This window comes from Cornus florida, unplaced genomic scaffold (genome assembly GCF_030987335.1).
Source record: "Cornus florida cultivar Cherokee Brave unplaced genomic scaffold, ASM3098733v1 CherokeeBrave_3.0.0_Hap2_Chr03, whole genome shotgun sequence".
Lineage (NCBI taxonomy): Eukaryota > Viridiplantae > Streptophyta > Magnoliopsida > Cornales > Cornaceae > Cornus > Cornus florida.
This window is the reverse complement of record NW_026775573.1, coordinates 6270047-6321889: the sequence shown is the minus strand read 5'-3', so window position 1 is coordinate 6321889 and position 51843 is coordinate 6270047. Positions and strand designations below refer to the sequence as shown.

The 51843-nt window shown below is 36.3% G+C and overlaps 6 protein-coding genes across 6 annotated transcripts; 2 read left to right on the top strand and 4 right to left on the bottom strand.

The window, feature by feature from the left end:
- Positions 1–539: 539 nt before the first annotated feature.
- Positions 540–1888, top strand: LOC132299214 (uncharacterized). The gene has a single exon (XM_059795706.1). It carries the CDS (start codon positions 794–796, stop codon positions 1736–1738), a length of 945 nt encoding a protein of 314 aa, XP_059651689.1. The 5' UTR covers positions 540–793; the 3' UTR covers positions 1739–1888.
- Positions 1889–14224: 12336 nt separating this feature from the next.
- LOC132299212 (probable purine permease 11) lies at positions 14225–17932 on the bottom strand. The gene is made up of 2 exons (XM_059795705.1): positions 17705–17932; positions 14225–15570 (listed from the first exon to the last, which is right to left on the bottom strand). The coding sequence occupies exons 1-2, from the start codon at positions 17709–17711 to the stop codon at positions 14489–14491; spliced, it is 1089 nt and encodes a 362-aa protein (XP_059651688.1). The 5' UTR covers positions 17712–17932; the 3' UTR covers positions 14225–14488.
- Positions 17933–19442: 1510 nt separating this feature from the next.
- Positions 19443–25421, bottom strand: LOC132299211 (ras-related protein RABH1b). Its single transcript, XM_059795704.1, has 6 exons — positions 24993–25421; positions 24214–24284; positions 22788–22876; positions 22220–22331; positions 20188–20278; positions 19443–19910 (listed from the first exon to the last, which is right to left on the bottom strand). The coding sequence occupies exons 1-6, from the start codon at positions 25107–25109 to the stop codon at positions 19767–19769; spliced, it is 624 nt and encodes a 207-aa protein (XP_059651687.1). The 5' UTR covers positions 25110–25421; the 3' UTR covers positions 19443–19766.
- A 2628-nt stretch (positions 25422–28049) lies between these two features.
- Positions 28050–32284, top strand: LOC132299210 (acyl carrier protein 1, mitochondrial). Its single transcript, XM_059795703.1, has 2 exons — positions 28050–28330; positions 31784–32284. The coding sequence occupies exons 1-2, from the start codon at positions 28127–28129 to the stop codon at positions 31958–31960; spliced, it is 381 nt and encodes a 126-aa protein (XP_059651686.1). The 5' UTR covers positions 28050–28126; the 3' UTR covers positions 31961–32284.
- Positions 32285–35166: 2882 nt separating this feature from the next.
- Positions 35167–36025, bottom strand: LOC132299209 (putative invertase inhibitor). Its single transcript, XM_059795702.1, has one exon. The coding sequence runs from the start codon at positions 35994–35996 to the stop codon at positions 35436–35438; it is 561 nt and encodes a 186-aa protein (XP_059651685.1). The 5' UTR covers positions 35997–36025; the 3' UTR covers positions 35167–35435.
- A 2545-nt stretch (positions 36026–38570) lies between these two features.
- On the bottom strand, positions 38571–39134 carry LOC132301003 (uncharacterized). Its single transcript, XM_059798302.1, has one exon. It carries the CDS (start codon positions 39132–39134, stop codon positions 38571–38573), a length of 564 nt encoding a protein of 187 aa, XP_059654285.1.
- Between the last annotated feature and the right edge of the window lie 12709 nt (positions 39135–51843).

Here is a 51843-nt window from a genome sequence, read left to right as displayed (position 1 = left end):
AGTGCCCAAACTTTTCCACTTCTTGCTTATTTGTCAACTGAAGATTGGTCCCGAACCAATGGTGTGAACACCATGTAATAAATTTTCCTGTACAAATTGATCTTATTTTTGACATGTTATCATGGAAAAGTAAATTCCAAAAAAAATGGTTATCATGGAAAAGTATAAGCACTTTCTCGAAAGAAAATAAAAAAGTATCATCACTGCACTACTTCTAGAAGGAGGATTTCACTCATTAACTGCAGAGCACCTAAAATAGAGGAAAAACAGAAGCAACAAAGCATAGATAGATAGTAGCTTACCACTTTTAACCCAAAATATATATATATATATATATATATATATATATATATATAACAAAGCATAGGTAGGAGAAGAACCATTTATAAAAGTTTTGTCAAACATCAATATTAGACCATTCACAAGGAAACCCACCCAGTAAACAATGATAAAAGTAAATACTCCAAAGTCTGCGTGTCCCAATTTTAGCCTCACTCTCTCTCTCTATATCTCTATATCTATATATATATATATATATATATTTAATTAATGCAGATACCAAAATCTCAAATAGTCCCAACGCTCACAAATACTCTCTCACTCGCATAAAAATCCCACCTCAAACTCTCTCCTTCTCTCTCTCAAATTTCCTCTATCAGATCTTCAAATTTCAGCATATAACAGGAGAGAAGAAGAAGAATCGAACTTACCCACTAAAAATTTAGACACAAACCTATAGATATATATATATATATATATGTATATGTATATATAGTTTTATACATATAAGTAAATGAGGTGTAAGAAACACCTGCTGGACCTGAGTAGCAGCGTCGGCGTCTGTGCTACTTGTCTGCGGGAACGCCTCGTCGCTCTTATAGCTGCCCAGGACCAAGTTCAAGCTCAAGTCCAAGCCCAGGCCCAGGCCTGGCAGGCCCAAGAAGATCGCCGGAAATCTGACGCGCTTCCGCCGCCGCTTATCTTCCCTCGCTCCGTCTCGCCTTATGTTAGTCGCCGGAAATCTGACTACACTGCCTGGAACCACCACCTCCACAACAACAGCGTCACGGATCAGCGGTTCTACAGTACTCCGCAAGTGGGGCCCAATGGTTCAATCGTCACCGCGAGCTCGTACCACAAGAAGCAGAGCAAATTCTCTCTCTTCGCGAATCTGTTCAGATCCAAATCGGAGGTGACGGATTCGGATTCTCGGGACGCGTGCGCGGCGACGCTGTCCTCGTCGTCTTCGCCGTCGTGGTTTTCGAGTATTCTCCCAGGCCGCCGGAAGAAGCAATCGCAGACGTTTGTCAACGAATCGACGGTCTCCGGAGGTCGGAGGAGTTGCCGGAATCGAGATCGGGGAATGTCGCCGGTGGGGTATGTGGAGGACGTGGAAGACGAGGAATGCTACGGAGGATCGAGCGGGTACTCTTCGGAGTCGTCTCAGGGATGGAGGCAGACACCGAGGAGGGCGGGGGCGGCGGCTGCACGCCGAGGCGGAGGAGGAGGAGGACGGCAGACTCACAGTCGGACCGTGTCGGGAATGGCATTTTGTTTGAGTCCGTTAGTGCGTGCCAGCCCTCACCGGCAGTGGAATAGTCAGAAGGTAATGACGCCGGATATGGGGTGTTCAGGGGAGATTAGGGTTCCGATGAAGCCCCACCTGTCGACGGCGGCGTCGAACCGTGCGAACAGATCTAGGAAGCTTGTGGATTTCGGGAGATTAAATCATAATTGATGGGGACGACGATGGTTGACGAATGACGATGATGTCAAAGTACGGTTTTTACCCTTGTAATTTTGGATTTTTACTATATTAGTCTCTTTAATTCTCTGTAAACACTCCTATTTAATACGAGAAATAAACACATATTTTTGTTTTTATTTATTTTTATTGTAATCATATTTCTAACACTTCGATTACAATAGAGATACTCTCATTGAGCGAGGACCATCCTTAGAACATTTGCTTAAGCGTTTTTTTTAATGCACTTACATTTTTAATTGTGTTTATATATAATTTACTGCCTCTAAATTAAAAATAATGATGTTAAAAAAAAAAAAAAAAAAATTAAACGTGTTTTAAGATTCGACACATTTATCATAGATTTCAAGACAAAAAATTCAAGAATAAGCCTTATTGTGTTCCGCGGGTTTTTTCATGATAAGATTTCAAAACAAATTAGATCAAATGTGCTAAAAATTTATTTAAGTGGGTTAAAAAAATCGGAAATAAATGAATCTTAATTGTAGTGAATCGGTTTTAGTTACAATGAACCCTTCTAACCATAAGTCATATTTTGAACTCCTAAGTGCAACTCCAAATATCTAAATTACAAAGATCACTTAAATTCAAACTTGAGATATTAATGTAGTAACTCTAATATTTTGAATAATTTTGACGAGGTAGGAAGGAAAAATAAAAATAATAATAAAAAGACAGGTGGTGGATATTTTGTGGCAATTTAGAGATCACATGAGTCGGTCTTATTATTAAACCAATTCGAGTTGAGCATTTGGCTGAATCAGTCAAACTATTGTTTAAATTCACGTCAAACGCGTAGCTCATGTATGAGTTTTGAAGCTGGGTTTGCATACTTCTCCTCAAGTTCGAATTTAATTCGTTTGACTTGTTTAGTCAAGTTTGAATTCAATTATAAAGGTTTTTTTTTTTTTTTTTTCATTATTGACCCCTTAACTTGCAAATATATATATATATATATATATATATATATTTGCAAGTTAAGGGGTCAATAATGAAAAAAAAAATATATATATATATATAGTTGATATTCACGTACCTTTCAAGAAATTGTTTGTACCCGGGAGGATTCCAACTTTAGATTTGATGCTTAATGAGGCAGGTTAAGTTCTTATTTACTTGATCCAACTTCTTGAAATTAATCAATTAATATTCTTCATAATATCTATAAACGAGTTTGGATGAATTTTCTTTTTTAATGAATTTGAAAATGATATATATATATATATATATATATATATATATATATATATATATATATATAAGTTGGATTTTATTGACAAAACATTCGAAAACCAAGGAAAGCATAGATGGAAAAGGGAAGATGCCCTACAAACAAAGCAACTACGGAGGAGAGAATCAAACAATTATTGAACCAAAGAAAGGGACAAAAATTACACAAATAAACCACGCAAATTCATCAATTCTAATTTCTAAACAAAGAAAATTTGAAAATGCTATTTGATTCGAGTAGTTTATTTTATTTTCTAAAAATGAACACAATCAAAGCTTTTGTGAAGTCAATGTTGATTTTAAACAAACTTAAATGAAATTCATTTGCAATTGGTTTGGGCAGTTAAGAGAGGCATCAAAAGAGGGCAGTTGGGGAATTGAAAAGGCACAATGTGGAAATATATATATATATATATTTTGGGGAGAGTTGAAGGTGGGTCCCACAGATTTATGATAGGTCGTACGATACATGTCTCACAGTGAATAACCTGTACCCTGATGCACCTGATATTATTAATGGAGGGTAAGTGAGTAGCAATGCAGTATCATGCTAACATTAAATTTCTCCCTGACTCAACAATTGCTAATAGGTTGGGGTTGTACGATCAAAGCAATTGGTACAACCGTTGCGATCTTGAGTTTTGGTGGGCCATGGTAGGAATCAACGGGCCCAGGTCTTTTATAGACCATCAGAAAAAGTCAAACCATTTAGTACTACTTTAGGCCCTCTGCAATTGATTGCTGCCTCATTCTAGAATGAAGGACTAGTACAGTAGCCGTATGATCAATTTTTAGTTCCATGGTCTACCATCAATCTTTTTAGTCAGAATCCTATGCACTGCGATGCACCGTACGATGTCAAAACACGATTAATTTCGTTGAAATTATCGCATTTGAAATAATGTGTTGAAATATAATTTAATTTTGTCGAGACCATACAACACACTGCAAAGGAGAAGTCTTTACAAGAGAAGATTCAAACGCCGCTCTTCTAATTTGCAATGTACCGTATTTTTTGAAATACAGAGTAATAATGTGTTATAAACACAATTTAATCGTATAAACATGTTGAAACACGATTTAATTGGGTTGAATGCATATACAACACACTACAGAAGAGAACCCGTTACAACAGATGATTCAGACGCCACTCTTTTACACTACAATGCACTATACTGATTTGAAATAATGTGTTCCAAACACAATTTAATTGTATAAATATGTTGAAACACGATTTAATTGTGTTGAGCGCTTACAACACACTACATAAAAGAACTCGTTACAACAAAAGAATCAAATGTCAATCTTTTACACGGCAATGCACTTGAAATAATGTATCAAAAACACGATTTAATTGCGTAAATGTGTTGAAACACGATTTAATTGTGTTGAGTGCACACAACACACTACAGAAGGGAATATGTTACAACAGAGAATTCATACTTCACACTTTTACACCGCAATGCACCATAGTGTTTGAAAAATAATGTGTTAGAAACACGATTTAATGACGTTGAGCGCATACAATATATTACAAAAGAGAATCTTTTACAATTTAGACACCACTTTTAACGTATTCGTGTTTTTTTAAAAAATAATGCATTTGTGGTATGTGATGACAAATGAACTTTACTGTGCACGCAAACGATTGAAATTAATTCAACGACACATAAATTTTTTGTTGGGTCAATTAGGAGCAAAATCTGTTGAGCAAGTTCTATTTTTCAATCAATTAGGTCAAAATCTAGAATCAATTTTGCAGCAACTTGATTTGGAACAAATTTTCTTGAGAAATACAGCTCAATTCAGGGGGTGGTTCGGTTTTGGTAAATTATTGGGGTTCAAAAGTTTTGAAGACAGTGATGTTACTTCTTTTGTAACTGGACAATAAGTGATTCTTTGGGGCCAACTAAAAATATGAAGAAACTTAGCTGTGTGAAGGACACATACTTGATATAATACAAAACTTTATAATAAACCACATTTATTCAAGAACCACTTAATTATTTTTATATTTTATTTTTTTTACAAGTCAAATAATCCAAATATAATTTATTTAGACTTAAAAGATTCTTGATGTGGGTTGGCTTCAAAGATGGAGTTGAGGAAGGACTTTGTTTTAACCTTAGCTACCCGAAATTCTTCTTCTGGCATGACACCGGATCAATAACTGAATTTGATTCAGATAACAATTGTAATGGTAATTGATTTGTGATTTGATTCAAAAGTCCAACTATTAGGTGGAGACCAGTCTATATATATCCAATCGCTTTTCTATTCAGATTCAATGTGAGACAAATTCTCCCTTATTACACTAGTCCACTCGTATTCCTTTATAATTGTCACAATTAATTTTTTTAAGTAATTCAAATTTTTGTATAGTATTTATTTATAATCATAAGAATCAATCACACTAAATCATCATTACTCTGGATTGTATAATTATATATATATTCTGTACACCATTTTAGTACGAGCAACGCGATGATGTAATTGCGCACCATGGCTCGTGTTTTATATATTTTAATTTAAATAAGAGATTATGATGTCAACATAATTATAACCAATATTAGGTAATGAATTAAATAGCACATCAAGAAAGAGTAATTTTGGTTATTACTTCAACCAACCACCAAGTTTTCGCATGTGCTTTTTATTATGAACTTTTACTGCATTACCAAGTCTTGGTGAGGTAATATTTACTCTTGATCGTGTGTGTGCACTGCGCGCGCATATATGTGTGTATATATTATATATATATATATATATATATATATATATATGTGCATATTATTAAAAAAAAAAAAAATTAACAAATATATTCTACTTTTACATAACGTCAGTGTTCTTTGTGATTAGTCTCTGCTATCCCTATAATGACTTTTTTGACCCGCGTGAGAAGACGCTTTTCGAATTTTTGAGAATTAGTCGAGTTGTTGAGGTGTCCTGAAAGTTTGTACTTTGCCGAGTTAAATAAAAAAAAATGCATTGCACTAGTTAATATTTTGATCTCTTTTTCATTATTTCAATAAAGCAAATGTCGATCTTCCACAACATACTGTATAATAGCATCTATTTCATTTTCAAAAAGAAAAAAGAAAAAAGTAGAGGTGAGAAAGTTATTTGACAGAAGTAAAAATAAAAAATAAAAAATTTCAAAGTTTTATTAATTTATTAATAGACGGTTTATATCTATGTTCGTTTTTCAACTTAATAAAAAATCATTAATTCGTTTTTAGAATTCACAAAACTCCAAATAAAATAAGAGTACATACATTTGGTCTCCCATTCCGTAACGGCGGAAGTCCCGAAGTCCCGCACACTAGCCTATTATTTCTGGTTATTATTATGACTCCAAAAATAAATGTTTTCAAACACTCCGTAATTATTTAACATTAATCACAATGATTTTAACATCACATCCCATTTGATTTAAATAGTATGATTCATAATTTTTATTTCTAAAAAGTCTAGTCCTTTAATAATAATATCAACCGGATATCTAAGTAGCATCCTAGTTGGTGGGTAGTTCTTTTACATCTAATTAGGCGGACCTATATCATGACTAAATAATGCCTATACAGATATTTGTGTGTGTGTATATATATATATACATACACATATATAATTGAGAAACTAAAAAATATAATTTTTTTTGTTGCATTTTATCAGCCTAACAATTCACGACACAAATGTATAGAGACTTATCTAACGGTTTCTTATTTTAAAGGGAAAGGAATAAACAGGTGTACATCATATATATATATATATATATATATATATATTTTAGCTAATCAATTTTCAAACCCAGGTTTGACATTCAGCAATCTCTTCTAAGAATCAATGAATCTATAATTGCCGGTGTGTGTTTTCAAATTCCCAAATTTTACGGTTCATGTGAGTTTTCAATTATTCCCCACTTGTTATTTTGATATGTAAATGAAATTCCAATGTTGTTTTAAATAATAAAAAAAAAGAATGTCCCGTGTTTAGTGTGGTAATGATGCTAATGCAAAGGTTTAATTAATACTGAATTTAGTCAGTCACTTGATCCCCGATTTCCCCGGATTCCCTTTTGTTTAGAGGATCATCTCACTCATCCCTATATCACAAAATACAACATTAATACAACAATTTTTAAAAATATTTTGTATTTAACACATTTATATCAAAGATATAACATATTTTATCGTACTGTAACATTATAATTGTAAGAGATTATAACATCCCATATCGCCCATTATATGTTGAACAAAACTGTGAACACCGAGTTGAGATGGGGGCGTAATCTTAATATTAGTCACTTTGTGCTACTTAATTTTTTGAGGGTTTTTAATTTTTTTAAAAATATTTAGGACTTGCTAGACATGATACTCAGAAATTAGTTCTTAAGAATTGAAACTATTCCCGACCTGTTTTTTAAAATTGAGTTTTCATAAATAATTTTCAAAAATTGTCAACCAAACGATTTTTTGTATATATATATATTTTTAATTTTTAGTTATCAAAAAATAATTCTACGAAAAGCTGAACCAAACAAATCCTTACTCGTTGGATTACGAATTAGTTCACTCATCTCAAAACTTTAAATTAACGAGGCAAAGTAAAAAATAATAATAATAATAAAAAATTATGAGTTGTTCCCATTAATAAAATGGAATCACTATCAATCGTATTTAAGGGGAACAACACTAGGTAAGGATATTTGGTGATGGGATAGGGTACCCATGAGACAGTCCTTTCTTTCACACTCATACAGGGACAGGAAGTAGAGCAAGGTTCCATTAAACCAAAAAAAAAGTAGAGCAAGGTTCCTGAAGTCAAAGATAAATAGACTGAATGTCCCATATCAAATCAATCAACCTTCACATGCAAATTATATCTATTCTAATCATTTTGTTTAACCCACAAAAGTTTACTAGCAAAATCCTAACCTCCATCAACATGCAACAGAATTGCAACCATTTCCATTCTGCCCTATTTTAGATCATACCTTCCGTTAAGTCCACACGCAGTCATATTCTTTTTTACTAATTCTACACATTAATTTCGTTCTTCCTCTTCCTTTGGTACACCATCAATGAACCCTTGCAGATTTTAGTAATCATGATTTCTATATGATCAAGTCCAATGCTGGATTAAGAATTTCTCATCATAACCCATGAAAGAAAGAATGGACCAATTTCAAATGCTATGTAAAACATATGGTAAGTAGTATATTAAAGCATTGAACCAAACATGCCATTATAGACAGAAACAAGTTTTATGAAACTAATGTCAATCTTCTCACAGCCATACAAACAAGGAGTGATCAAAGAACTACTAAAACAATTTTGATTGGAAATTCAAGTACAGATAACTAAAGACCATAAATCTGTACGGTGTACTATGTGATCCATTTCAATTGGAAAAACGAAGAAGAAGAAGAAGAAGAAGAAGAAGAAGAAGAAGAAGAAGAAGAATATCAGGTTAAGTGTTCCATTCCCTACTTGCGAAAAGCCCCACAGTAGAAGCACCAAGTGGCAACAAATGATGTATAGATTTGCGTTTCCAAAACCACGGAAAATGTTTCCTTCTTTAAAACCTTCTGGAATGAAAGCTGCATGAGGGAAAGCAAAAGAGAATAAAGAGCAGAAGCTCCAAGAGTGCTTAGAAATCCAATGACATACTTCGACTTACAGACTCCAGAGGGTCCACTACAATCGTCATTTTCAAATTTGCCTCAAACGCGTAGCTCATGTATGAGTTTTCGAGTTGGGTTTGCACACTTCTCCTCAAGTTCGAATTTAATTCGTTTGACTTGTTTAGTCATGCTTGAATTCAACTATAAAGAAGTGTTTTTTTTTTTTTTGCAATATTGACCCGCTAACTTGCAAATATATATATATAAATTGAATGAAATTAAAATAATTAAATAATATCTTCTTTTTTTTTGCTCGCACGCCTTTCAAGAAATTGTTTGTAATGAGAGGATTCAACCCGCTACTCACACACCTTTCAAGAAATTGTTTGTACTGAGAGGATTCAACTCACTAACTTGCAAAAATATATATATATAGGAATGAAATTAAAATAATTAAATAATATCTTCTTCTTGTTTTTTTTTTTTTAACACCTTTAAAGAAATTGTTTGTAGCCAGAGGATTCTAACTTTAGATTTGATGTTTCATGAGGTATTAAGGACAAGTTTTTATTCACTTGATCCAACTTCTTGAGATTAGTCAATTAATATTCTTCATAATATCTATAAACGAGTTCAGATGATTTTTCTATTTTAATGAAATTGAAAATGATATATATATATATATATGTATGTATGTATATATAAAAGTTGGATTTTATTGACAAAACATTCGAAAACCAAGGAAAGCATAGATGGAAAAGGGAAGATGCCCTACAAACAAAGCAACTACGGAGGAGAGAATCAAACAATTATTAGACCAAAGAAAGGGACAAAAATTACACAAATAAACCACACAAATTCATCAATTCTAATTTCTAAACAAAGAAAATTTGAAAATGCTAGTTGATTCGAGAAGTTTATTTTATTTTCTAAAAATGAACATAATCAAGCTTTTTTGAAGTCAATGTTGATTTTAAACCACTTAAATGAAATTCATTTGCATTTGGTTTGGGCAGTTAAGAGAGGCATCAAAAGAGGGCAGTTGGGGAATTGAAAAAGCACAATGTGGAAATAAATTTTTTTTTAATTTTTTGGGAGAGTTGAAGGTGGGTCCCACAGATTTTATGATATGTCGTATGATACATGTCTCACAGTCAATAGCCTGGACCCTGATGCACCTGATGTTATTAATGGAGGGTAAGTGAGAGTCTGATGAGTAGCAATGCAGTGTCATGGTACCATTAAATTTCTATCTGACTCAACAATTGGTAACAGGCTGGTCTGTAGTCTGTACGATCAAAGCAATTGGTACAACCGTTGTGATCTTGAGTTTTGGTGGGCCATGGTAGGAATCAACGGGCCCAGATCTTTTATAGACCATCAGAAAAAGTCAAACCATTTAGTACTACTCTAGGCCCTCTGCAATTGATTGCTGCCGCATTCTAGAATGAAGGACTAGTACAGTAGCCGTATGATCAATTTTTAGTTCCATGGTCTACCATCAATCTTTTTAGTCAGAATCCTATGCACTGCAATGCACCGTATTTTGTCAAAACACGAGTAATCGCTTTTGGAATAATGCGTTGAAACACAATTTAATTTCATTGAATACATACAACACGCTACAAAGAAGAAACCGTTACAACAGAAGATTCAGATGCCACTCTTTTAAACTGCAATGCACTGTATTTTTTGAAATACAAAGTAATGTGTTATAAACATAATTTAATTGTATAAATGTACTGAAACAAGATTTAATTGCGTTAAATGCATATACAACAAACTACATAAGAGAACCCATTACAATAGATAATTCAGACGCCACTCTTTTACACTGCAATGCACTATATTGTTTGAAATAATGTGTTCTAAACACAATTTAATTATATAAATGTGCTGAAACACGACTTAATAGTGTTGAGTGCATACAAACACACTACAGAAAAGAACTCGTTACAGAGGAAGAATCAAACACTACTCTTTTACACTGCAATGCACTTGAAATAATGTATCAAAAACACAATTTAATTGCATAAATGTGCTGAAACATGATTTAATTGTGTTGAGTGCATACAATACATTACAGAAAGAATATGTTATAACAGAGAATTCATACGGCACACTTTTACACTACAATGCACTATATTGTTTGAAATAATGTGTTAGAAATACGATTTAATGGCGTTGGGCGCATACAATATACTACAGAAGAGAATCTTTTACGATTTCGCCACCACTTTTTAAGTAATTGTGTAAAAAAATTATAGTGCATTTGTGGTATGTGGTGACAAGCAGACTTTACAGTGCACGAAAATGATAGAAATTAATTCAACGACACATAAATTTTTTGTTGGGTTGATTTGGAGCAAAATCTCTTAAGCAAGTTCTATTTTTCAATCAATTAGGTCAAATCTAGAATCAATTTTGCAGCAACTTGATTTGGAGCAAATTATCTTGAGATATACAGCTCAATTCAGGGGGGTTTGGTTTTGGTAAATTATTGGGGTTCAAAAGTTTTGAAGACAGTGATGTTACATCTTTTGTAACTGGACAATAAGTGATTCTTTGGGGCCAACTAAAAATATGAAGAAACTTAGCTGTGTGAAAGACACATACTTGATATAATACAAAACTTTATAATAAACCATATTTATCCAAGAACCACTTAATTATTTTTATTTTTTTATTTTCTTTACAAGTCAAATAATCCAGATATAATTTATTTAGTCTTAAAAGATTCTTGATATGGGTTAGCTTCAAAGATGGAGTTGAGGAAGGACCTTGTTTTAAAAGACATAATTTAGTTGTAACTGGTGGGTGTGGGGGCTAAACACGGCACCCTGCCTACCTAGAATTCTTTTGGTTTGGGCTCTTAGCGTGATACCGGATTAAGGAGTGAATCTGATTCTAGTACCAATTGTAATGGATGATCGTTTCGCAATTTGATCCAAAAGTCTAAACTATTAGGAGCCATATATACCCAGTCACTTTACATTCAGATTAGATGTAGGACAAACTCCCACTTGTTATACTAATCCACTCGTTTTCTTTTAGAATTGCCACAATAAGTTTTTTAAGTAATTCAATTTTTTGTATCAATATTTATTTATAATCATAAGAATAAATCACATTAAATCATCGTAACTCTGATTGTATAATTTTATATATATTCTTACACCATTTTAGCATGAGCAACGGGATGATGTAATTGCGCACCATGGCTCGTGTTTTAAACGTTTTAATCTAAATAAGGGATTATGGTGTCAACATAATTATAACCAAATATTAGGTAATGAATTAAATAGCACATCAAGAAAGAGTAATTTTGGGAATTACTTCAAACAACCACCGAAGTTTTCGCATGTGCTCTTTATTATAAAATTTTACTGCACACCAATTCTTGGTGAGGTTATATTTATTCTTGAATGTGTATGTGCGATACATATATATATATATGTGCATATTATTAAAAAATAATAATAATAACAAATATGCATAACTTTAACGACCGCATAACGAAATGTATTGCACTAGCAGACTAATTAATTTTGTGGTCCATTCTTTTTCACTATTTCAATAGAGCAAATGTCGATCTTTCACTCTTTCATTTTGAACATAAAAAATAGAGGATTTAACTCTTTTCAATAATATTGTGAAAGTAATTTGACAGAATTAAAAATAAAAATTCTCAAATTTTTATTAATTTATTAATCGACGGTTGATATATATGTTCGTTTTTTACCTTAATAAAAGACCATATTATATGTTTTTAGGCGTAAATATTATTATGACTCACAAGACTTTGTAGAAAGTAACACTACATATATTTGATTCACTATTTTGTAAATAAAAGTCTCATGCACTAGCCTATTCTTTCTTCTTATTAATATGACTCCAAAAATAAATGTTTTCAAATAATTATTTAACATTAATCACAATGATTTTAACATCACATCCCATTTGATTTAAATAGTATGATCATAACTTTTATTTCTAAAAAGTCAAGTGCTTTAATAATAATAAATAAAATAATATCAACCAGATATCTAAGTAGCATCCTGTTTGGTGGGTAGTTCTTTTACATCTAATTGGGCGGACCTATATCATGACTATATAATGCCTATACAGATATTTGTGTGTGTATATATATATATATACATATATAATTGAGAAACTAAAAAATATAATTTTTTTGTTGTATTTTATCAGCCTAACAATTCACGACACAAATATATAGAGACTTATCTAACGGTTTCTTATTTTAAAGGGAAAAGAATAAACAGTCGTACATCACACACACAGATAGATATATATATATATATATATATATATATATATAGATATATTAGCTAATCAATTTTCAAACCTAGGTTTGAGATTCAGCAATCTCTTCTAAGAATCAATGAATCTATTGTTTTTTCAAATTCCCAAATTTTACAGTTCATGTGAGTTGTTTAATTAATACTAAATTTAGTCAGACACTTGAACCCCGATTTCCCCGGATTCCCTTTTGTTTGTTTAGAGGATCGTCTCACTCATCGCTATATCACAAAATACAACATTAATACAACTTTAAAAAAATATATATTTAACACATTTATATCAAAAATAAAACATACATTATGGCATTGTAACATTATAATATTAAGAGATTATTGCATTCCATACCGCCGATTATATGTGTGGACATCCCTTAAACATATAAAGGCGTTTTGAACAAAGTGTAATCCTAATTTTAATCACTTTGTGCTACTTAATTTTTTTTAGGTTTTTATTTTTTAAAGAATATTTAGAACTTGCTTGGTATGATAATCAGAAACTAACAAACAATTTTTTGTATACCATTAAAATTTTTAGTTATCAAAAAATTATTTGACAAAAAGCTGAACCAAACAAGTCCTTTCTCATCCGATTGTGTATTATTCCATTCATCTCAAAATTTTAAATTAACGCGGCAAAATAAAAAATAATAATAATAAAAAAAAATTATGAGTGGTTCCCATTAATAAAATGTAATCGCCATCAATCGTACTTAAGGGGAACAACACTAGGCAAGGATATTTTGTGATGGGATAGGGTAACCCATGGGACAGCCCTTTCTTTCACACTCATATAGGTAGAGGAAGTAGAGCAAGGTTCCTGAAGTCAAAAGATAAATAGACTGAATGTCCCATATCAAATCAAACAACCGACCTTCACATGCAAATTCTATCTATTCTAATCATGTTTGATCCATAAAAGTTTACTACCAAAATCCTCTACCTCCATCAACATGCAACAGAATTGCAACAATCAAACCAGAATCCGTTTCATGAATCATACATTTCCATTCCGCCCTATTTAAGACCATATTCTCGGTCAAATCCACGCACAGTTATTTTCTTTCTTACTAACTCTACACATTAATTTCGGTCTTCCTCCTCCCTTAGTATACCATAAATGAACCCTTGCAGATTTTCGTAATCATGATTTCTATACAATCAAGTCCAATGCTGGAGTAAGAATTTCTCATAATAAGCCATGAAAGAAAGAATGGACCAATTTCAAATGCTATGTAAAACATAAGGTAAGTACTATATTAAAGCATTGAACCAAACATGCCATAATAGACAGAAACAAGCTTTATGAAACTAATGTCAATCTTCTCACAGCCATATAAACAAGGAGTGATCAAAGAACTACTAAAACAATTTTGATTGGAAATTCAAATACAGACAACTAAAGACCATAAATCTGTATGGTGTACTAATGTGATCCATTTCAATTGGAAAAACGAAGAAGAAGAAAAAGAAGAAGAAGAAGAAGAAAAAGAAAAAGGAATAAATAATAAAAATAGTTCAAGCCAATTGAACCCAATAGCACAAAAATGGTCAACAAGATGAATCATTTCGCGTCCCATTTAGATCAGTTTGTGCTTTTTTTACCTTCAAATCATCGAGATAATTCTGATAGATGTAAGTGGCGAAACCCCAAACAGCCAGAAGCATACAGATTATCTTTACCCCATTCATCTTGTCATGGAAGACTATCACGGCGGCAATAGGAGTAAGAGCCAGGGAGAAGGTACTAATAACATTAGAGAATAGAGACGAGACCACGAAAATCAGGCCTACGACCCCAACGGAGCAAACCTGCCAAGCCACAGCCGTAAACGCCAAAGTCAGCACATAAGAAACTCTGCCCTTACCAAAAGCATCCATTTCCGAGTGTAACGTGTTCCATTCCCCACTTGCAAAAAGCCCCACAGTAGAAGCACAAGTGGCAACAAATGATGTATAGATTTGCATTTCCAAAACCACGGAAAATGTTTCCTTCTTTAAAACCTTCTGGAATGAAAGCTGCATGAGGGAAAGCAAAAGAGAATAAAGAGCAGAAGCTCCAAGAGTACTTAGAAATCCAATGACATACTTCGACTTAGAGACTCCAGAGGGTCCACTAGAATCGTCGTTAACAGCAAGGAGAGAAGCAGATAAGGAAAGGATAACCACGGAATTTAGAATTAAAGCAGTAAATTTTTGAGAATTGATGAAGAATGAAAAAACCGCATTGAAGGCCAATTGGGTTGCACAAATGAGGGAATAAGTAGAAGCAGAGAGGTACAATAATCCAATGGAATACAACATGTTATCACCTGCAATGAGTATTCCAAGAACGAAATAGATCGAGTATATAATGGCGATAGAAGGTGGAGGAGAAGCAGATGAAGGCTTCTTGGAGGATGGGAGAAGAAAAAATGGGATGAGAAGAATTGGAAAAGCAGCGGTTTGGACAAGTGTAGCCATCCATTTACTATTTCCACCTTGAGCATAATAAAATCTCCCTAGAAGAACAGCAGCACATTGACCAGCAAGAAGGAAAAATATGTTAAGAGCCACCAAAAGCCACCATTGCCATCTCTTAAGCTTGATGAATAAAGTTGAAGTTCCATCCTTTATCATTGGTTCTTCATTATCTGTAAGTCGACATAGCACAAATGCAAACATATTTAGCATATATTTGTAATCTATGAGCATCGATGTTATCACGACACAAAAATACTTAATAGTGAATAATATAACTGAAAAATCAACAAATTAAGCAAATATTGTAACATCAATACATATAACTATATACAACAACCTAGTTAACTATAAACTGTTATATCAACAACTTAGTTTTTTGGATTGTTATAAACTGTTAAATATAAAGAAATCATAAGTGGTGTATTTAATCTCAAGTGGAATTGCTTTATAGGATAATCCAAGCCCGAGACAGAAAATGTGCAGCAATATGGAACTCAGCACAGAAATATAATCCCAAATACCAAATAGGAGAAAAAGTTCTTAACACAATAGATCTTCTGCTAACTATAAGCAAGGTTTGAATTGAATTCCTTGTTTTTCTTCATTTGATAAGTCTCAGATCAATTCCTTATCCTTTAAAGAATGTTATCAGGATGAAACCACTACCTTTTTTTTTTTCCTGAAAGTTCAAGCAGACGAGCACACACCCACAATATTGCCCCTAACAGGGATTGAACACTCAACCTCTCCTTTGGGAAGGAAATATCATACCATCTGGGCTAATATTGGTATGAACCTACTACTGTTGTCTGTCATAGAAGTTCTAGACACACCCTTCTATGCATATATTGCATCTTTTACAATTGCAAACCCATATGTTAGCATCATTCCATATGACTCCCCCAAAATACACATAAAGCTAAGGAAAGAATAATAAAAGCTTAGCCAAGAGCAAAGTTTTCTAAACAATAAACAACACAGCTTTCTCTCATCTACCGTACTTGAGAAATAAAAAATAAAAACAATCATGGAAAAAATGTAAAGGATGGCAAGCAACACAGAATGAATATGTTCTTCCAACAGGGCCACGATATAGGATTCTAGACACACCTTTCTATGCATATATTGCATCTTTTGCAATTGCAAACCCATATGTTAGCAACATTCCATATGACTCCCCCAAAATACACATGTAAAGCTAAGGAAAGAATAAAAAGTGCTTAGCCAAGAGCAATCATGGAAAAAATGTAAGGATGACAAGCAACACAGAATGAATATGTTCTTCCAACAGGGCCATGAAATAGGATTCTAAAGTACAAGACTCTGAATTTAAGGATGTATGCTACATCAGAACATGCATTACAAATGGGATGAGATAACTGGTTTTTTCAGATTCTAAAAATGTGCAAGATTCCAAATTGTCTTTCACTTTTCCCATTTTCTTCGCAATCAAACATTGTGTTAACTTACCTCAACTTCAAAATATAACTGACACCACAACAATTTCAAATACTAATTCAACCTCCCAAAAACCAAAACATGGTTATGATCTCTATATTAGAAATTCATAAACCCCAACTTCAAGGACTCCCTTTTTCGTGTCGTCTCAATTGGACTGTATAAGATAATTCCAAAACAATACTATATATGCTTGTATGCAAGTCTCATATTGGAAATAACATATAATTTTGTATGTTGCATTAGAGCATGCATTACAAGTGGGATGAGATAACTGTTTTCTTTTGACTCTAAAAATTGTTCAAGAATCCAATTTTTCTTTCACTTTCTCCCAACTTCTCCGTAATCAAACATTGTATTAACTTAGCTCTACTTCAAAATATGACGGAACCAACAACAATTCCAAATAGCAATTCAACCTCCCAAAAGTCAAAACATGGTTATGATCTCTATATAGCAATAACAATACTGATAAGAATTCATAAACCCCAACTTCAAAGACTCCTTTTTCATGGCTTCTAAGTACTCTTCAATCGGACTGTATAAGATAGTTTTCAAAGGAAGCAATACTTGATAGTCCAAACTTTTCTGTCCAATCTAATTGCTTTTAAATAATACAGATTGAACAATATATATATGCATGTATACAAGTCTCATATTATACAAGGGGTTTAACCCAGTTTCTTTATCATTTTGATCTAAAGCAAACCAAAATATTTGTTCATTCGGTTTATTTTGATAAACCCAAAAACATAATTAGGACAATTAATGAAAAACATCACTAAAATCTGATTTAATCGTTGAAACATCGATGTGTGTTTGTGTGTGTGTGAGAGAGAAATATACCTGGCATGTTTGAATAAGGAGATAGCAACGAGCCCTTGAACGAAGATCAAAGGCGGCGGGGTTCAAGGATTTACTGATGTTCGGACGATTCAATTCGATGTTTGAATGGCGGTTGATATAAGTCTACACTAAGATTCCGTACATACGAGTGTCTATATATATATACACACACGTATATATAATGTATTTCTATATAGACTGCGCAACCTAGAAAGTATACAGAAGATGGCACGAGAGAATCCCACATTATAGAAAGTATTCCGAATCTTTTGTTAAAGTCAATATCTATTATCTTCAACGTTCTGTTATTTCTTTTAACTAAAAATAAATTTAGTAAAAAATAAAAAGTTCCATAAAGGTCAGAAAAAAAACTAATGATTTTTTATTTTTTATTTTTAATTTTAGTGACATTCATTATATATTATTGGGCACTTTTAAATTAGTGACAAACCAAGGGGAGGAAGGGGGAGGGCACGAGTTGGGCATTGGCCACTGAATAATACCTAAATTATTATTGGGCACTCGAGATATTTGAAATCCTTAATACGGAATATTTTTCTAAATAATAAAAAATAATTATTTATAATGGGTCAAAGGCTCAAAGTACTAGTACATTATCAGAACTGTCAGGCTGAAAAAATAAAAAAATAAAAATAAAAATCTCACCACACCTCTTGTGAATTGTGATCATGCTTTGTTTTGGAACCTTTGGAATTTAAATTTGGAATTCGAAAAGAAATTGAATTGTAATTAAAATAAAAGGTATTTGACGTTTGGAATACATTCGAATTTATAAAAAGGAATTTGAAATAAAATAATTTTTATACCACTTTGGAATAAAAAGATGTGACAATTACAAAGGAAGTTGTAAAACGAGAAACTTAAAAATAGTTAATTGCCTTCAAATCCTACCATTTTTTTAAGAATTTCTCTACATTACCATTTTTTTCAGAATTTCTCTACATTACAAAATAAAAGTAGTTATTCTCATTTCATGATTCCCGTTACTAATTTTACTTTAATAACCAATCAGAGAGTATATAATTAATTGACTTTCACTTCATGATTCTTGGGGCTAATTTTGTCTTGATTTCATGTATGTGTGGGTATAAAGGAGAGAGGTTGGAGGGGGGAAAATAAAATAAAAAATAAAAATAAAAATAAAAATAAAAAATGATTTCACATATCTGTGTATATATAAGGAGAGAGGTGGAAAAGGGCAAAAAAAAAAAAAAAAAAAGAAAAAAAGAAAAAAGAACGTTTTAATTTTATTTTAATTTTAGTCAAAAGATAGTTGAATTATATAATAATATATTACGTATAATATATTTATAAAGTGATATTTTTACATATTGTAAAACAAAAGTTGACTTGTTGACTTGGCTAATAAGGTACGTTAGAGGAGCGTTAATCATCACTTTTTCCTTATCTCGGATGCGATAGTGGAACTACGGCCACTTCACTTCTTGAACTTAAATATCAAAGAAAAGTGAGGTGGTAGAGCTGTTTTTTGAGTTCTAATATCAATTTAAAAAAATATATTTAAATTCATACTCGGAACTCAATTTATGCCAAGGAAGAAAAACAGTTTTCCAATTCCAAGCAAGCTCAAATTCCTCCGGCCAACCTGTCGAATAAGATCATGATCCAAACACTCAAATTTTCTGACCCTACTTCAAATTCCAAAATTTTCTGAAGCCAATGTGACCCATGATCCAAACACTACAAGATTGCTACAGCTTGATCAAATGGAATCATAATTTTTGAGTAAATTATATTTCATCTAATACATTTTATATGCAAAAACAAAAAACAAAAAAACGCCTGACTCACTATAGGTCCACAAGAATCATACAGAAAAAATGAAAATTTTTAGGATTTGTTCAACTACACACAATGATAATCATCACCTGTTTCAAGCTAAATCTTTTAAAAACAATGCACACTCAAAATTCAAATGCTATGCCGGACGACTAGGAAGAACTTTACATGACATGTTGTAGGGGGTCACGGAAAAATACAAGGAATGAGGCAAAGAACCAGTCTCCGAATAAAAACTGTGTCAACAGGCGCATCCTCCCGACTGTGGCTGTGACTGAGATGCACTTGTGTTGGACTTGAGATTGACGTCAACCATGTCCTCTTGCTTTGCCGAAGATAGTGTTTCCATTCCGGGTAAGGCTGCAGCAATCTTACGAAATAGCGCCTGCAAAGGTTACTCAGCAGTTAATACGCGACAAGCCTAATACAGAAGATGTGAAGTAATAAACCGACTTATTTTCATACAAGGAGTACAGACACCCATCTACAGATAAAGTAATCAGATACTGTCGTTAGCACTAAATATAAGACATTGTTCTTATTTTGAACTTTCTCCTATTCCAACATAACACTTTAACAATCTAAAGAGTTTTGAACTTTTTAGGACTTCTGCTTTAGATTTCCAAAAAACGGAGACCTCATTAAAGAACGTGATTGTCTACCTTTATATTGAAGCCGGCCTTCGCACTGGTTTCAATAAACATAACACTCAAGTCACGAGCTTTGGCTTCTCCTTCCTCTATTGAGACTTGCCTATAGATCAACCACAACATAACAGAAAGTATGAGCAAAAATCAAAAGAACTGAAATATGTAGGTTACAGTCACTAGGGACCAGTAGCTATTTATTGTAAAATATTCTATATGGTATTATAGGAACCTTTTAGTGGCATGGAGGTGCTTGTTTTATTCACTAGCATCAGACACATGATCTATAATAATAAGCCCGTGCTTATTTTATTTTCAAAGTGATTCGGTTTCCATTGTGAAAGCAAATAGAAAAGAAACTTCAGCTCTTTTATTGGTCATGTTTTCACAAAACACCAAAACGTATGCTTAAATTCACATACAGAAAATTGGCCTCATTCTTTTCCTCTATACTTTGTTCTCTTCATTGTCTTATTTTCCTCCCATGTTAATGCCTCAAATTCATAATTCAAAATTCTTCAAGCTGACAACAATCCACAGGTACATGGATTTACGAAGTGCTAAACCTTGGAAACATGTGCACAAGTTGTCAGATGACACCGCAAAAAATTCAAGACATGATATTTACTGTATTATATATAGTATAAACAGAAATGAATATAATATTCAGTAGAGCAGTTTAGAGAATGTAGCCATTTATGAAAGGATCATTTATTATAAATTACTGAAATTATCCGTCAGGAAATGGAGAAGTCTATGGAGATATTAACATCAAATGAGTAGCCATTAACCAATTAAATGATGAAAAAAAAAAAAAAGGCAGCAGCAGAGTGCAGTGGAGGAAGCAACAACTATGACCTCTATTGCTAGTAACAGATATCTTTTTCTCCATCTTGCCCACTTCCTTGTTACACAAGTGCTCCTCCGTATTTCCATTTTTCTATGGAAAGACCTAGAATACTATGCTGAGGTATAGTGACCATAGTCGTACCCTCGTCATCATCATCCTGATGCCAATTAAATGGAGTCGACCACGTGAGCTCTCTTCTTCCACTCTTTTCTATAACATTCTAGAGTAGGAGTAGAGTTCAAAATTATACAATAAATACAGTTGTGTATAACATCAAATTAGAAAGAAAATATAAAATCTGTCCTGTTCATGCAAAAATGTACAATTTACAAAATTGTCCATTTTTTTACCATTTTCTTAATTTTCTTGTACGTCCTATTGTGAGTTTCTTTTATGGAATACACAAGCCTAAACTTATACCTGACACCCAAGAGAATGGGGGCAAGCAACGGAAGCTTCTATCACTCTAAATATAATATACGCAAGCGCTAAAAGGTTAACATATTGCAATTGCAACAAAGTAACGCCTTTTCACATCTATTTTTGGAGAAGCAAAAGTGTACAATGACAAGAAAGATGTGATAATTATTGTAACAAATATAGAACAAAAAGAAGGAATCAAATGAAGAACTAGACTGTTGTAACCTCCCCACCCCCAACGTAAAAAAAGGAAAAATTACTTAAGGGCTCTTACAACGTCATTATGACTAAGGAGGACAAAAAATGACCTCTAGAAAACCCAGGATTCACTGCTCCTCCTTTACCAATATATAAGACTCTTATGCATAACCTAAGAGGGTAGGAATTCATGAAATAGCCGTCCCAACCCAAGAGAATAATCAAATTTGCATAACAGCAAGGATTCAGACTTTGCCACCAACCCACCCACCAGAGTCACCCTCAGATCAAAACAATGATGCAAACCCTTCCAATTTTCCAGAAGAGAGAATCTTTTTTCAAATTTTCATGCAGCATAGCTTTGCTCATCAAAGAGCTAGATTCCATACTGAATTTTAATTGTCACCACGGGTCTTGCATAATTGCAGATTATTAGTCCATAGCGTCTACATTATGCTCATGGATATATATGTGCGTGTGTGTGTGTATAAAGCCAAATGAGCAGCTAAAGAGTGCATTAGAAAAGGAGACATTCGACTGTATTAAAAATAAATTAGAAGCAAGACGCTTGACCCTTACCTCTTATCCACTAGGTCTGTTTTGTTTCCAACAAGAACAATTATAACATCACTGCCCCGCTCAGTGCGGACCTCCTCAATCCACTTTGAAGTGTTCAGAAATGATTGCCTGCCTAAACCCCAAAAGATCGGCAGAGTAGTTAGCAAAGTTGACAAAAGTTTGGCATACGCTAGATCAATCAACTGTGCTCTTAGATTAAAAAAACATGTGCCTGACACATAACTGATTAAATTTAATAAATACCAAAATTACCCTTTATTGATTCCCAAAACGCCCTTCCCTTTTGTATATAAATCTAAAAATAAAGGATTGTAATAGTAATTTTACATTAACTGAATTTTTATTTTATTTTATTTTTTAATTGTAGAAGGGCGTTTTAGTATTTTTATCACCCCATTAACGGTCAATTAACGGGAGGTCCTTATTTTCCCCTACAATAAATGTTAGGGGGTTTTCAGAACCTATAGGTGGTTATATGAGCTATATGCATACTGCAGGGTGTTAAATGCTCGCGAGCCCTTGAGTAAATGAACAGTTAATCGACAAAGAATATAGGAAAAAGGCATACTTGCAACATCATATACAATGACTGCAACAGAGGAATCCCTAATATAGCTTGGAATGAGGCTCCTGAACCTTTCTTGTCCAGCAGTATCCCTGCAAGCATACAAAGCACAGAAGATGAAGTCTCCAAAGAGTATGCATTTAAATATATCATGTAATGTAATGTTTCAAAATTTTAATTGAAAGAGCACTGAATAAAAAACATTTCCAAATGTCAATCATGTCCATGGTAAACAGAAATTCTAATTATGGAAATATGAAGTTAGCTTCTAGTACCTCTTTCACAATGCCAAAAAGTCTCAGCTAAGTTCCAATTGCTAATGAACAAGTATATACAAAAGATACCATCATCTTTTCATGGATGATAAACAGGATATCAGTGCTAAAAGATGTGGCAGCCTGAACCTCAAAATCTTAAAAGCATTGACCACATGCATAAGCTAACCAGAAGAAACATTTCCACAATATCCCAGATACAAATGCTACCAAATTGCCAATGACAATCTTGTGGCCATTGACAAAAAACAACCTTCTGACTTGATATGTAAAGTCACTGTCAAGAAAGCTTCTCTACTATAAACTTGAAATAGATTTTTATTAAGTAAAATAGCAGTTCTTTCAAATACTTTAGAAGCCAAAATTTTCATTTCCATGATGACTGATAAAACAAAACCATTTGTAGTTCTCTCACAATTTGAAGGGAGAGAGAGAGAGAAGGAAAAAAAAACTGTTCTCATGAAAAAAGGGATAAAAATATAAAATCAGATACATAAGATTCAACAAAAATTTGTTCTTGAAAATTTTAAACTAGCCATAAGGCGCCCTAAATGAGGTTATCAATGACAAAATTTGCCAGGAGTTACCTATCCAAAAAAAAAAAGGAACATTTGACTGGAGTGGATATCTAATGAGAGCAAAATTATAACAATAAAACGATTGAATCATGTATGAGGCAATGACCACATCATATAGAAGCACATGTGACTCCGTGGAGTTCGCATTAAACAGAATGGCATCTTATACATTGCACCAAACATTTATAAGATTAGCTTTTTTGAAATGTTAATAAAAATTCACTCATAAACTGATACCAAAAAATAGATTAAATCTCCTGATCTAGATAATAGATCGTTCTGAAACATATATCTTCAAATATTCTAATTATAATTTTAGTGAGTTCAGGATACACACATTTTATATGGTGTATGTCATTTAAAGTGCCCATGTACCACAAAAAATGGACACAGACCAGATAACTTGACCAATTTCAACTGAATTCTGATTGTACCTCAGGTTTAGAAAATCAATAATTTAATAACCCTTAGCACCACATACATATACAAGGCAGTTTTTCGTAATAAAATACAATAAGAAAATATATTGAAGGCAGTTTTTCATAATAAAATACAATAAGAAAATGCATCTTTTACCAGAGCTGCAGTCGAACTGTTCGATCTTCGAGGTACATTGTCTTTGATAGAAAATCAATACCAATAGTAGCCTGAAAAGGAATAACAGAAATTGTATGTAAGCATGTACAACATTCTACATTGTAGATTTAATTAAGCTGCTATTATAGTTGTAACTTCCAGACGCAACTCCATCTGGGTTAAAACAAGCACACACCTCAGCAGCACAGGAAAATTAATCACAGTGAAGGAGGTTTTAATTATAAAAATCTTCTTTTCTACTCTTTTATGTTGGGTAGATGCGGATTGAATATGATCATTTTGGGCACACAACGTCTGATCAAATAGTCGGCCAGAGCCTTAAGTTGAAGACAATATTTAGTATAAATATATGCCAACCGGAGTCTTTGTTTGGTTGCTAGGAAAATGTGTGAGAATATAAATTAGAATTTTGAATCTTGCATGACTGATCATGAGAGATAACAGATCACGCGTCCCTTCATTCAACCGAGCCTTACAAAACTATATTGTTTAGCTTAATTTCCGTCATATTTCTATATTTTCTGATCAACTAAATAAAGTTAATATACTAAGCGTCAGGATCAGCTCAAAGTTCGAATTACTCCGTTATTCCAAAACTAAAGCAAAATCAAAACTAATCAGATCAAATGCTTTTAACAAAACACAGAATCATTTCGTAAGTGCAAAGTGAACAAACCGAATAAACCAATCAGATCCGTAAACGCAAACAAACTACGGAGTAAATTTCAAATAAAACGTCCAGTTGATGAATTCCATACCTGATATGTATTATCGAACTTATCGTACATGAATCGAGTGATGATGCTAGTCTTGCCGACTGATTGGTCACCGAGAAACACGAGTTTGTACTTGGCGAGAGCTGAAACCGGAGCCATCAGTCGGATCTATCCAGAAAAGCAGTCGGATCGGACACACTGATCGGAACAGTTGAAATCTCCCGACTGAGAGACAAGATCTTGCCGGGAAACAATTCGGATGTGTCGCCGGAGAACCCGATGCGCGAGGTCTGTTCTAAATTGTTTGTATGCGTATATATATATATATATATGCAAGGTTCAATGGAGTAATATGGTTGAGCTGTTGTGCGTGTTTATGCGCGTTTATTGGTTTGAAAGTTGTTTCGCCCAAACGAAACTCTTCACTTTTTCTGCTTCTGTAACGCAAGCAAATCAGTTGTTGCATGTGATGCTATTTTTTGTTCATTTACTCATTATTATTATTATTCTTCTTATTATTAGTATTATTTTATTTATTTTTTCACAAATTGATGAACTATAATTAAAATTTAAAACTAACATTCAAAATTCAGCTCTCAAAATTGTTTTACTAATTTTTTTTTTCATAGCCTCAGAATTTCACTTTGGTTTTTAATTCTTAAAATTTTTAGTTTCAGTAGGTTTAGCCATAAACTCACGCCTTAAGAGTTCATTACAGTATATTTACACGAACAATTATAATTATTAAGTCGACATTCAATTCAACAACACAATAATATTTAAATTTATTCTTCGATTCAATTCAAAATTCATTCAATTCCTCTCCCCTCTCTATAAAACTCTCTCTCTCACCTCATTTTTTCATTCCTCCTCCATTGTAATAAGATTAAACTTAAAAATGACCTTCTTCTTCGCCCTCTATAGTCAGCAAGCCATCGAAACCAACAAACATGATAATATTCATTTCTATATTAATTTGTTTGTAGCTTGTTTAAAATGTGATGGGTGTTAGGTGTTTTTATTTTTAATGTAACCATTATTATTTGCCTTATACTTTTAATTTATGGTGGTGTTTATGTGTATTGTGTATTAAAATTACATTGTTTGGATGCACAATTACGTTGATCACCCCTTCTTGTCACTAGTCACTGTTGTTGTAATTGACAAAATTCAAATTATAACAATTTAGATAATACAAACACACTAATGGTGACTCATTATTTCGATGAATTATTTCTTCGGACAGAAGAAGATTATGTAAGCACTTACTCGAAATCTCACTTATCCAATTCCATTGTGGAAGACACAATTTTTTCTGAAGAATTTGCCATGATATATCTGATCCATGCATAATATCATGAAAAATGGATACAAATTTTTGACTGCTACTTAGTATCGGCAATAGATCCGAAAAAGTATCTAAAAATATAAAATTTAGATATTAACATGCAGTGCCATATAAATAATAATGCCGAAGATGGTAATCATTTAGATAATTTCAACTTTTAAGATGCACCAATTAGTATAATGTTAAGTGCTCCCATCCTATACTTCTATTATTGAATTTCATTCCCTTATACTCACTAACTACTCATTAAAATAATTTAAAATTTCAAGTCGAGCACAGAGTACGTTTTGAAATATATTTAAATTCACTTTGACTGATAAAGATACTTTTAATTGTTAAACTTTTGTTTGGTAATTGTTGTGTTTTTATTTTTATTATTATTATTATTTTGTTTCGGACAATGCACCATAATGAAGTAAAACATAAAAGTGTATTTGATAAAAAAAATATTTTTAAAAAAGCGGCTAAAATTAAAAGTATCAAGTTGGTGATTCCAACGCTTTCGTCACGTAGACAATAACTCAACATGCTGCAAAGAATATGGGTTATTCTAAAAAATTAAAAGAATTGTAAATAGTTGTATTGGGTATAAAATATTCTAAAACAGTAAAGAATTTGTAGTATAATAAATATTTAGAAGATTTGCCAAGAGTGTTTAAAAGCATCTCCAATACTCTTTCATTTTGAGCTCTCAAACTCATAATTTGAGAGATGTGTAAAAAAAGTTGTTCCAATGACCTTTCATTTGGCCTCTCAAAATTTGAAAATCTCAAAATTTTTCTCAAATATAAGAGCTACCAAATTTTTTTGGCAGCTCTATCCCCCCCCCTCAACACACACACACAAAATAATATATGAACACACACACAATAATATATGAACTTTCGAAAAAGTAAAAAAAAATTATATAAAAAGAAATTATATAACAATCTAATCAAATATATAAATTTATACATATATATATATATATATATATATATATATATATATATATATATATTGGTCCTTTTTTGACCAGATATTTTAGATTTTTGTTTCTTTTTAATTAGGTTTAATTTTAGTTTCCTTCTAATGTCTACAACTTAACTTGGAATGTGCCTAATATTAATATTAGTGATACAAATATGAATGGTGGGAATGGTAATTAAAAAAGAATGGTGGTTGTGTCAAAAAATAGCATTTTGCATTAAATGCACCATTGGAGCAGAATTGCTAAAATGTAACATTTTGACACTGTAACATCCGTTAAAATATACATTTGACAGCTAAAAATAACTTTTAGCATTGGAGATGCTATGAGGTTACTTTTATATTTAGACACAAAAATGCAATATTCATACATGGGTGGTAATTTAAACAATTAACTATAAATTCTATATAAAATTTGTGCTACTAAACCTCAACAAATTGTGGTCAAGATTTGCCATTCTATTAATTAAACTATACATCAGCCATATGATAATGTAACACAAATTCTGTAAGAGTTTTACTCTCTTCTTTTAGTTAATTCAATTTTGATTTTGTAAGAGATTTACTAATACCAATTTAATTAAAATACTTTTAAATTTTTTTTTTTTGATTTACTTGCAATGTTAATAATGTAGCTGAGGCTCTCTGCAAACACATATTTAATGTTTTTCTTTTAAAAAAATAAAATAAATAAATTACAACAAATATAACATTATCGATTATGTAATATCAAAAAGAAGAAAAATAAATATGATCCGACAAATGGCAAGAGTTTAATAGAACAAATGCCAACGACGGTGGTCTAATTTACTACTGTCACTCTTTGGAAGAGGCAGAGAGAGAGAGAGAGAGGAGAGGGATGGCTTCGGCTTTGAGAGCAGCCGTACTTCGCAACATTCGAGTCCCTGTTGCTCAAACCCTAACCCTAAATGGATCGAAGCTGAGTCTGTGCAGCACCGTCCGATCTATGTCGTCTCACGGCGACGATCATCTCGACAAAGAAGAGGTCATCGGGAGAGTCCTTGATGTCGTCAAGAGCTTCCCTAAAGTCGATCCTTCCAAGGTCGGTCTCTCAATTTCCTTATTCGTCTTTCATTTCCCCTCTGTTTGGTTACTGAGAAAATGTAGGGAAATAGAAAACAAAATACTAGACAATCTATGATCTAAAGCTAGCTTTGTGTTCCTTTGTACTGTTAGCAACCAAACAAAAGCTATTGTTTATTACTGTAGTTTGCGTCTCTTATTATCTCTAACAATTTTACGGGGAAGAGTGATTGATCTTTACTCTTCATACAATTAGGGTTTGATTTTGCTGAGTTTTAACCGACATTCTGTGTTGTTATCGCTGTTTTTTCTTGCCTCTAGATTGATGTTTTATTTTTAATTGAAAGACTTACTTCAAGTTAAAATGTCCATTGGTAGTCAATTTCTAGCTCGTAGCATGTTTCTGCATTGAATTACTCTTTTATGTAGCATGTAACTGAAAAAAATTATGACTTCCCAACTTAATGAGGATTTGAGATGTGAAATACTGTAATTTGAGCTATTAACTACCTGTTGAACAATCTAAACTTTGATTTATAAAGATTCGACATGTCTTTCCGCTAATTGTGAAACTTACATGTTCTAATGATCCATGAAGCACAATATGCTTGTTCAGTTTCAATGTGATATCCAAGTATACTCTAATAAATTTCTGCTTAATATTCTTGTTGATGAGTAAAATGGAACTGTATCATCGAAGCGCGTCTAAGGGGCACATGACTGATGATCATTTCAGAAGAAACCTATAGACCCAATAAAATGACAAAAGAATTCAACTTTTCTATGCAATTCAAGACTCAAGATAGTGGTTTACGCATTCTCTCTTTCTGCAAAACAGTGTCCCCAAAAATGATATTCAATTAATGAATTAGCTTGCCACACCTTCAAATGGGCGTCTATTCCTCGTCTCCCCTATATGCATTTCAATAACGAGAGGCAACATCTATACTCCTCTTTCTCCTGCTGCTCTCCAACTTGAAGGGCTTCTGCCTCTGGTTTGTGTAGCACCCTTGACGTACAAGGTAAAGCCAACAATAATTACCTATTTGACCACTCTACCATGAAGAAGAGTATGATTGATTGACTTCCTGTCTCATTGAGCATGCATCACCAATTGGAGAGAACTTTGCTTCACCTCATTATGCTGTTTTTCCTTGATAGTCTTCTCATGAGCTGCCAACCACCCTACAAGGGAACTGCTCCATATGATTTTTCAAAGAAAGCATACCAATTGCATAGCAACACTATGTAATATGATTTAATTTCAAATTTATCTGACTTTGAGGCTTCCCATCTCACTTCATCCTCCTCCACTAAGCATCAAACAATACCACCAGTGCTTCTGTATCCCAACCGTCAACTTTTCTTCCAAACCTAGCATAAAAAATTACTCAATTGGCATTGTTACTACAATATTATGGGTCATCTGTTCTAATTTATTTCAATCCTATATAATTTTGGGCATGAATCTTTCAGTTTAACATCCCTGCATCATCTTTAGGCCAAAACTCAACCTATCATATTTAGAAATTTCATGCTGTTTTCTCTTGCTGTCTTTTCCATGTACTAATTCCATGAGTGGGGTTCACCTCATTGTAGTCCATCCACCTATTTTCCTCATGTTTGTAACCACAATCCTTTCTCCAAAAGTTAACCCGCACATAAGCAAATCCTCACATCAAGTTGCGAAGAACTCATGATAGAATTCATAATTCTCAATTTATGTACCCTTAATGGACGCGTGCACTTAGGAATAGACAGCTTCCAATCAACCAAATGATATATGGATTGTTTTCCCACTCCAAACTGGGCTACTTCACCACTGATATTGGATTTGTGAACAAACACATGAAATGTATTGGAAGGCCAGTACTCTTAATCATAGCTAATCTGCCCCTCCAGACGTGTTGCCTTTTCCACCCTACCAGGCTACCAGCCTACTTTTTAAATCTCTCCACAGCTGAGAACCATATTGCTTTGGCTTTAAAGGAGAAATCCAATGGTATACCCAAATAAGTTGATGGAAGGGATGTTACTCTGCACCCTAGAATCTGTGTTACCTGGACTCGCCTGCTTAGGCCGAAGTGTCCATGTCGACACGACACGACACTGGATCTGAGTCGGATCCTTCATGGCGTCTACCTGACTCGGCTGATAGATGACAAAAACTCAAACAAAGATGTTTGGGTTGGTACTTGTGAAGGATTGCGAACTTTCTTCATGCTTTATTTGTTAAATAGGTTGCCATTAATGAGATCAGAAAACTTACTGGTACAAAATTGCGGTTTGCTTCAAAAGTAGCGTCTTTCGAAGGTTAAAGAAGACTGAAGTGTACGCGCTTTGTTTGCACAAAATTTTGTAACGGCCTAGCGTGTTTGCACATTCTTACTAATGCTTTTAATACCCTTCAACGGTCACGATCATGCCACTTGTCAATTTGGATGTAAAAATATGGGAGAGTTTGGTCTTTTAACAAGGATAATGTTTTACAAGTGTAAAACACTATCTAAGGCTATGAACAATTTACAACTGTACTGGACAGCTGCATTATTTTATTTAAGTAACATATATCGGTCAATCTTGAGCAAATTTTTTGACCTTTATAACTTTGACAGTTTGACTTTATAAATAAGGTAATATTATTATACAAGTTGTATTACCTTTTTTTTCAGTAAATCCATTCATTAAAAAAAAGAAACTGTACAAGGAAAGGCCTAGCCCAAAGGCAGCCCAGAAAAACAAAACAAAAACAGGCCCACACAGGAGCACATTGCAGTTGCATCCACAACTGTAAGAACAGATACAAGTGCAACAACAGAGCAAAAAAAGAAAACCTGCATCACAAAAAAATAGAGCTTGGAAGGCTCCACGCTGCTATCTTTACATTTATATATTTATTCAATTTTTCATTAAAAAACTGAGGTCTAACTTAAAAAGGGTACATTTTTGTCCTTTCCTACAATTGTCCAAGTGTCCATGTCACTTTTATTCCGTGTCCCCGTGTCCTATAATTTGATAGATGGATGGATCCGACCTCTAGACACGCACCCGTGTCCGACACCCACACCCGAGTCTAGGTAACATAGCCTAGAATAGAAAGGCTCATATCAAGCAGTAAATAGGGGTACGTAGGGTGTTGAAATTTGGAGGCACCAAGAAGCCACCTAAAGGGCCTTCCTAAATAGACCAGTTAATAAAATAGCAAAAAGAAGAAGACCATGGACTATGAGGATAAGTTTTGGACCTCTTGGAAGATAGACAAAGAAATGTAGAAGGTTCTGGTTCTCATATCAACATTATTGTTTGGACCTCTAAGTTTTCTATCACTGAATGCAAAGGTTATCTTTGTCCTATGGGTATTTGTATTTTCATTAGATTTTTTGAAGCAGCATTACTATATTTTTCACTTAACTACATTCATATCTCAGCAAGAAAATATTGTTGGGTTTATAATTGTTTCTGCTATATGCAGGTGACTCCTGATGTCCATTTTCAGAAAGATTTGGGCTTGGATAGCTTAGACACTGTGGAGATTGTAATGGCTCTTGAAGAGGAGTTCAAGCTGGAGATTCCTGATAAGGAAGCTGATAAGATTGACTCTTTGCCCCTTGCAATTGAGTATATTTATAACCATCCAATGGCTGGTTAGCGTAAGCCAGCTTCCCTCATTTGAGTTCCAATCTTGTTTCATTTTCTTATGATATCCCTGCAAAACGATGGTCGCTCAGCCTTGTCTTTGTTTGTCCTGGTAGAGTGATGGGAAATAATCAGAGTTTATTTGATTAAGAGTAGTTTGTAGAACTTGCATTTCCTGGTTTCTATATGTTTCTGCTTTAGCCATTAATATCCTCTACTTCATGAATTGGCTTGCTATCATGATATTTCTATGTCCCATCTTTGTTTGACTGCTTGGGTGTTTGTAGAAAATTGATCCTGGTAAGAGGGATGGGAAATAATAAGTGTATTTGATTGAGAGTAGTTTGTAAAACTTACTTTTCATGATTATGTTAATGCATATACAATGTTTAAAACTGCTAATATTCACTATTTAACTTCATTGATGTGAAAATGTCAGTTTTGGGAGTGGGAAAACAGGATATTTTTGGTTTATTTGACCAAGTCCTTGTTGTATTTTGGTTTAACAATGAAATCTGAACGAAATGATCTATCAGAAGTCACTTTCCTTGAAATTGCTTCAGATGAACCTTGAGATTTGATCTTTATTGTAATCATTTTCTCCCCTAAAGGTATTGCTTCAAAGTCAAGCACATATCATTAGATTGACAGGTCATCTGAATTATTTTGTGAAACACCTATGTCATTAATTTCATATTCAGTTGTTTATAAATTGATTTAATTAGGGATGTTAGAATTTTAAGGGAGGTTAATAAAGAGATGTCAAACCTGTAAGAAATTATTTGAGGCCTAACAAAAGAATATGGTTATTACCCAGAAAAAAATCAGGTATAAGATATATGCTAAAAAGCTACTAGCTTAGGTTGTGCTCGTGTTCTAAATTTTTTTATTTAACAGAGATACTACTATAAAGCTTTTGACATATGCTAATAATATGTCTTGTGCTGTTGTTCTAAAGCCTTTTTTTTTTTTTTTTTTGAAGAGGTGGCTCTAGAAAGCATTTAGCACATGCTATCACCATATTTAATATTGTGTTTTAAACTATTTTGAAAAGGATGCCTAGTTTTTGGGCCACAAGCTGGAGGGAGACCACAGAAATCCTCAAAAATGAAAGAAGAATTATAAAGCTTCTATATGTGTGTGTGTGTGTGTGTGTTGGCAGATATATGCGTAAAGAGAGAATGCTGTTATATTGTTGCTTTTGAAGAAGATTATATCAAAGTATGGCCTAATAATAGCTGTAGTTTCTCTATGCCATTTTCTTGGTGTAACAGTAAAGCTTGGGTTAACGAGTGTGAGGACAGGTAATTAAGTTTGACCTATCTCCAGTTTGCGGGTCACTTTCAGCACCCCGTAGGGTCAGGAATGATACTGATAATATTTAATTGCATTTCCTAATGCTTAAATTCATGTATATTTTCCCGCCTAAACTTACCTGGAAGCTCTCATTCTTTCAGAGAGCCTTAAAATCCTTGATCAATGGGGATATTCTGATCATAGAATTGTTATGGAAGGTGACTGTAAGAGTGTGCCCTCTGATGATCTTTAAGCAATTGAATTCAATAGTTGCCGAGGTCATAAACTGGAATTGGCACCTCGTCATTGTAATGGTGTACCTCATGAGCTAAGTTTATGGTCTTTAGGGTGTAAGAGGAAGGATAGGGTCTGGAATTATTGGCCACAGTGGCTTATTGATGCTATTCGATCTGATGGAAACATATATCTATCTATCTATCGGGGGGGTGTCTAACATGTTGATTAATGTTTAAATATCCTGTAGTTTTTCACTGCGTAAACTTATGTGTGGGTGTCGTCTATCATGTCGAGGTTACATTATTTACCCAAAATAGAAAGTTGTTACACTTCTATATTAGAATGTTTTACTAATAGGAATATTGTTGCCTTGAAGATGAGGTTTGGTCATTAGCCATCAAAATCTGGTTTTTGAACAAACCCTTTCAAGAATTTAATGAGACAGTGGTTGAATTCAGAAACTTTGTAAGCATTGATGTGGACCAGTAACAGCTTGATCAACTTTGTGATATGTGTTCATCATGTTATGGTAATTACCGTAATTTAACATGTGATTTTTTTTTTTTGTAGAAAATTCATTTGGCATGATATGTCTGAGATTCCTTGTTCCTAATTTAACTGTTTTAAGGCACAATCTTTTACGTCATCATTTTTCATTTTTTCTAGAGTACATTTACTTTTAAGTAAGAAAAAAGTAATTATTATGTGACCATCGTAGGACTTGAACTGTATGACTATGCTATAATCCAAGGTTGTGGTAAAACAACGACTTTTTACTGTAGTTGGCATGTTCGTGTTTATTCTGAGATTGAGTGAATGATTTGAAAGCTGACATTGGAACTGTTTTCATTTGCTTTTCTATTATCTTTATTCCTTTGCAGGAAAATAGTATTCTTAAGCATGTGACTTAAAGTAATAGATACCTTTCGGTTGTTTTCCTCCAACTAGGGTGAGCCCATTCTGTGACCCATACGTTGCGTTATGTTAAATGTGTTTAACTTGGAAGATTGATTCAAAATACAAGTTGTGAGACTCACTCTTCACGTCTCAGAGATCGAGAGAGTTTGAGAGTTTGAATCCCTGTCTATTCTCTAGAGAATTTTTGCTAATTGAACGGTGCATACGGGAAAGTGGTAGACATGTTTAAAAATTGTTTGAAAAAATGTAAATTGAAGAGGAAATCAATGTTCCATGAAATATGGTACCCCAAAATAATCCATGTCAAAGTGCTTGGAAACTTGTTATAAATCTCAGGATTTGACTTGACTACAAAAATTATCCGCTAATTAGATTGAATTTAAGTTATGTTTCTATGAAATATGTGCTGTCCTTGTATAACTATAAATAGATTAGCTTATGGGGTCATAGACTCATAGTCATGTAATTAGATGAAATAGTATTCTGATTTTTGCATTATGCTTCCTATATGGATACTTTGTAGTGAACGAAAAAGTCAACATGGACAGATAGGATGATTCCCATAAAGAAAATGACCACTCACCTCGTTCTCTTTGATCCTCAAAATCACCCTTCTTATATCTATCACACACACACACACACACACACACATACATATGTTCTTATATATATATATGTGTTCACTTGTGCAGTAACATTGCTTGTGAACTATCCTTGACAGTCCAAAAGTTTAGCACTTGTTTAAAATTCGAAGTTTGAGATAAGAGATGAATTAGAAGTCACTCTATCATTGAAATTGCTTCAAAACACCCCATTAGGATAGACTCTTGTCGCATATTGTTTTTTCTTCCCTATACATTCTTGGATTTTCCGAAGGTCGAATCACCCAAAACACAAAGAAGACAAATTAACTCTCACTTATAAACCTAAAATTTACAAGAAAGATGAAACAAAGAACACCAAAAGACATTAGAAATCAATGAAACAAGAGACCACGATCATCATCACATAACAATCAATATACATAAACACCAAGATCACTGTGACCTATTTTGTATCACACTCATAATAGAAAGTACGATTGCAGACAACTGATACGTATCGTTACTCCTCTTTGTTAACGGAGAAACTACACCTTTCTTCTCCTTAAACCCGTCTTCGCACGTTGTAGCCATGGTCATAACCCCGCTTATCTGAATGTTGGCTTCAAAATAGTTCTTGGAATTGTAGTATTTCATGGCCTTTTCCACCGAAGGAATTGCATCCGAATAGAGCTGGAAGCAATCATACAGGCAGGCCTTGACATAAGGATCAAGCGTCTTGTTCTTCATCAACTGTTTGATTTTACACCTAGTGTCTGTCACATTATACTTCACTAGCCTTATTGAGATGATCCCGAGTCCCCGGAGGTCCGCGCACTCGCTGGCCGGAGCAGCTTGAAGGGAAGTGGTGCAGAAGTTGAGCTTCACATTTGGATCAATTTTGGCACATACTTTGCAAGTGTCATTGATGAGATTGGAGCCAGTTGTGAAATGGAAGAAGGTGAACAAGTAGAGAGAGAAAGAGAAGAGAAAGAGAGAGAAGAGAGGCGGCCTCATTTCTTTTTTTTTTTTTTTTTTTCTTGTTGGGTATGTCACATTTTTGTTTTTGGCTATGGTATATGGTTTATATAGCTGTAGAGGGGATGGGTTGGTATGGACAGTTGGAACACATTTCTTTTTCAGAATTAATTAATAAAAATTTTGGAAATTTTGGTGGTTTAGGTCTCCTCCAATGTTGTGACACCTGATTTATATATTATAGTTATCTTGACATTTGACATGTGGAGAATTGGATGATTGTTCAGCGTCTCATCCGCATGATGGTCAAGATTCTATCAGTAATGTCAAGCATAGTCATTTTTTTTTTTTTTTTTTTTGATATCATGTATCATGAAGCTCATTTAACCTTATAAATTTTTTTGCTGATTGACTCAAATACTTTTGTTCTATTTTTAAATCGAAACTTAAATGCATATGTCAGGTGATCTAACACTTCGCAATGGTATGTGATAGGAATTTAATTTGATGTAGCATCTTGTAATCAAACTTATCTAAGTATTAGGTGAGACTATAAATATCTGGATGGTTAGAGAGAGGTTAGGATAATTTATCCCCCAAACAAAAAAATGTTATGCATTAAAAATGTTTTTGCACTTCGACATAATTTCCTAATTTACACTTGACATAATTAAGGATAAAGTGAAAAAAAAATCTTAAATTATTGCCCTTATTAAAATAATTCTCTTAAATTACAAATTACCTCTGAATTATTGATTTATTGTAGTTAAGGAAAAATTCATTACAAAAGACTAATTTACCCTTTTTCATTAAATTTGTCACTTCTTAATTAAAATTTTATTAACTTTTTTCTTATCTAAATATTAAGTATACCATTTACCTTAATTTTATTAGTAGTATCAATTTTTCATAAAAATAAAAATTAATAGATTTGTAAATATCATTTTCTAAAATGATTAACTTATTATTAAAATTTACTATTTATAATAAAACTTGATACTCAGTTTATACTTTTTTACCACAAAAAAGCACCTTATTTTTCATACATTATATTCATGAAAAATGAATAAATTACTTAAATAAAAAATACATTGTTTTTCATGCAATATATTTATAAAAAATTACGAAATTACTTAAATTATTTAAAAAAAATTCACTTAAGATATTTATTTACACAATTATTTTCAAAAATTAAAGGTAAATTTATGCAAATTTAATGGAGAATATGTCTTCAAATTAGTATGAATATTTTTCATAATTTATTTCAACAAGAAAAATAAATTAAATCCAATTCAATAAGAAATGACATTATGGTCATTTAATGAAAAATAGTATAGACATAATGACATTTTGTAACAAAATGTGATTATTCAATGGGTATTATGCACAATATATACTTTAAGGGGATTATTTGCTAATTCAAGTATAATTCAGAATAATTTGTTACACTTTATCCAAAAATTAATTGTAAATTTTTGACCTTTTATAGTGAAAGGTTAATAGCTCAAATTAGTACTACTTATGATATTTACCTCTTGCTATGCTTGACACATTAACTTAATATTAAAAACATAATCATCATTATCTTTATTTTAATTCCATATAAATTGGACCGACACATCAATTCTCTATAGGGGTGCACAAAAATCCGGTCAAACTGAAAATTTAAACTGGATCGAACAACTTGGTTTGGTTTACTAATGGTTTGGTTCAGTAACAGTTCTAAATTTGTGAAACCGTAAAGATACAGTTTAAGGTCTTTTAGGACCGAAGTAGATCGGACCAAACCGAACCGTTATGTTATATATATAAATATTTATTTATTTATATATGTTAATTTATACAGTATATATAATATAATATAATCCTATAATTCAAATCACTTACAAGTTTGTAACAACTATCAATCCAATTATCCACTCTTAATTCTCTTAGATCTTATCAATTTATTAGATAATTTATTTATTTATTTTTATAGTGGCTGAATTTTGAATTGTGCCTGATTGTTTGTTGTTGAATTAGTAATTCTAAATGTATTAGGTTATTAGCAATTTTGAATTTATTCACTTCAGTCCTAGAAGTGATAGAGTTTAATGAATTAAAAGTTCTGAATATATTAATAGTTATGAATGTGTTGGTAACTTGATTTATTTTTTTGCATGTGAATTTTGAAATATTAATAGTTCTGTAAAAAATAAAAAATAAATAAAAAAATAAAAAAAAATAACTGTGGAGGTGGAACCGAACCGAACCAAACTGTTTTTTTACGATTTGATTTGGTTTGGTTTCTTTTGTCAAATGGTTCGGTTCAGTTTTAAATTTTATGAATCCGGATTAATTTAGTTTCAAAAAATTCTTAAACCGAACCGCGCGTGTGCAACCTAATTCTCTCAATTAAATTAGAATTAACGATCAATTGTGTACCCAACACTAAGCTGCCTCTTTTTCACATCCGGTCGGGTACAAATGTACGATGAATATATAAAGTACCAAAAAATATATAAAAAATAAAAAAATGTACACCAGTAGTATAGTAGATATAAATATAGATATAGAGATAGAGATGATTATTTATTCATATCAGAAAATAAAACAAGAGATGTTATATAAAGATCAACGTATGATCACCTTATCTATAAAGCACAATGCGAGTGAAGACAGCTGAAGGGCATCCTCAATTCTCTTGGTGAATGGAGAAGCAACATTCTTTTGCATGAACCCCACTTCACAAGCTGCAGTAACCTTCATGAATACAGTGATCTCAAAACGAGCATCTATATATTGCCCATATTTGTAGGCTTGCAATGCCTTATCTATGGAGGGTTTAGCACGAGCCTTGTATTCTGCCAAGCAAGAATTCATGGATGACTTGATATTCGGATCAAGTTTCTTCTCCTTCAGCGACTGTTTGATGTAAGACTTTGTGTCGTTCGCATGATTTTTTAGTAGCTTCATTGTCATCTTCCCAAGTTCCTGGCGGCTGGCGCGGTCCGCTCCCCGGACTGCTTGAAGGGAATTTGTGCAGAAATTGAGCATTGCATTTGGATTTGAATCATCTCTGGCACATATGTTGCAGGCTTCAGGGATGTGATTAGTGTCACCAGTTGTGACATGGAAGGAGAAAAACAAGAATACAAAGAATGAGAACAGGTGTTTGAGAGAGAAGGCAGGCTTCATTTTTCTTTTTTTAATTAATTTCCTATTTGGGTATTGGTCATATTTTTTATTTTCATTATGGTATGAATTTATAGTCGTGGAGGGGATGGGTGGGTTGGTATGGACAGTTGCAAACACATGCATTTCTTCCTAAAGAATTAATGATAGGACTTGGACATGCTGCCCGGCTGGTTGGTATGTTTTATGTGAGTAGGGGATGACATTATTAAGACGTCAGTCATCGTAATATTATCTTTCAATAAATGTTCGATCTTTGTCCCTTTGTTATTTTTATATTTTTATTATTATTATGATATTCTTGTTGTGTTGACATTTGTACATGTCATTGGTTATTCAAACAGCTTCATAATTGACAGTTGGGATCAGGCATGGATCTACAGTGGGCTAATTGGGGTATCTGCCCCTACTGAAATTTTTTGTTATTGTATTTTACACCTCTAAATTTATAAATTTTTGCATTATGTCTATAAAATTTTGAAATTATCCCCACTGAAATTATAAAAAAAACACCTCTATATAAATTTGCCTCCTCACATATAAATTTCTAAATCCGTCCCAGATTGGGATTCATAAAAATTGTTGTATCATACATTTCATGAAAATTTAGTGGACACCTTATAAATTAGGTTCTGCTCAATTTCTATATATCTTATCTCATATTGTGAGGTAAGGGGGAAAAAATAATAATAAATAAAAGTCCTTTTGTTAAGGCTTTGCCTTAAAATATAAGAATTGATTTCCACTAGCTAGTTTTTTCAATTTATTTGTCACTTTACTTTTACGACGACTTCAGCCATTGCAAACTTTCTGGTTTAGGTCTCAATTCAATGTTGTGACACCTGATTTATATATTATGGTTTTCTTGACATTCTTCTTGTGATGACGTGCAGATTTGGATGATTTTTTGACCTCTCATACACATCATGGTCAAGATTTTATCAGTAATGTCACGTATCGTGAATTTTTTTTTTTTTGACATCATGTATCATGAAAATTTAATACGAGCTCATTTAACTTTATAAATCTTTTCGCTGATTGATTCAAATACTTGTTGCTCCATTTCTATTTGTTTCTAAACTAAAACTTCAGTGCACATGTCAGGTGAATTGTATGTAATTTGCTAGGATGTGCACAAATTGTCTAAAGAAGATATAAAATTAGCTGAATTTTTATACAAAAATTTCATGCAAAATGATGAGAAAATTGCATTTTGCTGCTAGAAGTGGTCTACAATAAGGGTGTGAGGGGGACATTGAGAGTATTTTGTATAATTTTTTTTTTTTCTCGATAATTAAGCATTTTATATAATTTGAGAGCTTCTGCATATAAATTTTGTTTTAATATTTAAACAATAGTCTAAATGGAACTTGTTCTTGGAACCGCGAAAATAGTGAGTCTAATCACAATTTTTTTATTATTTTTATTTTTATTTTATTTTTTTCCTAGTTGGTACTCACACACACATGTCTCCACTGAAATTCGAATCCCTTATCTCCTTTTGGAAAGTAGGAGTCTGATACCGTTAGACCACTGGCCTATTGGTTGACCAGTAAATATATATTTATAATGGTTCCAATGGTTCTTTGTGCACCCGTAACAAATATTCTCTACCGTCAATGACATTAATGGTCAGCAACGATCAGCACTGATGTGACATTAACAACCAGTAACGATCAATTGTTGTGGATGTAAGTTGTGCCACGTCAGCAAGGTAGCCACAACAGCAAAGTAGTCAATGTATACAATCACCACCAAGTACAAGACAGAATGTTTTGAACACTCGGTCGATGTACATAGACTGGCCAGCTCATCAAAAACATAAGCCCATAGCAAGAACATAGATTCCAACTGTCAATCGACGGGCCCAGCACCTCAATCCGATCAAGCCACAAACGTTGATCGATGGGCCCAGAATCTCGATTCGACCAAGTAATGAACTATCGATCGATGAGCCCAGAACCTCGATCCGACCAAGCAATGAACTGTCGATCGATGGCCCAGAACCTCGATCCAACCAAGCCATGAATTATTGATCGATGGGCCCAGAACCTTGGTCCGACCAAGCCATTAACTGTCGATCGATAGGCCCATAACCTCGATCCGACCAAGCCACAAACCGTCAATCGATGAGCCCAGAAACTCGATCCGACCAAGCCACAAATTGTTGATCGATGGGCCTAGAACCTCGATTCAAGTTATAGCCAATCGATCAACGAGCCTAGACCCTCCACATGTCGTGCTGAGCGAGGGAACTAGCAACTAAAAGTTGTGGTAGGACTCTTCAAGACCATTGGGAATGCTAAAGGGATTTTGGAATGGAGGATGGAGAATCAACTTTGAGTCTTACTAAAGCAGCCCCAATCCGAGGAGAAAAAGCGAAAGACAGGCTGGAGTAAGCACATAGACCCTGACAACCACCCTCTTTTTAAGTCATTTAAGGAAGGTACGTACACCTGGCAGCAGATCCGGAAAAGTAGGGACTAGGGCATCATAATCCATAAAGGGACATGGGTACGTCCTGGCTCACTTTATCCATATGCCCAACAGATACAATTTGGATGACCTAACGCTATAAAAAGGTGGCTAGGAAAAGAAGATAAGGGAGAGATCGGGCTTTGTCATACTCTATACTTCGTTATTCTTTAGCATCAGTTTTTGAAGATGCAAGAAATTCGTTCCCTCTTTCTCTCTCTAGAATTCTTACACTTCAACCCAAAAAGATCCCCCTTCCTTTCCATTCCTTATCCTATTTATAGATATTTACAAGATATTTACAAAATGCTGACTGATTGCTGGATCTGGGCCTATTCCTCCATAAGTCCTGGTCACCTTTGATGGGCTTACTCGCGTTCGGCCCATATGGCAGTGTCTTTATATGGGCCGACCCAGCTGTACTGACCGAATGTAGTGCTTGCAAGTCGGATCCGGCCCATGTCATCCTGGGCCTCCTCAACTGCCCCCATAATTGCCCCTTATTTAATAAGGGGTAATTATTGATGGCGTCTCATCATGATGTTGACGGCTCGAGAGAACCACGTGAGGGAACGGACGGTCAGATCCAGAATCAATGTTCCGGGGCTCGAGGAATTTCTCGCCTTCCCGACGCTTCGGCCCTCGGGCCCCCTCGCCTTTATAATGCTCTAGAATACCACTTCACGTCCTTTTACCGTCTCCATCATCAGTCAAATCTCTCTCTTTCTAGAACAGTGCTAAGCTTTTTCTGGTGAAATCCTTCAAGAGTCATTCTTCCAGTGATCTTGCAGTCCTCCGAGGTTAGTTTCGTTCTTTTTTACTTTCGGCAGGCTTCCATTTACCCCCTTTTAGATCCTTCAAGCACTTCCACCATGGTTGTAGATCTGGATGTTCTTCGTATGAGACTTAGACTTCCTGACAACATCGAAGTTAGGGTTTGCCCTCAGGACGTTAACATTATGACCGGCGCCGGCCTCCTGCCCGGCGAAGTCTTATTCACGAACCTTCAATTGAATGTTGTTAGGTTCCCTCTGCACCCTTTCTTTAGTTATGTCTTCAATAGATTGGGGATATCCCCCCTGCAGGTCAACCCCAACTTCTTTAGAATCATATCTGTTATGCTCTTGTTGATGCGTGACAGAAATCTGGACCTTGACCTCATAGACCTTCTTCTGTGCTATAAGGTCAGTAAGATCCGTACTAACGAACCCTTCTACCACCTCTACCCGTTCGAGAAGATGTCCATATGTACGGACACAATAAAATCTGAGAAGGGTTGGAGGGATAGCATCGTGGGCATTAGTGGGGCTTGGTCTTCGCCGGCTGCAGAGGGTTACCCAATCCCTAGCGCCTTTGGTGTCTGTTCTGTCTCCTCCTATAAGCAATTCAAATCTCATAAACATGATTGCCCCTGCGAAACATGCGTTCCTCGTTTTTGCACTTTCTTATGCCGTTCCTTAGGGATACCTTGTGATGACTTGAGCTACAGTGTTTGCAGGGATAGGAGTAACTACTTGAAGAAATACGTTCTGAACGATATTCCTTCCTGCTCAGATCTCCTCACTTCAGACAACCTCTTAGCGCTCTCATCACTCTGCTACAACATGAGCAGGCTTCAGATTCCTTCTTTTGGCAGGAAGAAAAATACTCCCCCAGCCACTCCTGCTGCTGGGGCGACCTCCTCTCCAGCGTCAGCCTCTTCCTCAGCCACCATCTCTGACACTGTCCCGAGCACAGTGGCTATTAACTCTGTTGCCAGCGCCCCTGCTGCCAACCAGAGCGCGTCTCCCCAAGCTACCACAGCTCCTGCTGCTGCGGGGGGCTTTCGGGACAAAGAACGAGGCAAAAGGCCTCATCCTGACAGCGAAGTCAATCCTGAGGAGGAGCCTCTCATTAGAAGGACCCGGGTCTCCGGGCCGGGTGCTCTCTTGCACCGTGCGATCAGAGCTCCTGCTCCCTCTGGGCCTACTGCAGCTGGTGGCTCCGCTTCTGCTTCAGGCCCCCCTTCTATCCCCACCTTACCGCCATGGGCCCCTCGGTACACCCGAACGGATGGGACGTTCGTGAAACCGAACGAGACCATGCTGAAGGATGGCCAGACCGCCATGGCCTACTACAGGAGCATGTGGACTCCGAAGGACCTTGAGGCAGCAAAGGGCCTATCCCAGAAGGATGTGTTCAGCCGCTTTCCCCAATCTGCTATGGAGGTGACTTTTATTTTCCAACTCATGAATTCTCTCATATTATTTGGTCTTGCCTTCGCCCGACCTAACTATTGGCTTAACCGTTTTTAATGTACACCTATGCAGACATTGTTCGGAATGATGGCCATGCAGAAGCAGGTGGAGATGGGGAACGCCAGGGCCCGTAAGTTTTCTGACGGCCTGGAGGTGGCTAATAAAGAAAACGACCTCCTCGCCATGAAGAATACCGAGGTACTGGCTCGGCTTGACAAAATCGAACAAGAGAGAGATGTCCTGAAGAAGGAGAATGACTCCCTTCAGGATGAGAAGGACGCCCTCCAGCTTGAAAAGAGCGTCTGGCAGACTGAGCGTGAATCAATTAGAGAAGAAAAGGCAGAACTCCAGCGCCTTCTGGCTGACGAACAGTCTGCTCGGATGGCTTTCGAGAAAAGAGCTCTGGACGAGCGTACCGCTCTGATCGATGCGATCAGCAGAGTGAGTGGTGGGATGCTGGCTCTTCACGCTCGGTTCTCAAGGGTCGGTGCTCTTAGGTATGCTCAAGGATTCCGGGAAGGTTTCGCCGACCGAGTTCCGGATGAGGGACAAACCAGTTCCACTCCAGATGAGGTCGACAAAGATCTAGGGATCGAACCTCTGGGGGTCTATGTCGACCCAGAGCCCACCGAAGCGGAGCGCATATTCGACGAGTGCCAGGACATTGCTTCCTCCAGGATCATCACAGCTCCTCCTACCGCTCTGCCTCTGACCGCTCCTCAATCGTCAACCGTGGTACCTCCCACAGCCACTGCTGACGCTGAGCCCCAGCCGAACGATCCAGTCATTCATCTTGATTCCCCACCTCGTGAAGGTGAGACGGCTGATGGGGCCGAGGAGGCGGGTCGGCACGACCAGGATGCTGTTGGTACTGAGGCGTCTAGCTAGGGCTCCTTTGGACTCTTCCATTCCATATCTTTTTGTAACGATGGACATCTCACTTTTGTAAACTCAATGCTCAATATCAATGAAATGACAGAACTCTTTTTCCTTATGTGTTGTGCTCTATTCAACTTATTTTCAATACATACATATCTTTTCTCTCTTTTCTTTTATATTAGCTTTGCCGTGTGTTTGTTTATGGCAAGTGCCTGGCGCTCGGCTAGAATGCCACTTGCCACTTGGCTTTAAATTTTTAGCAAGTGTCTGGCATTCGGCTTATGGTGCCAGCCGCCACTTCTCTTGCTTAAGTGCCTGGCGCTCGGCTAGAATGCCACTTGCCACTTGGCTTCAAATTTTCAGCAAGTGTCTGGCGTTCGGCTTATAGTGCCAGCTGCCACTTATCTTGCTTAAGTGCCTGGCGCTCGGCTAGAATGCCACTTGCCACTTGGCTTTAAATTTTTGGCAAGTGTCTGGCGTTCGGCTTATAGTGCCAGCTGCCACTTATCTTGCTTAAGTGCCTGGCGCTCGGCTAGAATGCCACTTGCCACTTGGCTTTAAATTTTTAGCAAGTGTCTGGTGTTCGGCTTATAGTGCCAGTTGCCACTTATCTTGCTTAAGTGCCTGGCGCTCGGCTAGAATGCCACTTGTCACTTGGTTTTAAATTTTTGGCAAGTGTCTGGCGTTCGGCTTATAGTGCCAGCTGCCACTTATCTTGCTTAAGTGCCTGGCGCTCGGCTAGAATGCCACTTGCCACTTGGCTTTAAATTTTTAGCAAGTGTCTGGCGTTCGGCTTATAGTGCCAGCTGCCACTTATCTTGCTTAAGTGCCTGGCGCTCGGCTAGAATGCCACTTGCCACTTGGCTTTAAATTTTTGGCAAGTGTCTGGCGTTCGGCTTATAGTGCCAGCTGCCACTTATCTTGCTTAAGTGCCTGGCGCTCGGCTAGAATGCCACTTGCCACTTGGCTTTAAATTTTTAGCAAGTGTCTGGCGTTCGGCTTATAGTGCCAGCTACCACTTATCTTGCTTAAGTGCCTGGCGCTCGGCTCGAATGCCACTTGCCACTTGGCTTTAAATTTTGAGCAAGTGTCTGGCGTTCGGCTTATAGTGCCAGCTGCCACTTATCTTGCTCAAGTGCCTGGCGCTCGGCTAGAATGCCACTTGCCACTTGGCTTTAAATTTTTAGCAGGCCGTTGGAAAAAAAAAAAAGTTATTATTTATTATTATTTTTTTTATAAATTTCAGTAACTTGCTCATTCATACGTATTTGATTGACAACAAACAACATCCAATTAAAGCCGAAACTTAGCTTTTATTGGTAGTACCTCTTCAGAGACGTGGCGTTCCAGGGCTTGCTGACCAACCTTCCCGCCATGGTTTCCAACGTATATGCCCCCTTGCCTATGACTTCTGCAATTCTGTATGGGCCTTCCCAGGGTGGCATCATTTTTTTGACCATCCCCACCTTTCTTTTCAGAACCAGATCGCCAGGGGCAAAATCCCTGTGTTTTACTCTTTTGTTGTGACTATTCGCCAATACTTGCTGATACGAAGCTAACCTTATAGCCGCTGTGTCCCTCCTTTCGTCTATCATATCGAGGTTCAATCTTAACATCTTGTTGTTCTGATCTCGACTCCATGCTAAGCTTCTGATAGTGGGGACCAAATGCTCAACCGGTATAACTGCCTCGGTACCATACGCCATTGCAAACGGGTTCTCCCCAGTCGGCCGCCTTGGGGTGGTTCTGTAAGCCCATAGAACGTTCGGGAGTTCATCCAACCACTTCCCTTTATGATCTTCCAGCTTCTTCTTGATGCAGGCGAAAATGGTTCTGTTTGTGATTTCTGCTTGTCCGTTGGCCTGAGGATGACTTACTGCAGCCAACTTCTGGTTGATTCCATACTCCTCCAGCAGCTTTCTTACTTGCCTGCTGTCGAGGTTTGTGCCATTGTCCATGACTATTGATCTGGGAACACCGAAACTGCAGATAATATTGTTCCAAATAAATCGTCTCACATGAGTCTGAGTCACGCTAGGATATGGTTCTGCTTCCACCCATTTAGTGAAGTAATCCGTGGCCAGTAACACATACTTGTTCTGAGCTCTCGTAGTTGGCAGAGGACCGACCACATCCATCCCCCATTGCGCAAAAGGCCATGGCGAGGCCATTACGTGCAATTCCTCAGGTGGTTGGTGGATCAATGGTCCATATCGTTGGCATTTATCGCACCTTCGAGAGAACTCCTCCGCATCTCTTGACATGTTTGGCCAGAAATACCCTTGTGTCATTGCTTTATGCGCTAACGATCGCCCCCCAGAATGATTGCCACACACACCCTCATGAATAGCTCGCAATACCTGCTGCGCCTCCGCGGGGGTGACACACTTCAAGTATGGGCCAGAGTAGGACCTTCTGTACAGCTGGCTACGCACGATGGCGTACTTTGCAGCATTCTTTTTGAGTCTCATAGCTTCATCCCTCTGCATAGGCAAAACGCCATCTCGAATATAGGTGATGATGGGGTCAATCCAACTCGGTTCATACGGTATGACGTTGACTTGCCAAGGGTCAGAGTCCAAGGGTCCTTCGAGAATAGATGGCTGGGTCAGTATTCCTACTGGAATCACCCTCGCCAATGTTTCACCGCAACTCGAAGCACTACATGCTAACCGGTCCGCGTCTGCATTCTGTTCCCTCGGCAGCTGTATGAATTCAATCTTTGCAAAGTCCTTGGCTTTATGCAGAACGACAGAACGATATGCCCCCATCGTGTCATCCTTGGTCGCGTACTCACCATTTACCTGCCGAACAATCAGCTGCGAGTCACTATACACAGTCAAACTTTTGATCTGTAGCTCTCTGGCCAACTTTAATCCATTTAGCAACGCCTCGTATTTCGCTTCATTATTGGTGGCTCGGAACTCAAGTCTGAGTGCTTGGCTCAAGGAAGTACCCTCTGGGGTTTGCAGTTTGATCCCAATTCCAGCCCCCGTCTGGTTAGAGGAGCCATCCACAAAAAGTTTCCAAGAGCCGGATCTAAGGTCCTCTTCCGTATATTCGGCATCACATTCTAGCAGGAAATCGGCCACCGCTTGCCCTTTAACAGCTGTTCGCGGCTCATACGTTATGTCAAATGAACTCAACTCTATGGCCCACTTTGTCATTCTGCCCGAAAGCTCTGGCTTGTGCATAAGCGTTCTGATTGGGAAAGTTGTTAGAACAGCTATGGGGTGGGATTCGAAATAATGCCTCAACTTTCTTTTTGCATTTACAAGTGCAAGTACCACCCGTTCGGCCTTTGAGTATCTTTTTTCTGCCTCTGTCAGTGTTTTGCTTACATAAAATACCGGGTATTGCACCCCTTCCTTGCAACGAATCAGAACGGCACTCGTCGCGACACCAGATACTCCAAGATATAGAAATAACTTTTCTTCCGGATCTGGGGCTGACAGGACTGGTGGATTCTGCATATATTCCTTCAAATGAGTCAATGCTTGTCGTTGCTCATCCCCCCAGACCTGCCTTCCATGGCTCCGAATCGTGTCAAAGAACGGTTTGCAGTGATCTGACAATTTTGAAATAAATCGACTTAATGCAGCTATTCGTCCTGTGAGGGCTTGCACCTCTCTGATCGTCTTTGGCTCGGCATTCTTAATCAAAGCCTCTGCTTGAGCGGGGCTAACTTCGATGCCTCTGCGGTTGACCACGTGTCCCAGAAACTGTCCGGAACTCACACCGAACGAGCACTTGGTTGGATTGAGCCTCATCCCATATCGCTTCAGTACATCAAATACGTCTTGCAGATGCTTCAGATGATCATCCTTCTTCCTACTCTTTACCACCATATCATCAATATAGGCTTCCACAATCTTACCCATTTGATTCTTAAAAATTTTGCTAACAAGTCTTTGATAAGTTGCTCCCGCATTCTTTAGTCCGAAAGGCATAACTTTGTAGCAGTATGTTCCTCGCTCGGTAACAAAAGAAGTTTTTTCTTCATCTGCGGGGTCCATAGGGATCTGATTATAACCTGAATAAGCGTCCAGAAAGGTTAAACGCTCATACCCGGTGGTGGCATCCACCATTTGATCAATCTTAGGCAGCGGGAAGCTGTCCTTCGGACAGGCTTTGTTCAAATTGGTGAAATCAATGCATACTCGCCATTTCCCATTCTTCTTCTGCACGACAACGACGTTGGACAACCAATCAGGGTAGTGCACTTCTCTGATAAATCCCGCATCAAGCAGCCTATCGACCTCTTCCGCTATGATTTGATTACGTTCTGGAGCAAATCTTCGCTGCTTCTGTTTCACCGGTTTGAAATTGGGATTGACATTCAGGGAATGACAGGATACGGAGGGACTAATTCCAGGCATGTCTAGGTGACTCCATGCAAATACGTCGGCATTGTGGGACAAGAAATCCACTAGCTCTTGCTGCTCTTCTCTGGTCAGTCTTATACCTACTCTGGTAGTTCGTTCTGGCCTGGACTGATCGATCTGCACATCTAGAAGGGGCTCCTCGGTCAAGTCGACTGACTCCTCCACCCTGTTCTGCTCGGGCGGAGGTTCCTGTAATTGCTATCTGGGGCTTGCCGAACGGACGGGCGCCTTCCCTTTCCCAGCATGCTTTAGTGTGAAGGAATAACACTCTTTGGCTGCAACCTGATCCCCCCGAATGTCTATCACTTTATCTCCCTCGGGTCCGAGGCACCTCATGACCTGATGCAGAGTTGAGGGTACACCTTGGACTCTGTGAATCCATCCTCTTCCCATCAGGAAATTATACGAGGGGTGAATTTCTACAACCACAAAAGTTTCCATAAGAGCTCGTTCTGCAGCTTGAACTTCCACTTCCACCATCCCGACGGGCTCCACCCTCTTCCCATCGAACCCTAACAAGGGATTTCCGGTGGGCTTGAGCCTCTCTGGTTGAATCTCGAGCCTATCAAATGTGTCCCTCGGCATGACATTCGCACTGCTCCCAGGATCGATCAGAACTCTGCGCACCAAGCAGTCTGCCACTGTCAAACTGACTACCAACGGGTCTTCATGCGGCAGTTGAACACGCTGCAGGTCTGTCCAGTCGAATTTTATCTGCATCGACGGGCTCTGCTGGTGTAGAGTATTCACACTGCTGACCCTTTTCTTCATCTGCGCTTGCCGCAGGCGCGCCCGGAGTAGCTCATTCGACTCTTCACTAGGCTCAGGTCGACCATGGATAGCATTGATTATACGAACTGGTTGTGAATTGTGGGAGCTTTGTTTATGACTCCTTTTTATTTGTTCCACCGGTCGATTCTGCTCTATCGCCGAACCTTGAACATAACTCGCGAACTCCCCTCTAGCTATCAACATCTCCACTTGCCTCCTCAGGTTCCTGCATTCGTTAGTCTGATGACCGAAGTCAGAATGGAAAGCACAATGTTTAGTTTGATCCCTCTATTCGAGGGGTTGCCTAATTGGCAGTGGTGGATGAAACTTATCTTTGTTCTCCTGATACAACCTCGCCAGAGTGACCTTCAGCGGAGTAATCAGCTCTTCCTCCCTGGACCTTTTTTCTGCCTTCCAAGAGGTCTGACATTGCGGCTGAGCCTGCTTCTGCCTAATCTTTGCCTTGGACTTTTCCTCGGTCGACACGAGCGACGCTGTCCGAGCATTAGCTGCCTCCTCTTCTTCTAGGCGCACAAAGCCATCGGCTCTTTCGTTAAGTTCATCCATAGTAGTTGGCGTGTTCACTACCAGACTGGTGTGAAACGGAGTTCCACGTGTCATGGCTAACTTGAAGGCTTGAACTGCTGTAGAAGGGTGGCATTCGATCACCATACTCTTAGTGAGATTAAACCTGGTAAGAAAAGCCTGGAGACGTTCATCCTTGTGCTGCCTCATCGTGAATAGGCTCGAGATGTCTTTCGGCGGGCGCTTGTTCCCATAGTACTGGCTTATGAACCGATCGCACAGGTTTCTGAAGCTACCAATGGAGCTCCTAGGCAAATTTTTGAACCAGCTGAGCGCCGGTCCGGCTAGGCTTGTAGGGAAACATTTGCACATTAAAGAGTCGTTTTCCGTATTCAGGGCCATTTTCAACTGGATATGATACACATGATTGATCGGATCGGTCGTTCCGTCGAACAGAATAAAGACTGACATAGCAAACTTCCTTGGATGCGGGGCATTCAAGATCTCGTCGGTGAATGGTGAATCCACCGTCCGAGCTGCGGATCGGAGAGCTTCATTCTCTCTCTGGAGTCCAGCGGTAGCTCTGTGAGTTACGGTTCTGCCCTCCGAACCGCGATGAGTGATAGTAACCATGGAGGGCCGGTAAGACGGATCGAACGACCGTTCCTCTATGAACTCTCTTTGCCAAGGCGACGCTCCTCGACGGCGATTAACCTCTATCACTTCCTCTCGGTCAAACCTTTCCCGATGCGGATCAACGTGAGTCGATCCTTCGTGATCTTCAACTCGACGAACATTTGGCGGCAAATTGTCCATCATCCTTTCATCACGGTGGTGAGCTGACTGATTGTTCTCGTCCTGTTCGCCTTGACGCGCGATATTAGATTGAACACCTCCTTCTCCGACCGGAAGTGGATGCGAAACCGCAGGTATTTGCCGATGTTGCATTCCAGCTTTCAATTCTGCATTCTCTTTTTTGAGAGCTTCAATCAAGTTCATCAACTCCTCAAGCTTTGTTTGCTGGACAGCCTCTATCGGATTGGAGCTTTCACCTATCATTATTCCTGAACGGAGTAAAGGCATTAATCTCAAGTTCGCGAGTAGATCCGAGTTTCGTGAGTATGAATTTTTAGATCTGGCTTCTAATTCTCCGAATTATGCTCACTGTTTACGAGATCTGAATTGTCTGAACTCTAAATCCGTCAAATCTTGGCACAATCGAACAACTCGTTGTTGCGTAGATCTGAAGCCACTCCTGCCAAAGCTTCAAGAATTGTAATTCCTCCAGAGTAGGTCACAATCGCTCAGATCTGGATCCAAATCCCAAAGATCGAGTCTCGATCAACCGAATTGGTTTGAATCCACTCGATATTCCTTATTGATCAACCAAACTTCCATGCGTTTTCCACAGACGGCGCCAATTGAAGATGCAAGAAATTC

Bases quoted from the DNA above. Each gene is read 5' to 3' on its own strand.
- LOC132299210 (XM_059795703.1), top strand. From the start codon at position 28,127: ATGGCTTCGGCTTTGAGAGCAGCCGTACTTCGCAACATTCGAGTCCCT. The intron at 28,331-31,783 runs GTCGGTCTCTCA...TGCTATATGCAG, and splicing joins CTAAAGTCGATCCTTCCAAG to GTGACTCCTGATGTCCATTT.
- LOC132301003 (XM_059798302.1), bottom strand. From the start codon at position 39,134: ATGAAGCCTGCCTTCTCTCTCAAACACCTGTTCTCATTCTTTGTATTC.
- LOC132299211 (XM_059795704.1), bottom strand. From the start codon at position 25,109: ATGGCTCCGGTTTCAGCTCTCGCCAAGTACAAACTCGTGTTTCTCGGT. The intron at 22,332-22,787 runs GTATGCCTTTTT...TTTGGGGTTTAG, and splicing joins CATTGTATATGATGTTGCAA to GCAGGCAATCATTTCTGAAC. The intron at 20,279-22,219 runs GTAAGGGTCAAG...GTTGATCTATAG, and splicing joins ACAGACCTAGTGGATAAGAG to GCAAGTCTCAATAGAGGAAG.
- LOC132299214 (XM_059795706.1), top strand. From the start codon at position 794: ATGAGGTGTAAGAAACACCTGCTGGACCTGAGTAGCAGCGTCGGCGTC.
- LOC132299209 (XM_059795702.1), bottom strand. From the start codon at position 35,996: ATGAGGCCGCCTCTCTTCTCTCTCTTTCTCTTCTCTTTCTCTCTCTAC.